Here is a 60,948-nt window from a genome sequence, read left to right as displayed (position 1 = left end):
ATGCTTCATGCACTAGGGATAACTTAGGCTATGGTCAACTGTCAAACCCTAATCAGTCATCCGAGTTAGTGATGATGTGTTAAAAAATCATTGGAGACCTGTTTTCTTATATTCCACTACTTTGGCTAAGGACTTCCTTGCATCATCTTCCTTGAGTTGTATCCTCTTAAACTAAGGGTGGATGATCTCATCTTGACCATCAGTTATCTTCGTGAACTTCTTTGTATACCCAAACTCAAACTATTTAGAATTCAAATGATTAGGATCTTGTAGGCCATAGTCAAAGTACGACTGTCACTCCACAAGATGTCTTTGGTGTCTCACGTCTAAGGACCACTTATACAGCCATGTCGTGAATTAACATGATTGACATTTTCATAGAATACCATTCAAGGATTCATACTGATCAATTCAGTTAACTCTTTCCAATAAAGACCACCCACTACATATCCTTATTATTATTATATACGTAATATTAGATAGTGCTATTCTATCTGCATACTTTGATGGCCTTATCGAGTATCCTTTAATTATGAATATTTAGAACACATAGTTAAAGACTAGTGATCACTATATTTTGATCTCATCATAATTCACTAAGTTAGACCATTTATTCATAGATTTTATTACAAGCATCACACATCCACTATGATGAATACATAAAATTAATGAACAATGAACATGATGTGGATTGTATGATTGGCACATTGGCCCCATATATTTCCATCATTGAGATTAGAAATGAAGCAAAACATCAAATATTTCTTCAAGATTCATTGCCTTTCGAAGAAGTCCTGAGTTTTTTTGTCATAAGAACACACATGCAAGATTAATATTGAGTATATGATGCAAGCTTTATGAGCTACAAACCCTCTCCAGCTGTTTGATGGACAACATATCAACCCAAATCATAGATGCAATATTTTCAAGTCTATTTCCATTGATCAGGCTTCTCTTGTCAACTACTCATCTAGTGATTTCAGCTATATGATGGTCATATTGAGTTTCTAATGTTAGACCTTTCCGATCCAACATGGCTGACTTGATGAAAGTTATTCCACTCTCACCTTTGCCGTTTAATTGTTAATGTCTGATCTCTTGCACAAGTTTTTGGTATTTTTGAATATAAAATCAGGCTCATCAAATCAAGGCCATAGTAGTTTATTTAGCACCAGAATTATGTGCACATCGAAGTTTCATAGTGTATATCATATCAGCATATGTTGTTTGATAAAAAATCCTCCATATAGTATTGTCTATACCATGTAATATTTTAGAAACTTTTTAATCATTAAGACATATATCCATATAATATTTGAGACCATTCACATGGTCCTCTTAGTAATAAGATCATTTTATCTAAAATCCATGCTATCAAAGCTGCATAATGGGATCTGAATATAGCATGAAACTCAAGCTTGAAATATCATAAATGGTTGGCAAAAACTCTTAGAAAATGACACGACTTTTAAAACTAATGGCGGGAAATTTTCATTTAATAAATCACTAAACTTAAGAATTGATGATAAATAAAAAATGCATCAAAAATAATAACTCTTTGATACCTTTAATGTCATGTAATTTTAATTAATCAATTCTCAAGACATACACAAATGATTAGGCTTATGCAATAAGTTTTGTTTGTAACCTCGACAGATTTCTGAATATCCGTTTCATTAGAATTCCATGATTTCCTAGAAATGATATATCAAATATTATATTTATTTTTATTAGCACTTTATGGTGTAATTATGTGTATAATTATGTGCATGATTTATATGAATTTTCGTAGAAATTCTGATGTAATTATGTGTAAGATATTAATTTATTTGAAATTCAAATGATTATTTTCAGGAAGATAAAATGGCAAAGGTTATTGTATGTTATGAATGTGATTAAGGAAGGTCAGGAGTGCACAGTGGCAGAGATGGTGACAGCATGGATGGGGAAGTGACGAGGGCGAAGGTGATAGAAATGATGGCGATGTCGAAGACCATGACAGGGTTGCAATGACAATGTATCAGCTACAGACTAGTGTGTGGGGCCAGAGATAGCGTTGCCTGGAGGTAACTCGACATGGTGGTGGTGACGGCAGATGCTGGATGCGGAGATGAAGCCTCGTTGTTAAACTGTAGTTCTTATGAAAAACTTATCTTCCTTAGGGATGTCACTGGGGGCTTTTTAGAACCTTCCCGTGACATACTTTCAAACATATAAAAAGAAACGAAAACTAAGTAGATGAGCCAGAACATCTAGCTCGGCCTGTTCCCATCAGAATGGCTAAGGTTGGGTAGAAAGAAACAGATCTATAAAATTTACTTGCAAAGCAATAATGAGGAAAATGTATCACGATTTGATCAATCTTCAATTGGGCACATCATTTTCAAGAGAAGCTCTTTTGATACTCACTTAAGTAACATTCATGAATGGAAAACAGTTCATAGGATCGTACAGGGCTGAACATAAATTTGTTCTGTGATCCATTTGAAAGTATGCAATAACATATGAGCTAGATGGAAGCATGAGGCAGAGGAAGTCTATAAATCTGGTGCTGTTTCATCCTGGTGCTGATGGCAGAACAGGAAGGGGGAGGGGTTTCATCCTGTTTGCTCTGCCCAAGTCAAGACAGATGACTGATGGTTAAAAAAGGTGACTGTACTAAGAACCACATCAGTTGGTCGATATGTTGTGATCGTATACTGATACGAACCTTCCTAAGGTTTACAAGAGACGAAATAAATAGATATTGACTGTTACTAGTGACGGTTATGACAGTTATGCACAAAATTCGTTGGAATGTTATTGGGGAGCAAATCAGATCAACAACAGAACTGAAGTACCTGAAGAAGCACATCCAACTGAGGCATCTTTTCTTGAAGACTCCAAGGGTGGCAGCCAGCAGACACCACCCTTGGACATGTTAGAAGAGGGTATTGAAGAATAACTGTCTAAATAGTGTAATATAAATATGTGCAAGATATGTATGTATGAAGTAGGAAATTGTTCTCTCAGGAAGTAGAGGGAAGGTTCCTAAGGCTCTTAAGATTTTCCTATGAGAGGGGGGGCGGCGATCTATCGCTGCTGTTTCTATCTATTTCTGTAATTTAGTACTTGTGTAATCTTGCCCAGGGTTGTAATCTGCTGTTTCATCCATTTATTACATCCTGACTCGCATCATTCGAAGGATTGTAACATATACCTTATCAGAATGCAAGAAAAAAAAACTTTTTTGTGGGTCTGAGGCTTAGAAGATTGACACTTCACCAACTCATGAAAGAAGAAGAGATGACCATAGAAGAGATAGTTAATCTGTCAAACAACAGCTGGCTGATATGTAACGATTGGATATCTTATCATAGTACAAGTAAAAACATATTTCTGTGGGTCTGAGGCTTAGAAGATTGACGCTTCCCCCACTCTCGAAAGAAGATGAGGAGACACACTGGCTCCCAGAGAATTGCATATGAACAGAGGGAAGAAGGGAGATGATAATTATCTATCACACAGCAACTGCAGGCTTGGGAGAAGGTGGGACCCGGTTCTCGGGGGGGATGTCGATGAACTCGGAGAGTATGGCACGAAACTCGTCGCCAGAGAGGGTCTCCTTCTCAATGAGGACCTCGACGATCTTGTCTATGGCCTCGCGGTTGTTGCGGATGTGGGAGAGGGCAATCTCATAGGCACTGTCAGAGAGGCGCTTCACGGCAGTGTCAATGTCCTCGGCCAGCTTCTCGGACATTGAATTACGGGCCATCATCCTCATTATCACATCCCCACTCTGGGCTGATGCGTCCATTAGCGACCATGGCCCAATCTCCGACATCCCAAACGTTGTCACCATCTGCATTCCATTAGTTTGATGAGACAAGAATATAGAGAGAGAAGATGGTTCAAGAGGGAGAGAGAGAGAGAGGGAAAAGTACTGAGTGAGAAAGAGAGCACCTAATGAGAGCCAGAAATAGAGAGAGAGAGAGATCAACGGAGCAAAACAGAAACCCATAGAAAAGCCCATTCATATCATCTCATCTCATCTCATCATCTCAGATGTAGAGAGATAAATAGAAAGCCAGGAGGGGAAGAGAAGGAGAGAGAGAAAGCGCAACTGAGAAATACAAACCCAAAAAGAGATTCAAATAGAAAGAGAGCATTCTACATCATCTCAGCAGTTTGCCGCAAGAGAGAGTGTGAGACAGAGAGAGAGAGAGAAAAAAAACGTGCAACAGATCTAACAACGAAGAGAGTAAGATAGTGCAAGAAAGAAACACAGAAACCCAGAGAGAGTCTATGTGAGATGGTGCAACAAAGAAACACAAATCCAGAGAGAGAGGGATATCGAGGGAGAGAGAGAGAGCATGCCGAACCGTTTGATGCAAGAAAGGTAGAAGAAGTGCAACAGAAAATGGGTGAAGAAAAACAGAAACCAATTGTGAAATCAATAGAAAGTGAAATGAGAAAAACAGGAACCTAAAATTCATGGAGAGAGAGAAAGAGAAAAAGCCCGGAAGAAAGAGATTAAACTAAAATTTACCTGTTTTGCCAAGCCAGTGATCTGCTGCAAGTCACCAGCAGCGCCGGTGGTGATCTCAGATTCCCCAAAAATAACCTCCTCAGCAGCCCTGCCCCCAAGTCCTCCCACAATTCTCGCAAAAAGCTGCTGCTTAGACACCAGAGTCGGATCATCCGCAGGGATGAACCAAGTTAAACCTCGTGCCTGCCCTCGTGGCACAAGGGTGACCTTCTGCACTGCATCGTGCCCTGGAGTCAACGTCCTGCAACAAACAGTAAACGTGAAATATATTCACTTCAATAGTCTGCCATTATTACGACTGGCGTAGCACAAAATATCAATTGCCTTTTATTTTGAGAGAACGAGGAAAATGATGGAAGTCTAGAGTTCACTGCATGCCAATGATAAAGACTCGTGACATGGACGGATGGTTGATGGATTGATGGTGATGCTGTAATCGCCACAGGACGTCAACAGCCAATAGTTTTAAAAAATCATCAAAGTGAACGTAATTCTGGACACCGCTGGTTGACATTGATGACGACGTTGACATCGACAATGATGATACTGTATTAAGTTGATGACTGACGTTGACAGATGGCATCAACCTCAGTCATACCTGTCAAAAAATTTTGACATCAAGGTTAACTTTTTTTGTTGGAACTTTACTAAGTTCATGACTGACATTCATTGATGGCATCAAGCATCCACCGTGCTGGCCCTTCAACCTTAACTGTCAATATATTTGTCTACATTGTCATCATCGTCAACAAGGCTAGAGGATATTCATGTGTGCTAATTCCTAATAGGGAGAAAGCATACCCGCAGATAGCATGGCCAACCTCATGATAGGCCACGAGGCTCTTGCTTCTGCCATCAGTCATAACCGTGCCTTCCATTCCAGCCACGATCCGGTCAATTGAGTCGTCAATTTCCTTGGATGAAATCGCAGTCTTCCCACGTCGGCCTGCCAAGATGGCGGCCTCATTCAGGAGATTGGCCAGATCGGCACCGCTAAACCCTGGGGTTCTCATGGCTATCACATCTAGCGAAATATCTCCGTCAAACTTCTTGTTGCTTGCGTGAACTTTCAGTATCTCTGTCCGTCCACGCACATCAGGCACATCAACCGTCACCTGCAAGAAAATCAAGCTAAAATTTTGATAAAAAGAATAACAATAAGATTATTGTTATTAGAAGATGAGTAAGATGGAGAAGAACAATATTATAATCAAAAGAAGATGACTATTAGAAGATCATCAGCAGCAGAAGTAGATTAATATTTAATATAAGAAGAAAAAGGAAGGAGGAGAAGAATATTATTAGCAAAAGAAGAAGATGAATATTAACAGAAGTAGTGGAAGACAAAGATTAAAGAATATTATTAGCAAAAGAAGAAGATTATTGGAAGAAGACGAATATTAACAGTAGTAGAAGACAGATTATTAAGAGCAGCAACAGAAGAAGATAATTACCATCAAAATAGAAGAAGAAGCGGACGAAGATTATTAGAACAAGAATGAGAAGAATAAAACAGAATAAGTAGAAAAAAACTTAATAACAGCATCAGAAGAAGAAGATTATTATCATAAACATAACAGAAGAAGCAGACGAAGTCTATTTACGGCAGCAGCAGCAGAAAATGAAGAAGATTATTAGTAAAGAGGAAGATTATTAATTGCAGCAGCAGAGGAAGAGTAAGATTCTTAGAAAAGATGATAATTATTAAAGGTAATGAAGGATGTTTAGAGGGAAATGATAGTAATGACCTGTCTGTCAAATCTTCCGGGCCGCAGCAAGGCTGAGTCTAGAATGTCAGCTCGATTGGTGGCAGCGACGACGATGATGCCAGTGTTGCCTTCAAATCCATCCATTTCCGTGAGAAGTTGATTCAAGGTTTGCTCCCTCTCATCATTGCCACCGCCAATGCCGGCGCCTCTCTGCCGTCCGACAGCATCAATCTCATCAACAAACACGATACAAGGAGCATTCTCCTTGGCCTTCTTAAACAGATCTCGAACCCTAGAAGCTCCAACTCCCACAAACATTTCCACAAATTCAGACCCAGAGATTGAGAAGAAGGGCACGCCAGCCTCACCGGCAATGGCCTTGGCAAGCAAGGTCTTTCCAGTTCCTGGTGGACCAATCAGAAGTACTCCTTTTGGAATGCGGGCACCGACCGCAGTAAACCTCTCTGGTTTCTTCAAAAACTCGACAACTTCCATGAAATCTTGCTTTGCTTCATCGACACCGGCCACATCATCAAAGGTCACGCCAGTGTTGGGTTCCATTTGGAACTTGGCCTTGGACTGACCAATACCGAAGGGGAAGCCAGGGCCCCCAGGCCCACCCAGCCCACCGGAGGACCTTCTTGACAGAAGAAACAGCCCACCGATCAGAATAATGGGGAAGGCTAAGTTCCCGATCAAGTTGAATAGAAGAGAGCCTGGCTCCTCTTGAGCATTGTGGGCAGCGAAATCAATATTCTTCTCCCTCAATTTCTGAAGAAGCTCCTGACTGAGGCCTGGAAGCTGGACGCGGACTTTCTGCACTCTGTTTCCTAGTTCTGGTGAAACAGCTTCCACAATTGCTATTGTTCCATTCTCAAACAGATCAACTTTCTGCACTCTATCTTTATCCAAGTATTCTAGGAATCTCGAGTACGACATTCGTGATGAGGATACACCTTGATCGTCGGCCGAAGCTCTCTGTGGAGCAACTAGGGATGGCAAACTTAGCCCAGCGTTTCCAATGAGTAACTTTAGGAAATCTCTTCTTCCCTCGCTCCTTGTTTGTCTCTGAGATGCGGCTACGGCAGTGCGCTTTGAACGCCCACTGGTGGAGGGATTGCATGAGGGCAAATTAACGAGCTTGCCATAAAACTCTTTGCTCAGACACATTTTACTGTTGCTCATGGAGTTTGCAGCCAGACACATGGAAGACGTTGCCATATCTAAGATATATAATACACAAATGAAGGAAAAATTATGAGAAAACTAATGAAGAGGTTCCATCTGGGAGAATAAACATCTAATGGTATAAACGAGAAGCAGAACAAGAAAATTAGAAAGACCTACTAATTTAAGCCCTGCACATTGAGTACAAGCAATGGAGAAAGAACGATGAGGGAAAACAAAATGAACATAGAAGGGAAGAAAATCTCATTTGATGAAAGCACAATGCCAATTGCATGCCTTCCATAGTTTGTCGGACATGTTTCCCTTAGCCAAAGCAACACACCAGAAAGATAAAAACAACCGAACCCATTGGGAGATAGTCTGAAAAGAAAATAGGGCACAATAATAAAGTAAAACTACAATTAAGTTATTTGACTTAATTGTATTGTACAATTAAACCAGAAGATTGCATAGGAAGGCTCCAATTGGAAGAAGAATATGATTCAAACCTGGATCTAGGCTTGTATCGGAAGGAGGGTAGAGGATGAGGCAAGGTAGAAGTTCCCGGGGTAGAGAGGAGAAATGAGAATGATCTGAGGAAGAGTCGAACGGATGGGGCAGTGAGGTAGAGACGATCCTCCTGAAGACGCAGTGAGGTAGAGACGATCACGAGGGCCGGGGATCGTTAAGGGAGAGAGGGAGGCCAGACCTAGACGTGAAGAGGGGAGACACGAACACTTCTTTCTTCTTCTTCTTGGCTGCCCGCTTAAAGGGAGGTCATCCCTATTTAAAGGAAATACAATTATAGCTAAATGACTGAAATGCCCCTGTGGGCTAACATGACGAAACTACCCCCTAGGATCCTATCATTACTCCCCCTTTCCAAAAGCCAGATTGTCCTCAAGCTGGCGTGTTGGTGGCTTGTGTGGCGGGTGTTATGGGGGCAGCTGCTGAGGCAAGCATGGTCAGCGTGGTGGGACAGGGCTGGCGGGCATCAGTTTTTGGTGGTGATGGCGGTGGTGGTCTGCAGGCATGGCACGGTGAATCTGCAAGAAAGAGAAAACCGCCTCTTTGTTGGCGCTCCTCGATGACTGCCGCACCTATTGCTGCGACACCATCGAGCTAGTGAATTCGGGTGTGGGGCGACAAAGGGGGTGAGTTCGATGTTGAATTGGACGCTTCATGGCGGCATCCACCACGACACACCAACGAGCTTGTCCTGAGTTACAGGATGGCCAACTCGACAGGAGTCGCCCTCAGCTCCGAATGGCGGAACCCCCCATCTTCTCGGAGGGAGAACCAGATTGCTGGCTGCCGCGTGTCGAACAGTATTTCTGCTCTGTACACGTGGACAATGCGGAATGCCTGCACATTGCATCATCTTATTTGGACTGGAAGGCGCCGGCATGGTTCTGCTACATCGACGATCAAACAGATTTTCGTGACTGGATGGATATCATGAGGCAACTCAACCGCTGTTTCGGCATCAATCTCCTCGTGGCATATTGATGTCTTGTCCATCTCCAACAGAACGGAACAGTGAACGAACTGGTGGCCACCTTCATGGAACTTGTGGGATACCTACCAACACTCGCCAATGACATGGCCATGCACGCGCTCCACACTGCACTCCATCCCGCTCTACGAGCCGAGGTCAATCATCTCCAACCCGGCACGACTGATGAGCTGATTGCTTGTGCATTTGAAGCTGAGGCAACCCTCCCTGAGCTGCAAGATCCTGGGGATCACCGAGTGGCACGGCCATTTCAGACTCCGGAAGGGAGTTTGAATGGGGGACCAGATAGGCCTCCTCCGGCACGTTGCCTGAACCTCACATAGGAGGAATTTCTTCGACGCCGAGCGCAGGGACTTGTTTCCAGAGCAACGAGCAGTTCACGCCAGGACATCGTTGCCGGAAGGACCTCTGCATTCACATTGTCACCTACCATTCAGAAAACCCGGTCAAGGACACAGTCAAGGACGACAATTCTGAACCAGAGGCAGGAGACCAAGTGGTCGACACTCAGCTAAATACGGTGCACGTGGAGTCTCTTGACTCCCTCGGTCTGGTTTCTCCTCACAGCCTCTAGATCCAAGGCAACATCCATGGAAGGGACGTCCGGGTGCTCATTGACACGGGCGCTATGGCGAACTTCATCTGCTGCTGCCTTGCCCACGAGTTGGGTCTCTCTTTCAGCCGCATCCCGCCAAACCAAATCCACAGGTGTAGAACAGATTGCAGGCATGCTGGTGGGTCTCCAAGGGTATACGGCGATGGTTACGTTGTTGCCGGTTCCTGACCTCGGCACGGACGCCATCTTGGGTACCCCTGGCAGTGCACCCTCGGATGGACAAGCACATTGGGAATTTTTCATCTTGAAATTTCAAGTGGACGGGGTATGGCATACCTTCGCGGGCAATCCTGATACCAGTCGCACGAGTGCTGCAAGGCGCCACCATGACTGCGCTCGAGGCACTTTAAGTGTCATGTACACCTCGCCGACAACCCCAACTCCGTGTTCCCATGCATACATGGAAGTGCAAGCACTCATGGCACAGAGGTTTCCCAAGGTCCTCGCCCCCCGAGAAGGGCTTCCGCCTCGACGCGCTCTCGACCAGTGGATTATTCTCCTACCAGGTAAGGGTCCAGTAAACTCTTGCCTGTACCGTTATTCTCATTTCCAGAAGAACGAAGTGGAGCGGCTTGTATGGGAGCACCTTGAGGCCGGCCGCATCTGTCCGTCACGCAGCCCCTATTCAAGCCATGCACTCTTAGTTTGCAAGAAGGATAATGCCTGGAGGTTCTGCGTCAACTATCGGGCCACGAACAAAGTTACCATTCCCAATCGGTTTCCAATCCCTGAGGTCGACGAGCTCCTCGAAGAACTGCAATGACTTCTCCAAACTTGACCTCAAGTCAGGCTACCACCAAATCCGGATGCATGACCGAGACATTGAAAAGACGGCATTCCGCACATACCTTGGTCACTATGAGTACGTAATCATGCCTTTTGGCCTGACTAACACGCAAGCCACTTTCCAGACCCTGATGAACATCGTCTTCCAGCCCTTGCTCCGGAGGTTTGTGCTTGTTTTCTTTGACGATATTTTCATTTACAGCTGCACCCTGGACGAGTACCTGGAACACCTAGCTCAAGTTCTGCAACTCTTGGCAGACCACTCTCTCCACGTAAACGCCAAGAAATGTTTCTTCCTCCAATCCAAATTGGAGTGCCTAGGCCACTGGGTTCGTCTGAGGGTGTTGCCACGGATGCGGAGAAGGTGCTCGCTATCCAGGAATGGCAGACAGCCCTTACTCTATGGCAACTTCCGGGATTTCTCGGACTAGCAGGCTACTACAGGCGGTTCGTCGCGGGCTACGCTTGCATCACCAGGCCTCTCACCTGTCTCCTCAAAAAAGGGATGTTTGCGTGGTCTACGGAAGCTCAAGTCGCATTCAATTGCCTCAAGCACGCTCAAGCCACAGCACCAGTGCTCATCCTTCCTGACTTTTCTCAAGAATTTGAGCTGGAGATCGATGCTACGGGTGAAGCTGTGGGGATAGTACTCATGCAGTGTCGTCACCTGGTGGCGTATTTCAGCCAGGCCCTTCCACCCTCTTCTCGCAACAGCTCAGCATATGAATGCGAACTGATGGCCATCATTCTCGGCGTTCGTACCTGGCGCCACTATTTGTTGTTCCAACCCTTCATCATCCGCACACACCAACAGAGCCTCAAGCATCTTTCGGAGCAACATGAAGTTCAAGGAAATTACAACAAATGGCTCTCCAAGCTCCAAGGGTATCCCTTTACCATCCACTACACAGCTGAGCTCACGAATGTCGCAGCAGACACTCTCTTGCGCCTTCCGTCACACTAGCCCCTCAACCTCAACGCCATTTTGTGGTCTCACTGGAATGACCTGTCGGGCATCCGTCAGGAGGTGTCGGAAGACCCAAAACTGTCAACCATCGTCCGCTCCATTGAAGCAGGCCAGTCTCCTCTGCTGCATTTTCCTCTCATTAATGGCACCTTACTCTATGATGGAGGGTAGTCTTACCCAATTCTTCACCCATTCTACGCATCATCCTTGACGAATTCCATATCCAAGCACTGGGGGGCCATGGTGGATTTCTCAAGACATACAACCACATTGCCGCGCAAATTTTCTGGACAGGTATGAAGCGTGACATCAAAGCCTTCGTCAATGCATGTCACATCTGCCAACAGAACAAAGCGTCCACACTTTCCCCAGCGGGTTTACTCTAACCCCTTCTGACACCCATGCAGGTTTGGGAGGACATTTCCATAGACTTCATATAAGGGCCTCCGAAAACGCAAGGAGCGGACACCATTCTCGTTGTGGCGGATCGCCTCAGCAAGTACACCCACTTCCTTGGCATACGGCATCCTTTCACGGCTAAGGACATTGCAGATCCATCATTCGCAACATCCATCACAGATCTTCACCTGCAACATTGTCAAGCTGCATGGCACGCCTAGATCCATCGTTTCTGATCGGGGTTCTGTCTTCATGAGTGGATTCTGGCTGGAGATACACTCCCTCCAGGGCACCCAACTCCGACACAGCTCAGCATACCACCCTGAGACGAATTGACAGACTGAGGTGCTCAATCGCAGTTTGGAAGCGATCAACCTAAGAGCTGGAGTCAGTGGTTACACAGGGTTGAGCTTAATGCACATCTTTTCATTCAACCATCAAGATGACTCCCTTCGAAGCCGTGTAAGGTTGTGCTCCGCCCATTCTCTTATGCTATAGTGCCACCCTGCCCCGAACGCCGTGGATCAGCTATTGCGCGACAGGCGCGTCCATCTTGCCTTACTCCGCCAACACTAGGACTGTGCGAAGGCCACTATGAAGACCCACACAGACAAACACCGCCGTTCCGTGGACTACGCCGTTTGCGATTCGGTCTATATAAAGCTTCGTCCCTTTCGCCAACAATCGTTTGCTGCAGGGCCTTTCGAGAAGCTTGGTCATTGCTACTTCAGCCCATACCCTATCACTCAACGAATGGGTCCCGTAGCCTACAAGCTCGCTCTTCCTGCAGGCGCCCGCATCCATCCGGTATTCCATGTCTCCCAACTCGAGCGAGCCACACCTACAAACATTTCCCCACAACCACTACCTTCGGTGCCCACCGAAGACCATAACTGGCAAGTGATACCCGAAAAGATCACTGCTTTCATGTCCTCTGCGGTGGGTTGCCAAGTCCTCACACATTGGCAGGCTTACCTCCGTCTGAAGCTACCTGGGAACTTGTTTGCACCATCCAAGATCAATTTCCCATCTTCCAACTTGAGGACAAGCTGGTTAAAATAAGGAGGGGTATTGATATGATCCGTCACTCGGAGGCCCCGACAGCAATCCACTAAGCCCACACCCTTGCCCACAACCTTCTTCGACGTTCCATCATCTCCTTCCTCACCCTTCCCATTTCTTCTATCCTTGACCCACTGGAACTTCTACCTTCTCACTTTTCTCTCTCTCTCTCTCTCTCTCTCTCTCTGTCTCTGCTCGTCTCTCCGTCCTCTCAGAACAAATTTCTAAGATTTGAGTTATCTATTTCAGTCGAACATTTGAGTTCCAATATCGACCTTGGTCTCGTCTACGTGAGACCTTATCGGAATATTGTTGACAAAATGAAAGTATAGGAAAATAAGAAAACACTGAACCTACTAAATTTGTTCTTAGGCGGCACTGTTGGGTGCAAGTGGATCCACACATTATGCTTTGAAGTATGATGAAAGGTTGATATATTCTTTATCGGCACAACCCAACCCTTTTTGCCATGACCAAGGCATGAATAATTTGCAGAAGGAAGAAGGAACTGAGTGATCTAAGATACCTTGGAAGGAGAGAACAGAGTGATGGGGAATTCCTCTAAAGCCTTATAGAAAGGCCACAGAGGACTGGTTCATTGAAACCACTTGAACTTCAAATTGTGTAGTGGAGTATTTGGGCAAACAGTGAATTGGTAACCCCTCACCCATTATTTGTATGTATCTGTGAGATTTGTATTACATGTCATGTATATCCACAGATGTTCTAGAGTAAACCAAACTCCATTCTATTCCCATGGGAGTAGCAATCAATTAACTCGGGGATGTAATAAGTGAACTCGGCACTCGTACATCTTCCGAGATGCACAAATTATGGATTTTGTCCAACTTGATATCAACATAAAGAGCACATTGAGAAGAAATATAATTTATCCACTGCACAAAACAAAGGAAGAACATGTCAATTGAGATAAATCCTTCATGCCCTCCAAACAATATTGACACGACCATTCTTTGATTTTTTGGATCTTTGCCCATAAACAGAGTAAATCAGATGGCGCTCTCTTATTTAAACACCGAATGGATAAAGTCATCCTTGCAATTTTTTATGTTGGGGAGAGTATCAATAAAGGGAATAATGTTGAAGATTTCATAAATGGAAGTTTCGACTAGACCAAAAGTCTGCAGCAAAAGATTGAGACAGATAGTTATCTGAAAGACCAGGGACTAACCTAAAAATCATTATCCTTCGCATGCAACAAAAATGGAGCCATGCGATACGTTTTAAACGGTTCAACGTTTTACTGGCACCATCTTTTCTCCCTTTTTTTTTTGTAAAATTATGCTCCCATCATAATCTAAAGGACGCCTCATCCTGTAAGAGAGGAGCTCAGGTGGACTTCTTTATCGATGTTTTATCTCATCTCTTCACTTTCTCATGGCTATAAATTATCACCAAATCCCACTAAATAATCGAGATTTCTTTCAAAGTAAAAAGTAAGATCACCCGAAATCAGTGACAGACCCGCAAATTAACTCAGATCTTAAAAAAAAATCGAGAGCCCAGGTTTTAGGCAACGCCCCATGGCCGATTGACAACAGCACCAGTTTTCTGCAATGTTTCCCAAACAATACAATTTCCACAGATCCCCCCCCTTTCAAGAAACAGCTAAAAAGCTGATTGTCGCCGGCAACTGGCGGCAAAAGCTATCTAATTTCTACGCCATACTCCAGAACCCACGATACAACCATGTCCGAAACCATCTCCCCTCCAATCCCCCCAAATCGAAGACTAGAAAAAAGTGAAAAATGATTCCGAAAGAGAATTTCAGCTTCTACAAGTACCAGATGGAATAATGCACCGTAAAAGAAACACCAAAGAGTCCTCTGACAGATTCGGGCGATAGAATCAAAGAACAGAACAAGAAACGTAAATCGAAAAACTCCAAAGAACTAACCTGCTTGTAGACCAGACACGGTTTCAGTGGTAATGGTCGCCTGCTTGAAGATATATGCGAGGAAGTTTTTATGGGCTGGACGGCCGCTACGAAGAACATCCGGAGACCACTCCAAGAACGGGGAGATTTTTTTGAAGAAATTTATAAAGGTCTATAATAATATGTTTCTCTGATTACCATCAAGTGGGCGTGCCGGAGTGGTTATCGGGCATGACTAGAAATCATGTGGGCTTTGCCCGCGCAGGTTCGAATCCTGCCGCCCACGCATTTTGGCTACTCTCCGTTCGATCGATCGATGTGGTCGAACGCTTCGATCAGATCGAATGTTCCATCTTACACTTTATCTCCTTGCTCCAGGACAATTAGATGACTTGTCCATTATTCAGCTCAAAAAGAAAAAGTTATGAAATTCGATAACTTTTCACTATGTTTGATCAGTCTCTTGTCCGATTGGATCCACACATTTTGCTCATATAACATGTTTTGATCAGATTGAATGCTCCGTCGTCTCTTACATTTCGTTTTACATGACTTTGATAAACTCAAATAAGGGTAGTCATTTCCATGTATTATTCATCTTAAATCTCGTAAAAGTAAGTACAACATTGCCAAAAATGTTTATTTTGCATAGTAATGAGATCATGCCTTTTCACTTTCCCAATGATTAAAAAGCTTACATTTTCTACTTAATTAATGTTTCCATCAATGCTTTGACATGCATTTCACAAGTTACACAGTTTCGGATTTACCTTTAAGAGGACTTGAGGGATATTTCTAACCCCCACTTGACTCATAGGGTCAAGTGGGATATGAATCTAACGATTTCCCTAGTGTGTTGACTCTTCAGGTCAATGTTGACTTTTGATGGTCATAAAATTACAAAATTTTATGGGGAAGTCAAGACAGGAGTCTTGAGGCTTGGGAAAAAATTTCAAGTCAAAAGGAGCAATGAATAAAAAGATGAATGCTAACCAGTGGAGTTGACTCAATCGATAGGTTTGGTATGAAGGAGCTTGAAGGACCTTCAAGAACGTCCTTGGAGGCTTCCAGGTTGATCAAGACACATGAGGGTGACTCCAGCTGGCAGATCCTGTTTGGAGGAGAGCCCAGGGTCGAGATCCAGCCCAGGATCCATGAGGTGGAACCCATCCACCCATCCATTCCAGCCCGAATCCAAGGGCTAGAGATGACTTGTAACTAACTCTAACCAACTTGTTCTTTTCCCTTCCCATTGGTTAGAGTTAGTTGTAACTAACTATAGCCAGTTGTAATCTGGTTGGTTGGGGCCTGATCACCTGGATTGAGGCCTCAAGAACTCAATCCTGGACGTTCATCCATAATCCAACCACCAAGAATGGCTGAAACAAACACATGTATCCCTATAAAAGGGCCTCCCTCACCCTCCTTGAGGGCATCCAAGAATTCAGTATTGTTTTGTTCACTTTGTTTCTTTTCTGAGCTTGTTCCTTGGTCCACCTTCATTCTGGAGGTGCAAGGAGTCTTCTAGGAGCGTCCTGGATCTCAAGCCAGTTGGTAGGGAGCTGGAGAAACAACCTTGGGCCCTTTGGGGTGTGACAAAAAAGGTTATGTGATTCTTCTCATCCTATCTCCTACTGGAATTTTCCTAAGCTTCTTGACTATCCTTAAGCAGATAGCCAACATCTCAAGCTTTCCCACGCCTATTCACACGTGTCAAACCGATATCTGGAACTCCAGATATCATCGTTTTGGTCCACCACACATGAGAGGACCTCCGCCCGCGCGACCAGCAGTGGAGCGCTGAAGCATCAGCGCACAAGAGGCCCTTCTGTCCACCCCTTCAGCGGCGGAAGCGCCCACATTGTGCGCTATCTCTCTCTTACTCTCCTTTTCTCACTCAATTAAATTCATAATTTTTTATCTCTCCCTAGAGACGATAAAAAATTTTGAAAAAATTCTCAAAAATCATTCTCGGTCTAAGCTTTTTATGGAAATTTTTTCACACTTGCTAAAATTCATATCATCTTTATTAGTTGAACATAAACCTGCTTAATCACTAAAAACATTACAAAAGAGGTTTATACAAATCTTGCACTTGAAATAGTAATTGAAATTCATCCTAACTAGTTACCTAGCTCCCTGAGGGATCGACCCATACTAAAATACTACTAGTAAGGAAATAAAATTGTTGATTGGTACTTAACTATCCTTACAAACGACTTAAGATCAATTTCAACCCTTAGTTTTGACCAATCAAATGGCGCTGTTGCCGGGGAGCAACTTGTAGCTTGTTGGATTGAGTTTTAATTGGTTTTACTTTCTATCTTGTTAAGGGTGTCTTTACCCTTAACAGGTGTGATCCCATCTTTGCTCTTTGAGTTGATGGTGTTAACCAGGTCCCAAAAGAAGACTTTCATTACACAAGATCAGGAAGAGAACAATCTACACAAAGATCTTACAAAAAGATATAGCAACAGGATGGAAGGAAATCGTCAAGATCAGCATACGTGCCAACTACCTTGCAATCCTCAAAGAAAGACTCTATTAGAGCAAGTAAATCCAAAGACTGTAAGGAAATCTACATCTATTTCTTTAGATCTTCCAGAAGGAGTTAGATTTAAAGTCGACAATACCTTACTTAATTCTCTTCCTAAATTCTTTGGAAAGTACCATGAAAATCCATATTATTTTTTAGACAATTATACCATGATTTTCTCATCTCAATGCATGCCTGGAATTTCAACAGATTATGTTAAGATGTTTTACTTCCATCATGTTTTAGAGGACAAGGCTAAGGATTGGTATATGAAATTGGGAGTAACTTTGTCTAGCTGGGAAGAAATTGAAAATAAATTTTTACTTAAATTTTTTTCCTCATTCTAGAACTAAGGCATGCATTAGAGAGATTGAGAGTTTTTGTCAACATGAAGATGAAAATTTTAGTGAGGCTTGGGAGAGGTTCAATGATTTATGTAGAAAATGTCCTCACCATAACATAGAGGAGTCCAAGTTAGCTAAAATTTTCTATGAAGGATTGAGTGAGGTGAACCAACTCAAAGTAGTTCAATCAGCTGGAGGATATTTTTATAATGCATATGAGGATGAGGTGATGGAAATTATTGAAAGAGTTGCTGAGATTGACTTGCAAAAAATTAATTCAAGCAATAATGGAAGAAGAATTAGGAGAAATGTATCATATGTTCAAGAAAGAGATGATACGGGGGTCCAAGAGCAATTAAAAGAGCTAACCACCATTGTAAAAGGACTAGTACAGAATAACTCACCATTAGTCCTGGCAAAGATTTGTTCAATGTGTGGCAGCAAAGATCATGAGGATGGAGCATGCCAGCAGGAGGAAGAAGTACAGGTGATCTACTCTAATCAACAGCCATGGAATGAGCAACGGAACTCTAAAGCCTTTCATCAAAAACCTGTCTTCAAGCAATCTACCAAGCCTGCATTTCAAGCTTGACCACCTGTCCAGCATGGTCTTCCCTACGCTAGGCCCCCACAGCCTCACTTTCAAGAATCTCCTTATCAAGCACCAAATGTGCAAATAGAAAATAATCAAGGTACAACTGACTCTCTAGATAAAATGAGTTCCATGATTCAGGGATTAGCACAGATGATGGAGCTACAAATTAAAGCCACCATGGCGAATCAGCAGCAGATCAAGGTTCTGGTGGGCACTCTTCAAAACAACCAAGGCAAAATTGGAGGTAAGGGATTTGACTCCAACTCCCATTCAGGTCATTTCCCAACACAACCTTGCACTAATCCTATAAATATTTGTGTTGTTGATAGTGAATTTCATGATTTAGAAATAAAAGACATAGAGGTGCATCAAGAAGATATTCAATCCATTTCTCAATTAAGAAATGGCAAAGAACTTCAGGATCCAACTAAGGATAGAGGAGATAAAAAGGTAGACGAGGAAGAACCTGCACCATGTAAAGATCTCTTAGATCCCTCTTCCCCACCTGTCCCATATCCCACAGCCCTTGAAATACCTAAGACCATCCTAAAGTATGATAAACAAATCACTGATAACTTTCATGATGCCATCGTAAAAATCTCTGTGAAAGATATGATAGATACTCCACCCTTTTTTGAAAAATATATCGAAGACTTATGCATCCCTATGAGGAAGAGGGAGGTAGCAAAGATGATAGTGAACTCATCCAGATTTATTAGAGGAATACCACCTGAGTTAAAAGATCCTGTATCTCATTTGATAAGTTGTGAAATTAGAGGAAGGAGATTTACTAGAATACTGTTAGATATCGGAGCTAGTATTATCATTACGCCTAAAGCCGTCTTTGATGAATATAAAACTGGGGAGGTTAAAGACACCTACATGGACTTATTATTAGCTGATGGATCACTTAGGAGGCCTACAAGATTAGTATAGGATATGGTGATTAAAGTAAAATAATGTAGCCTCCATAATGATTTTATTGTAACTGAAGTGAATGTTAAGGAAGCCCTAAGCCTAGTTCCAATTATCCAAGGTCGACCATTTTTATTAACACCTAGGACAGTTCTTCACTTTGAAAGAGGAATAGTGGATTTGAAGATAGGGGATGAAAATTCTCAGATGAATATCAATAGACCTTTAAAGCATCCTAGAAGGAAAGCGAAAATCAGTTTTTCCAAAAAAGATGCTGAAGGTAAATGTATACTTAGAACGCATTCCTTAGGAGTAGAGGATCTTTATAACAAAGAGGATGAACCAAAAATCCCTCCTAAACCTCCAGACCTAGGATTAGACCTCAAATCCTCACTTTACCTGAACAAAAAGGAACAAAAGGACAGTTCGAGGTTTTGTTATTCAAGTCTAGAAGGTGGGCACTACTCTTCTTGTAGATACGGCTTAAGCCCTATCTACAAGATGAACCTGTTAAAGAGCAATTGCATATCCATCTAGTGGAGTCCCTAGGCAAGCAAATAATCTGCATTTATTGTTAATCTTTTTCTTTTAGTTGTAGTTTTTTTTTCAGGAATAAAGCAATCAGCAAGTTTGGGAAATGACCAACAACACGAATAAATGCACAGTTTGCAACTTCCTTTCCCTTTTATTTTATCTTTTTTTATGCAATAGGGACATTGCATGCATTAAATAGGGGGGAGAGCATGATTCCAGGGGGGAGAACATGACATGAGGTGATTTTTTGAAAACATGATTTTTTTTGCATTCTTATATACTCCAAGCAAGAAATGTTGACTAGCATCCTCAATCATGAGCCAAAAGGGAAATAACATGTCTAGGAGAAGAAAGACTTCATAGTATCACCCTGATAAGATCACCTAAAAGAGAGTCAACTCAGTCTTTAGATATTGGGCAAGATTCTCTAAGGGGATGTCTTCCCCAGTTTGGTAGATGATGGAAATATTCATGTCTCATAGAAAAATCTGATTTTCAAGTTCTAATCTCAACCCTTCTTTGACCCACCCTATAATAAAGAGCATAAAACCTTATGGCAAGTATTATCTTTATGGGAACTATGATGTAGAGTGAACCAAATGCAAAGACACATGTATCTTGAATAAGTGGTTTGGCTGCAAATAAGTGTCATGCATGTTCACCACAACACATCTGCACGCCTTTGAATAAGTGAAGCCCATTGCAAGGACACATTGAATAAGTGGCTTGGCCGCAAATAAGTGTCATGCAAGAAGGCAATTCACATCACAAAAAAATAAAAATAATCATGCAGATAGTGGATGGGAGCTCTACTAGCCGCTTAGCCCAAATAAGTTTTTACTAGCCGAAGGGAAAAGGTCTCATTAAATTAGGGTGGGGAAATATTTTTGAAACCTTGTTCTTCTCTACATGAGCATGAAATGTCTTCGTTATCCCAGGAAGGTGATTGAATTCTTCAGAGAAAAATCTTCATCCCATATACTGACTTGAGTAGGAAGTTTTTCCTATATGACTTTTCTTTTAGGGGAATTTCCTTAAAAGGTCTTTGATAAAGATGCTCAAAAGTCAATGGTCCTAGAATGTATCTTCCCCTTGGTACTGCTAGGGACTAGCAACATTTTAAGCTGGGGGATATTTGATAAACTCAAATAAGGGTAGTCATTTCCATGTATTATTCATCTTAAATCTCATAAAAGTAAGTACAACATTGCCAAAAATGCTTATTTTGCATAGTAATGAGATCATGCCTTTTCACTTTCCCAATGATTAAAAAGCTTACATTTTCTACTTAATTAATGTTTCCATCAATGCTTTGACATGCATTTCACAAGTTACACAGTTTCGGATTTACCTTTAAGAGGACTTGAGGGATATTTCTAACCCCCACTTGACTCATAGGGTCAAGTGGGATATGAATCTAACGATTTCCCTAGTGTGTTGACTCTTCAGGTCAAGGTTGACTTTTGATGGTCATAAAATTACAAAATTTTATGGGGAAGTCAAGACAGGAGTCTTGAGGATTGGGAAATAATCAGCAAGATTGATAAAAATAATCTCAATCCGGAAGACATCATTGATTTTTTCTTCCAAAAAAGTTATTTCGAAAGTTAAATGCCAATTCATGAGGATTCATCATTCAATTGGCTTGAATTCGATAAACCCGGAGAAAATCCAGTGATGATCTCACACCTTGATGAAGAAATCAACCGGTTTATGATTTTGATTCTTGCGAGTAAACATTCAAAAACTTTGATGAAGATGCTCAATCCGGAAGAAATCAGCAGGTTTATGATAAATCACACAGAAATAGTGACCCAAAAAATTAAGAAGTCACAGTCAGATAAAATCAGCATATTAATTTCATGTTTTTCGTTTGTCTTTGCACAGTTTTCAAATGCAAAAACTAATGCAATTTTAGGAAGATGAACACTTAAGAGTTACTAACTATGAAGAAATCAGACCCAATCATAAGATGACACTAAAATGATGTGCAAATATAAATCCAAGAGCGAAACATGTTCAAAAGAAATTGCCAAAGAAAAAATTGACACGGAAAAATTGCCGAAAAATCCACTCGGAGCGGCGATTCACTCGTTGCTGCACTCTTTGCAGCAGAACGCCTCCTCGTCCCTGATTCATTTACAGAAATGAATCAGCAAGATTGATAAAAATAATCTCAATCCGGAAGACATCATTGATTTTTTCTTCCAAAAAAGTTATTTCGAAAGTTAAATGCCAATTCATGAGGATTCATCATTCAATTGGTTTGAATTCGATAGACCCGCAGGAATGATGAATTGTACATGCCTGAAGTAAACAAGACAATCTGATAATTATGATCGAAAAGCATTGCAGGATGTGTTTCCTGTTCGGCATATACATCAACAGTTAAGACATATCTGTAGATTCAGGATAAAAAATATTGACCTCAGTGATTGTTGTAGTTTCGTACATGCCTCTGAGACAATAGTAAGCAATTTACCTTGAATAAACCCAATTTTGAACCAGGAAGGGGCGGGTGCAGGTTTGGCATTTCAAGATTCAGGATGACGAGATTGAATTTCAGGATTCAGGAGGACGAGATTTAAGCCAAAATTACGTGCATTTACAAATACGTACCTGCGAGTCAGCCCTCCGCCGACACTCCCCGCCGTCCGCCTGCTCCGTCGGCCGCTCGCCGTTGCCCGCCCCTTTCGATTCAAAAACAAAAATTATTTTGAAACTTAAGAAATTCGATTCGGATATCAAAAACCGATATCCGAATTGATATCTGTTGCCGTCATCTGTCCCCCTGAGACGGGAGACGGATGCCGGTATCGAACGGATATCGGTGTCGGATATCGGCACTGTAGCAACCGATATCCGATACCGATATCCGGATATTGGAAAAAATGGATACCGAAAAATTTATTTCTGGTATTCGTCCGGCATCCGTCCCGATACCGGTATCCGGTACCGGCATCGGGACGGGCAAACACTATTTGTATGTATTTCTGTATAAATTTGACATTCATTCTAATTCATATTAATAAATAAATATTAATATCTCTTCTGAATTTAAGAAAAAAAAACTACAGAAACATCATTATAATTAATTTAAAAAAGAACATTCGTGGATTAATTTAATATTATCCAAGTATGAATATCGTGTATGATTTTGATACAAATAAATTGTAGAGTTTATATAAATATCGTGTATGAGTTTGATACAAATAAATTGTAGAGTTTATTTATAGAACATTTACTACAAATGAGAAAATAGGAATTTTAAAGTCACCAAATTTTCATCATATCATCTATCACTATCACACCCTTCTAAATCATTATTCTGTCACTTTTAGATCATCTAGCATGCCTCTGTCACTATGATGAATGACATGGTGGATCACATTTGGCATTCCCTTGGTTATGAATGGAAAACTAATGAAATATACATTGATTGTTAGAAAATAGGTTTTACTTATTCGAGTTAAACTTTGTCATAAGGATGAGAGAAATTCATAAATGTTTAGATGTATAAGGACTTGTTTCCCATCAATCGAGACAATGGGTGACATTATATTTGATAAAATAATTTTTGATGGAAATACATGTGGCCGGTAAGTCAATCACACATTCCAAATCATGTTTTGTGTTCATTAATTAAACATATTCATTATAGTGCGCGTGTGATAATTATAACAAAGTCCACGAATAAATGACCAGGCTAAATGAATTATGATGGTATCGTAATACATCGAAGAATGTATTAAGAATGTATTCCAAATATTTCTACTCAAACGATACACGAGAAGGACATCGAAGTATCCGTATATAATAGTACTATCTAACCTCACTCGTATGATGAGTATGGTCATTCCCCCAGCCATTAGCGAGGAGACGCTAAGGATGGATAGTGGGTGTTCTTTAGTGGGAAGAGTTTGCTTAATTGATCTGTATGAATCCATGAATAGTATTATTTTGAACTATTAATCAGGTTGATTCACGTTATCATTGTGTAAGTAGTCCTTAGATCTGAGGCTGAGACACCAAGGACATCTTGTGGATGGAAAATTATACCTTGGCTATGACCTACGTATCCCTAATCATGTGATTCTAAATATATTTAGTTAAAGTGCTTCAAGAAGTTCACGATGACAATTGAGTGTTCAAGATGGGATCGTCCACCCTTGGTATAAGAGGTGACAAATCAAGGAAGATGATGTGATGAAGTCCTTGGCCAACGTTGTGAAATATCGAAGAAAAGTTCTACGATGATTACTTAATGCATCAGTACTAACTCAGATGACCGATTAGGGTTTGACAGTTGACCATACCCTAAGTCGTCCAAGGAGCATCAACTGGATGATGGACTTTAAATATATGGTAACCGATGATGAACAGGTTCCATGAGTGAGTCAATATACACTCCGTTGTATATTGTAGAGCACGAGGTGTAGCGTGGCATCCCACGTTTTAGAGACTCAATCTATCGATTGGGTTAAATCAATCCGACTTTAATTAATCTATATGATGATAGAGTTAATTAATTTGGAAGGCTAGTAAAGGTTATTGGGCCATTAGAGTCGTTAACTAGACTAATACATGGGCCTAGAGGTCACATGGAAATTTTCTTTTGGGCATCGAAATATATTCTTAAGTTTTTGAGTGTTTATGGAAAATACCATCTTAGTATAAATAGCGGAAGGCCCTGAACAAAATTCACTCATGCCAAAATTTTTCAAGGCCCTTACCATTCTTCCCCCCTATGCCCATGACTCCTCTCCACTCTCAATGTGAACGGGATGGCGTGACGAGGATGACAAAAGTTGAACAAGGCTCGTTAATGAAAAGGATGATATTCAAAATGCCGAGGACTGCATGGATACGTCTAGAGGCTGCAAACTTGATCAGCTCAACTCATTTCGCTCCGGGATCCAAGAAATCACTGATGTGATCCATGCACACGTTCTTTGATTCAATGATTTTAACGATGTTGTTTAATTCTGTTTAAGTCTTCCTCTGCTGATCATTTTGTTTTCTTCATCAAGATCTAGGCCTCGAGAACCAAACACTTTTATCAGCAATCTTATTAAAAACACAAATAAAATAGATTGGTCAATCAATCACAAAATTAAATTTGATGAAGGTTATTACCTAATATCAAAAAATAATATTCAAAATGTGGATTCATTATATAATGTGTTCCTTGGGTCTACCTTTGCCTTTTCCTTCTTTGTGTACTGCTTCCAAAATATAGGCTAAGGCACATTACCAGAAATTTGTTATTGGTAATCTCAATGATAAAAACAATGGATTAATTATTTTTTCAATAAATTACCATTTTAAGCACTGCCATTTTTCCACACTCAAACTTTTCTTCGCCCGCTCTATCAACTTGTAAAACATTTACATGTTGTATATAATAAGGATGGTTGGAAACTAATCCTAGGAAGAATTCATACTATAGTCAATATATTCTTTTGTATCTTCTAGAGCATATGATATACCTTGGTGATGATAATTGTGTTGCCTACAAGCAAATCACACTCGCATGCATCACTCATGTAATTTATACAAACCTTCATTCGTGTTTCTTTTGTGATGTTATAATGAATAACTTTAATATGTGTAATAAGTTAATTCAAATGATATTATAATACATAGATCAGTAATCTTTTCACATGAGATTTAAATATTTATGTTGGAAGGATACTTGAAATGGAAACATAAATATCAGGATAGAGTTGTGGGGTTCTATGCCTTAGTTCATCCATGGAACACATTATTTCAAAGATGTGAAAGCGTGTTAATCAAATCGTAATCAATCTTTAAAATCAAACGTCAAATGTACCTTTTGAAAAAATCATTCCACCCTTGACTTCGTTGCCTAGAGATTGTTCATGCGTCCGACCTCTGTAAGTATCCACGTCTTCTTCTTCAACTCTTCTTGAAAATCCAGAAGATTTTTTCACCTTGAAGATAATCTCTTTGAATGAGTGGAGAAGAGTGTGGAGAAAAGGAGGGCTCTCAAATCTGGCTGCCCTAGGAGTGTGAATATAGAGCCATTCCCCTCTTTATATTTTACTTAAGGTTTTCTAAAAAACCCTACAAAGTAAAATAGATCCACTAATGCCCTTATGACCTTGTGCATGTGACCCTCTAGGCCCTGTATCATTCAAGTAAATAACTTTAGTGGCCCAATAATAGTTATTGACCAACCTTATTAATAAACTATATCAACATATAGATCAGTTAAATAAGGATTGATTTGACCCAATCTATAGATTAAGTTTCTAGCTCTAGAAGATATCGAGAAGTGTTGAACTATTTTATGAAATCTTTATCGAGTTTATCGTCAAACCCTAATCCGTCATTCAGATGATCCAGACTTGACCATTAAATCATCTTCGTAAGCTTGTTACTACCTCTTAGCTATGAGTTGTTTGAATCCCATAATTAGAGGCTCGTAAGTCTTAGTAAAAATGTAGTCTTCCACTCATGAAATGTCATTTGTGTCTCAGGTCAGTGACTTACTTATACAAACATGACTTGAATCAACCTGATTGACATTTAGGTATAATACCATTCAAAAATTCGTACAGATCAATTCAGTGAACTCTTTCTCCAAAGAGCACCCATTATCTATCCTTAGTGCCGCCAGACTAATAACCACATGATCACCTATACTTATCATATAAGTAAGATAAGCTAGTGCTATTCGATCTGGATAATTTGATGTTTGTCTCGACTATCCATCGAATATAAATATTTGGAATGTGATCACTGTATTAGGATCTCATCATAATTTACTACGTCATTGCACATATTCATGGACTTAATTATAATTATTACACTAGAATAATACAAAATTATATTTTATTCAATGAACTTAAACAAACATTGTGGTGTGATTCGATTGACGACTACATAGTATCCATTAAATACATGATCTGACTTAGTGAATTATGATGATAAAAAATATTTATTCATGTGTTTTAAATATTCTTATTTAAAGGGTACTTGAGAATGACATTGAAGTATCCCAATCGAATAAAACTATATAGTCTCAATCATAGGATGAGTATAACATATCTTGTAGTTGTTACTCTCGATACATCAAGGATAGATAGCGGTGTAATTTGGTGGAAAGAGTAAACTAAATTGATAAATAGAAACCTTTGAATTTTTATCAACTAAAATTATCAATCAGGTTGATTCAGGTTGTCATTGTGTAAGTGTTACTTAGAGATGAGATATCAGTTACATCTTGTGGGCATATGCTTTTGATCTGACTGTGGTCCACGAGTTCCTTATGATTGAATTCTAAATAATCTTAGTCTGGGTTTACCAAGACGCTTACTAAGAAAATTATTGGTCAAGATGGGTTCGTCCACCCTTGGTGTATTAGGAAATAGCTCAAGGAAGATGACACATGAAGCCTTTGGAATATTAGAGAAGGGTTATTTGATGATTTACATATGCATCAGTACTAACTTGACCGATTGTGTTTAGATAGTTGATATACCCTAAGTCATCCCAAGAGTGCCAAGTGGAAGACTGACTATATGTACATGATAAACAATGACACATATGTTCTATGAGAGACTCAAGTAACAGTCCTTTATATCTACTATATCATGATGTATAGTTTGGCACCACATATGATTGGAGACTTAACCTATCAATTTTTATGAATTGATAAGTCCCTAACTGACATATATGATGATACATTTAATTAATTTGGATAACCAATAAAGGTTATTGGGTCATTGGAGTCATTAACTAGATTGATATATGTGCTCATTAGGTCACACACATTTGGTTTTTTGAACATCAAAAGATATAATTAAAGTTTAGTTTTTTAATGAAGCATTCCCATATTATAAACAGGGGAAAGCTTAAAAAAAATTCACTCAGGGTTGAATTCAGGGCCCTTCTCCTTGTCCTCCCTTACCCCTTTGTTGATCTCCATTCTGATGTGATTGGAATGGCGTAATGATGACAATGGAGCTTGAACAGGGCTCATCAAGATGAAGGAAATTTTACATGCCATGGATATGTCTAGACACTACATACTTATGCATCTCAACACATTTCTTACTATGATCTAAGAAATCATAGAATTGATCCATGTCCATGTGATTTAACCTATGATTTTTTAAATATTATTTTGATTTTGTTGAAAATCTTTCGCTATAGGAATACACTTGTAATCATCCAGATCAAGGACATGGTACCCGCTGCTTACTCCCCAACTCGTTAAAGGCCCAACAAGATTTATTGGCCTAGCATATTAATTAAATATATTGGCATGTGGACTATTTAATCAAATATTCATTTAACCCAATCAATAAATTAAAATTCTGACTCATTGAATCTCTTGGAGGTCTATTGTGAAAAAAGGATTATACACATACCATAACTGATGATAGTAAAAATTTTATGGTAGAGGTACTTTAATCCTTTATATCTTAAAGAGAACGAAGTTTATTTTCACATCCTAATCCATCATTCCCTATAGTACTGATGAGTGACAGATATAATAGGAGAATGTCTTCTCCGATATCTACACTACCTTAACTAGTGATTTAATGACATTTGTTCTCTAATCAATCTCCTCATATACCGAGGTAGAAGACTCCATCTTAACCTCTCAATTACCTTCACGTCCTTATTGTTATATTCAAGCTAAAATTTATTTGAATCCCAAAATTAGGAACTCATAAATAAAAATTTAGCAGTTCTTCCAAAAAATGTCTTTGGTGTATCAATTCATTGTACCCCTTATACTACTGTGACATAAATCAACTCATAGAATGTTGAAACCTCTATCGACATAATCCAAGTTTTATTACTCATCGAAATATTGAATTGAAGATGGATATGAAAACAAGTTAAACATCCATATTTTATTAGTTCTATGGTTGAGTATTTTCATGCTATTTAGATCTATGTCCTCAAAAAAATTTAATCCCATTACATTATTTTAATAAATCTTTGTATATATTTTGAATTATAAAAATATTTTATTTATGAATTTAATCTACAAAATTATGTAAACTACCATTAATTAAGGGAAATCAAAAATAATATTAAACCCCCAAAATATGTAATTTTCAAGTGTCCAATGTATGAAAAATTGTCCATAAATACAAAATAATTGGAAAATTCAGAATAGCTGTTCATTTCATTTAAATTTTAAATTATATATTTCCTTAATCATAACATAGAACACCAAATATTACTCATATTTAAACATATATTAGAGTACTTTCTATTTATAGAGTATCAAATGAAACTAGCTACTGTCATATAATATCACTATATGCTCTTTCTCCTATGATCAGGATGGTTGATCTGACAACCAGTTTACTGGAGACGCTTAGGGATATCAGGTGATCTTTGGGTATAATATTTCATTAAAGTACACTCATGAATCCATGGATGGTATGATCCCTGGCTATCTATTGAGTTGGCCAAGCCATAACTGATAGACTCAGATGACATCATAAAGCAATAAAGCTTAAATTATACATTTAACATTAAACCAAAAAAATCTCAAATAGATTTGACCTACTACTGTTTAGTTCCTCAAAAAAGGCATTCTATGCAACACAAGTTTATGGCCTCTAAATATCCGCACAATCCTTGTCAGATTGTTTTTCCTCTTCTTCTTCTTCTCTATCCATGCTGCTATATATCCTTGATGATCTTTTCACCATCCAGGTCATGTGTGGTGTAGAAAACACTCACATATGAGCGATAAGAAGGGGGGGAGGTGTTGACAGAAAAACTTACATATGTGATTATTAGTTAAGATTTTCAGTTCCTTTGTACACAAAAATTTGTCATAATACAATAAAATTTAATTTAATTATCTGAAATTGAATAAACCTTTATGATTGAACCTCTTGGTCAATGTAAAAATCTATTTAATGACCCTGTTTCTTTATTGGCAAAACCAATTAACTCTTATGCACATATTATTTAATCATCAATCAATATTATCTTTTATATTGTTCAGCTCACAAATACGTGATAGATGATCACATATTGATATATATTACATGTTTACTCATGTTAAAATGATTGTAAATGCATACTATTTAAGCGTAGAATAATTTAATATGCTTATAGAATATGGAGTTGCGTTTCACTATATATCTTCTTCATGTCCATACATTACCAACCTCTCCCAAATAGTAGCCGACGTATCATTAATTGGATCATTGTTGAGTCCGACAAATTTCTAAATCAAGTATAAATCACTTATCTTAATTTATCAAATTAAATAACTATCAATAGAAAATTCAAGAACTGTGTTATTAAAGGAGAGAAGTTATGTAAATAAGTTGATAATAAGTATATTATGTTGCCATGGATGATCAAAATCAATGATACTAACAAATTGGTATATTATCTGACCAATTAACGATACAATTCAAGATCCCTTACTTTTTTTGCTCTCTATGAGTTGGGGAATTACCTTTTAACAACGATAAATGGCTATGATTGGACTTGTGTTTTATAAAAACATGAATTCATTCAGGCGTAAACATCTAAAATAGTCAAATTGGCATAACTAGATATCCATGTAGAATTTCAAAACTATGCATGCAGATGAAAGCAGTTTTGTAAAAAGTTGAGAATCGTTAAATTAAATTATTAGCATATTATTGAATCAATGATGATTAAAGCGTGTCTTTGAAACCAATCATCAATGAATACTAAAAAAGTTTAACACAAGCCGCATGATTAATTTTAAAGGTTGCTATATGCGACTTTGCACTTGTATTTTCTAACTCAAAACCTGAATTCATTAATCTAAAAAGATATCTCTCTCTGAAACCATACTTACATGTTTGAATATTAAAATCACAATGAAAAGCTCTAGAGAAAAAAGTATTTAAAGAGAAAAATTTGCGGGTTGGAATACTGTTTACATACCTCAAAATGTGCTGAATCTTCAACTGTCTTTTACACCTCAATGCAGGAGAAAGGGATAAAAATCAAATCGTGACCAGTCTTCTACAAACCTCAGAATGAAACAACTGAAGTCCAGAAACGAAATGAGAAGGCAGAAAATTGCTTGGCTTTTAAAAGATAAGAGATCAATGAATGTTATACATGTAACCACATTTTTACACTACATAAAATTGTAGATGAAATTGGCAAATCCAGAGAAGAGACAGCTTTGTATTCCTATGTCATAAACCACAATCTCTACACCAATCCCTAACAGAGAAACAATGCCTTCGGAACAGTCATTTAAGAGAAATCATCCTCTGAAGTGGAAATCTTAGCCTACTACATTTTCAGACTATGAAAACAACCACTAGTCTAAGATTACTGCAGATTATAGTTCCGAATCATCCGGGACGTGGACATGCACGGGACATGACGAAGATAGTACGGAATCAGTGCAGTGACACAGACAGACTGTTTTTTCTTCCGAGTCCTCCGGACGGGACGGGACGGGGTGGTTTTGCGTCCCGTAAATTCATTTCAGGATGAATTTCCGTCCCAGTTTTCATCCAACCTCGCGGACTGGACGACTTTTTCGTACGGGAACGAAAAAACCGTCCCCTTCCCGTCCATCGTCCACGTCCCGGACGATTCGGAACTATAATGTCTATAGTACTGGATTACCATTTTTTACAGCAAAAAAAAAATTATTTTTAACGGGTCAAACTATTAGAATCGAACCGAACCGATCCGAGTCGATGCTCGCACGTGCGAACAAAGTCTAGGCCCCTTTCGTTTTCTACGGTCCTCTCCGAATCTCTCTAGAACCAGGGAAATTCCCCGAAGAGGAGGCCATTTCCTCAAGCAAATCTCTCCACACCATCGCCAAATCCCCCTCCGATGGCGTCTCTGCCGCTGCCTCCGCCGAATTTGAGGCCCCAATTCACCCGCGCAAGAACCCTAGGAAGACCCCCCACCCTCGTCCCCCCCCCTCGCGATCAACGGCTCAGGTCTCCGCCTCGCCGCTGCTCCGATCGGGAAATCCCACCCTCTCCGCCGTCCGATCTCCCGGCCCCGATCGAGGAAGAAGGGGAGAAGAACGATGATACCTTGAAACGGCCGCTGTGGGGGTTGGGCCCGTCGATTCTTCTTCTGTCGGGCATGGCGCCGACGCTATGGCTACCTCTGCCGGCCGTCTTCGTCGGGCCAGACGTGGCCGGCGTGCTGGCCTTAGTGGGCCTGGACTGCCTCTTTAACATGGGCGCGACCCTCTTTCTTCTCATGGCCGACGCCTGCGCCCGGCCCAATGGGCCGGCCCAAAGCCCAATATGGCACATCCCCCTTGGCTACAAGCTCTGGAACATGGGGGCCTCTCTGGCTGGCCTTGTATCCCCTCTGGCAGCTTTCCTGGCCTCCCATGCCGGCCCAATCCAGCCCACGTTGCCCGCGATATCCTTCGCCGTCCTCCTCGGGCCGTACCTCTTGCTGCTGTCCACTCAGATGCTGACGGAGGCGCTGACGTGGCATTGGAAGTCCCCGGTGTGGCTGATTGCCCCTTTGGTGTACGAGGCGTACCGGGTGCTGCAGCTGATGCGGGGGCTGAAGCTGGCGGCCGAGGTGGCCGCGCCGGCATGGGCCGTGGGTGCCATTCGCGGGCTCGTCTCCTGGTGGGTGCTTGTCCTATCGGTTCAGCTCATGCGAGTGGCGTGGTTTGCTGGGAATTTCCCTCAACGTGATGACGTCACCTTGGCGAATTAAAAAAATTCCTGGGCTTATTGGCAATAGCTTAGTGTATAGAACACTCCATCACTGTGATTTCATGCAAGTATATTCTTGTACCATTGGTGAATTTAAGTCCATGTGTATAGACTTTGGCTATTGTAATATTCTACTTTAGTTTATCTTAATTTTTTTTGTACTGCATATTGGTTGACCTGCGATAATAGTTTGCCATGGATGGTACCTGTAACTATTTGATTGCATAATTTTATGTATGGATGATACTTGGGACAGAGAAATATCAGTAAGGAGATGCATCCTTTCGCTCTATCAAGAAATTTCTGATTGATGCTAACAATTGAAAATTGTTGTCTGAATCCACAACATCTTGATTGTAAGGCATGAAAAGGGAATTAAGTATCTCATTCTCAGATCTATACTTTTCTGATTCAGCCCAGTCTGGTCCTGCGTAGACTTTGGTCAGGTCTAAGTCCCACTTTTCAGTCACATAGCTAAAGTCCAATTAAAAAATTAAAATACATAGGAAATTGAATAAATTAATATCACATATAATAATTCATGATCCAACTTATCAGAGGTATTTTTTTCTGAAAACATGAAATATCATAGATAATAAGTATCATAAACCATCGCATCTTGTGTAGTGTTCACCCATCCCAATACCGGTGCCGGATGACGGTATCGAGACGGATGCTGTATCGGATACCTGAAAGGGAATATCCGATATCCGTTTCTTTTGATATCCAGATATCAGATGTCGGTTGCTACAGTGCCGATATCCGATATCGATATCCGTCTCGATGTCATCATTCGCCTTCGTCTCAGGGGGGAAGAAAATAAAAATATTACATTGTATATATTAATCGAGGTTGATAACATATTAAAACGTAATTCGTTGGATATAAATAAATCATTGAATAAGATGGATCACATAATTTTTTTCAGTCGATACTGGATATCGGTATCAGGGTAATGGTTCCGATATCCGGATATCGAAATCCGATATCCGGTATCTGATATCTGGATAGTCCTTACCCCTCTGATATCTGTCCTCGATATCTGTCTACACCTAATAGACGGATATCATCCGATATCTGATATCCGATATCAGACACCGTCCCGGTTTTTTCTGGATATCGGATATCGGTTGTCCGATACCTGATATCCGACGGATATCAGTTGGACAAACACTAACCTTGTGTGTTGCATACTTTTTAACCCCACTGTTCAAGTGCCCTCCTATACAATGACATACTTCGGGTCTCTTGCTAGGTAGCCAGCCTAGTACCAGGTGTATGTCTACATCATAATTGACAAGGCTTTGTGGGTTCACCTGCTTTGATTTATTTGTGGTAGTTTATCAGCCTTCCTCATTGGTAATTTAGTTGGCCCATGCTTTCAGATTTGCTTTGAGTTAGTTATCTCAAGACCAATTATTTACCTACTATTGTATCAACCTTTCATTGTGTGGTCCATCTTTTTATTATAATATATAACCTTTTAAATCAAGTCGGGGGAGCCCAGTCTATAGTGAACCGTCATATCTATTTTCAAATAAAACGTTGTCCATCATGGTCTGCCCTGCCAGACATTCTAGAACTAGACTCCACTCCAAAGTGAGAGAATCTCCAGTTCCTCCTCCGGCTGTGTTATCCTTATAGAGTTTAGCATTGCATCCCTCCAAGGTACAGCTGGTCTCTATGGTCCAAGTATTGGGTATTTGCGAGTAACTTTCCCCTGGTAGCCCATCACACTACTGCTTTCCCTAGGCATGCTTCACATTTTGTATTCACATTCAATTGTATCCATTTTATCAAAGATGTAGTCTAGTTTAAGCATTAAATCCCTCCAAAGTGCTACCAAGCATGGACCTTGAATCCACATAATAAGATTTCCTGGGAGGTTGCGAATCTTGGGTTGCTCTTGACGCACCATGTTTTACATTATATGGTTATAGAGACATAGAGACCAAGATCTTGTGGGGACCAGCATTCTTTTTCTTGTTGTTCTTCTTCTAATTTTCTTGTTCTTATTCTTAATATTCTTATTTTTTGTTTTTTTTTTAGGACTTCTGATACATTCAAATTCTTGAATCTTGAGATTTTCCTGGTTATCCCCAATGATATTGAAGAAGAAAACCCCTGTCATAGGGGCCTCCATAAGCAAGGGCTGGGTCCTCTCAAATTTTATTGGGTCAAGGCTACCATCAAACCCTATAATTTGAGCCTCATAGGTAGGTGGAAGAACTTGCTGGAACCTAGAACAGGAAACCAGACATTTCTGACCAAGATGAGGAAATAGGAAAAAAAAATCAGTTTCAAAGATTATGAAACAAGAAAAAATATCTTCTTCTAATCTACCTTTGAGATGGATGTATCAATGACAAAACAAGATCTAATATTTACTTCCCTAAATATTAGGGTCAAATTTTTTTTCCAGTACTGCCCAGCCAAAGTTTTGATTCCAAATCTACTTTAATTGTATTTCTTTTGACAAGTGATAAGTTATAGTTCACAGTGAGCTAATACATTTATATAAAAACTAGAAGCGATATCATAAAAAGACTCTTAAAAAAAATGATACAACTTTGTTTATATAATGTAATGCTCACTATAAATTCTAAAGTATTTAAAACTTCCAAATTTTAATTTCTAAACACCCAAAACTGTATGAGTTTGACAAACCAGTTGCCTTGAATTGCTCTGTGCATGCTTATATGAGCATTAGATTTGTAGGTCCTTGTAAGTGACATTATTCTTTGGTATTGGGGGTCCCCTGCAAGGACCTACATATTGACTGAGAAACTATTTATCAATTGATTTGTTAATGCTTCACTAAGAAAATATTTATTATTTTTACATTAAATCATAAGTAAATTATAATGTGGAGTTCAATCAAGAATAATGTTAAATGATATTTATTTGGGAGTTTGTGTTCTTGATTCCACATAATGTATAAAAACATGGAGAATTTCTTACCGCCCCTTGAATGTACAGAAATTTATTCTCTATCATGCTTGGATCAAAATGTGAAACCAAAACCTTATTTTTTGTACTCGAGATTATGTGGCAACACCTGAGTGGGTGTCGTCAGTAAAAACACACAAGTACGCGTAAATCACTATGTATTAGTATTGATTTTGATGTCGGGCGTCATCAATCGCGTCGTCTGATGGGTAATTTCCCTAAGTGAATGTAACTACGTGAATGCAAGTGACCTAGGTGGGGTGTACGTGCAGGTCCGACTTGTGGGAATTGCCGAGTTCCGAGCTCTGGGGCGGGCGACCGATGACGATGACAATGACCTTCTGACCCTAGTCGGAGCGACGACGGCGACTATGGCACCGAACGGAATTTAATTCCATAGGGGCTCGCACGTAATGGACGGGCTCAACCCGTGCCTAGAGAAACACTCTATTCGTAGTTTTCTCGAAGTAGTTCTCTCTCACCTATTCTAACCCGAGCTTGGTGGAGTGTAGTTGAAAGATATACTGAAAGACATAATGTAACGGACGAGCAACGGAACGATGTACCTCGTCAGTGGTGTCTCTCGTCGCCGGGGTCTTCGTTGGTGTGAGCACCGGTGCGGGCAGATGCGATGAGAGTCGTGTTGTAGACAGGTATGATTGGGCTCGATTGGCGGCAGTGACGCGGCGCAGGGGCGTAGCGACGGGGATCGATGGCAATGAAGAGAGAGAGGGAGAATATTAGAGTCAACACAATACGAGTGAATGGCCAGGTTCTACATACGCGACCTTATCGGTGAGTCAACGATGGGCGAAGTGGCAGCAACGATGACAACAGCACTGTGTACAATGTGGGCACGGGCGTGAGCAGCAGTAGTAGTCGTTGTTGTCACGAGCAGCAGTTCCATGGGCGTGACTCGATCAAGGGATTAGATGGCAACTTAGGTGGCAACTCAGCGTGCGATGATAGTGATTGCAGAATAACGCACAAACGAAGCAGATCCGGTAGACTGAACTGAGTGAGCTTGATGAGTACGGCTCATTCTTGAGCCCCACCGTGAGTCAACAGGTCGTGGGCGGTGCGGAGGAATGGCCACTCGGTCGCATTACGGTGTCACAAGTGGGTTTGACCTTCCACACTCTGGCTTTGATCGTCACAGGGGAAACTTTGAGTCTCCATCGTAGCACAGAAGTACTCCACGCGGACGCGTCAGCGTAGCGGGTGGGTATTCTGTCACCGCGTTGACCCAGCAAGACATTAACATCTGCCGAGGGCGCAACTGCGATCCGGGGTTGGCGTCGGTTCTCACGATCTGCGGCAATCAACGGTCAACTCGATCGAGCCCGGATTCGGTCCACCCAGGGTTGGGAGAATTCACAAAGGCATGATGATGGATGGCGTCTGATCGATTCAACGGTTTGTGCAACTCTGTCCACAGAGCCGCAGCATCACCGGTAGCTTTCAGGTGATGCGCGACGTAGTTGAACGCGCGGAGTGCAGCCGATTAGGGATGGGATAGCGCATTCTGGCGGCACAATAGTGTTGAATGGCTTGGCCGGCGGTTCTAGTGTCTCCTTTCTCTCTTCCCCCCGTCTTCTTCTTCCTTCCTCTTATCCTTCCTCCTCTCTTCTCTACTCCTTGAATGAGATCTGAAAACGTAGAATAACTGCAACAAAACACTTCCAGATCTGAAAACAGGACGTGGTCCCATCATGGCCTTATATAGGGCCATGATGGGCCCTTACAAGGAGTTTAGAGAAGAGAGTCCAATAAGGATCTCCCCCTTCCTTTACAACGCAAATAAGAAATCAACTGACAAGACGAAAACACGAACGGCTGAAAACAGATAACGAAAACACGAAGATACAGGCGCGGACGTGCTCTACCCGAGTATTTAAATCTGGGCGCCTTCACGGACGCTTTGGCATGCCAGTCGAGCTGGACACAGACCGGCGATGATGCTGATGTCGACAAAGACGGCTCTGCTTATGATTCATTGGCGTCGTCTGGATGCGCTCCATCAGATTTGTTTTATTTTGTTACTTTCAGCCAGGGGTACGTGGCACACCAAGAGCAAATCTGCCAAATTTACTATAAATTTTGCCAGCCAATCAGAAATCAACACGAATTGCGGGTTTTTTGAAATTTGAATTAAATAAATGAATAATGATCCAACAGCTATGATTGACCAATATTCATTTATTAATAACGCTTAATCCTAGAGTCAGATTGAGCTCACCCCCTATTTCTATCTATATGGTTGGATCAATCAAATCAAGCCTACATTCATGGATAAAAATTAATTAATTATTGGGGGTAAAATGGAAGTTTTTACCATTTAACCTAGGTATAAAAACTAAAATTTGAGTTGAGGAGGTCATTCTGGAGGGGATTCTTTCACAGCTGTAAGATAGAGAGGAGAACCAGCCTGGATCAACTGCATTTGATATTTTTTACTTCATTGTATTTGACTTTTAGTGTATATGGGATTATTTGTTGGTGAATTTTATTGGTCTTCTTGATATTTGTCTGAAATTGTAAATAGCTTGGGTTGAGCGATATGTACAAGCCCTCATTAGGATTAACATGAGTGATTATTGAATTGAGCTAGCTTTTCCGTTTGAACACTAAGAACAAAAAATAACAAAAAAGAGATTAATTTCTATGTAAGAATAGATTAAGTTTATAAAAAATAGTGAGTTAGTTTTGATATCCAGTTCCTCCAAAAACAATTACATTAATTTTTCTTATCAACCCCTCTACTTGAATCCTTTGATCCTTTTATTGGATCAAAGAAGTCAATTCAGAGATCCTTAATTTACCTATTCTTCCCATCTCCTCTACCCTCCTTTCTAAATTCTTCATATAATTAGGGTAATTTGAACTTCATTGAAGATTAAATTAACCCTAATTAGGGCCAGATCCCTCAAGTAGATAAATAATTGAATTATCTTACTAGCTTCCCTTGGACGATACCTATTCTTTTCATTATACACCTCAAGTTAGGGTTTTAGAAATTTTATTGCATAAGCTGAAATCATCAATGATTAGGGATTAAATTGGATAATCCACCCCTTATTTATGGCTAATCAATTAGATTTCATCTCTTGAGCAAGACAAAAAATATCAATAATTTTGATTTATTGAATGTAAAAATAACTATTTTCATAATTTAGAAGTAACACAATTTTTCTCTCACAATTTCTGTTTATCTTTACTCTATTATTGCATTACTAACATGTTTTCGCAGACACATGCTTACGTTTAGACTCTAAATATTGTGATCCATATGATGACATAAAATCTTGAAGCCAGGAAATTCTGGGATCAGCCATGATCAAACACTTGAGTTAAGATTGACATAGAGGAAGAAATACAAATCAAACCATACCTTAAAAATAAATAAATATATATCAATTATCAGACCACCTTAAATAGAGTTGAATCGGAAACTATTTGGTTCGTGAAATGAGTGGTCTCATGCTATAGACGTGTCTGACCTCCAAACGTATTCACGCTATCCTTGGTATGTTGGATGCAATCTTCTTCTTCTCAATCAGTTCCACCATAGATCCAAGAGGATCTTCTCACTATTAACTTACATTGGGGGGGGGTGACTCAAGTGGGACATAAACAGAAAATTTTGTGGGTAATTATTTCTTTTAATTCAGTCCTTTTTGTTGGGTTTTGTGCCTTGGTTCAATCATGAAAAACAAGTTTTTCATGAATGCATAAGCACTCATCAATTATAAATTGATATTTAAGATCATATATCTCATGTGCCTAATGGGGATCTTGTTCCACCTTGACCTGCTCACTTTGAGATCGTTCTGAAGCCGTTCATGTGTCCGGCCTCTAGAAGTATCCATGCAATCACGTTGCTCTTGGATCTCCACTTCTTCTTATCCAACTCTCCTTGGTTGAGTAGAGAAGAGATGACGAGTGGAGAAAGGGGGGCTCTCAATTCTGGCTGGCCTGGGTGCTTGAAATGAGTTCCCCTTCCCTATTTTTATTTCACTTAAGTTTTTCTCAATACCCATTAAGTAAAATATATTCACCAATGCCCTTATGATCTTATTCGTGTGACCCTCTAGGCCCATGTATCATTCTAGTTAATAACTTTAGTGGCCCAATAAAAATTATTGGCCAACATTATTAATTCACTATATCAACATATATATTAATTTATTAAGGGTCGATTTAACCCAATCGATAGGTTAAGTTTCCAGCCTGTGGGGTGCCAAGCTACACCTCGTGCTCTAGAAGACACTGAGTAGTGTTTGAACTCTCTCACGGAACCTTCACCGTCATTGGTTACCATTTATGTATAATCTATTATCTACGTGAGACTCTCGAATGACTTAGGGTATGGTTTATCGTCAAACCCTAATCCAAAATTTGATTAATACTGATGCCTGACGAGGATCATTGGAGAACGCCTTCTTCAATATCCTCACTACCCTGGCCAAGAATTTTCTGCATCATCTTCCTTTAGTCTATATGCTCTTATACCGAGGGCAGATGATCCCGTCTTGACCACTCAATCATCTCCATGAGCTTCTTACTACATCCGAGTTAGCTTGTTTGAATACTGATTAGAGGCTCGTAAGTCATAGTCAAAATGTAGTTGTCCATTCACGAGATGTCCTTGGTGTCTCAGGTCAATGGATCACTCATACAATTGTAGCATGAGCCAACTTGATTGACGTTTAGGTATAATACCATTCATGGATTCTTTGGATCAATTCATTGAAATCTTTCTCCAAACAGCACCCACTATCTGTCCTTAGCATCGCCACACTAATTGCCACAAGATCACCTATACTCATCGTATAAGAAGTATTTGTTAGTGCTATTCTATCCGGATAATTCAATGTCCATCTCAACTATTCATCAAATAGGAATATCTAGAATACACATTTAAAGACTAGTGATAACTGTATTATGATCTCATCATACTTCACTACATCATTGCATGTATTCATAGACTTCATTATAAACATCCCACTAAGGAACATAATATTTTATTCAATGAAATTAAATAAAACATGGTGTTGTGATTTTCCTTGACAACCACATAATATCCATCAATTTTATGCTCAATGGATGTTTTCATAAAAAACCTTACACTTCAAGTACATCATCTAAAGATTGATAATCCTTATGTGTGTGACCCTCTTTGTCGAGAACCTATTTATTTAAAGCCTCCAGTGGCCCAATAATTATTTACTAGGTAACCCAATTATTTAAAAATATAATATATATGTTAATTGATGATAACTCACTTAACCCTATCGATATGTCTATTCACTAATGGATGAGGTGCCAAGCTACACTTGTGCGCTTCATAAAGAACAAATGAGTTCAACCCTTTTCATGGAACTTAAATGAGATCAAGTACCTCATCTATGTAACAATCCCATAATTAATTTGTAGATGGTTAACTACCAAACCATAATCGGTCATTCTAGTTGGGAAAAATGCATTTTAAATTTCATTTTACAAAATTTTCTCTGCCTTAGCCAAGGAATTCATCATGTCATCTTCTTTGAGTTTGTCTCCCTTATATCAAGGGTGGATGACCCAATATTGGCCACTTAATCACCTGCTTAGACTTTTTGTACCATCTGAGAAAATATTTCTTGGATTCCCATGACAAGGAATTTTAGGTCAAACTTAAATCATAACAGTCCATCCAGGACCTTGGTGTATCTGGTCTAAGGACCCTTTAATTTTTTAACATGTGATTCACTTGCAGGACATTAAATTACATCATGAACAACTAATGATGATAAGGCGATGATATTTTATTGAAATTGATGAATTTTAATTCTGGGTTTATTTCTCTATAAATTTTTTGACAGAAGGAAACTTTATTACCCAAAAAGTTTATAAAAAGATTAGGTAGAAAAGTCGTCCATGACTGAAGGATCAAGATATGAAAAAAAGCATCTGAGTATTTAATTAGTATCTTCATTTCTCTGGACAAATATTCACTTAACAGGCTGTCATTAGGTCAACAAAACTAAGTTTTGATTAGTGTTCACCACAAGTTTATCATCAGGTACATATGAAAAAAACTTGCATCAATTTTTGGTGCATTGAACTTGATGATTTATTTCAATGATACCCAATGTCACTTGTATCCATTTGACATATTAAAGTATTTAAATGAAATAGTTAAAACGAAGTGAATTCAGGCAACTTGTTCCAGATTCACTGTAGCATGTTTCCCTAAAAACATATTACACATATGGTAGGTTATATTTTTTAATGTTTTCTGATAAAATTTAACACAAATCATATGCTGAAGGTTAAAAAATTTGTGATATATCCCTATAATTTTGTTTCTCTAAAAATTAAAACAGTTTTGATAATGCTCTCTTCATCTCTCTATTTTTGTGCTACGTCAGTTTATCTTGTAATTTTTTTATTCTAATGTCATCAATAAAAAATATTAAACGATTGATTTTGAGATTAAGGGTCAATCAAATATTTATAAATGAAAGCCAATATTAATACATGTAAAATTCATGGAAAATGATTATTTACATGAATCAAATAATTTTATAACATGGAATTAATTTTTTTGTTTTGAAGGAGGGGAAAATAAATTCTAAAAATTCTGTAATTTTATCAAATGATTGAATTAATGGCTATATAATGGGAAAATTTTATGGAAGTATTATTCAATATTTTGGTTTTATATGGTGTGAGAATATGAATGAAATACTGCTTCATATAAATATGATTTTTCCATGAATTTTCATTTTATTTATGAAAAATTTAAATCATCTTAAATAAAAAGGAATTAATTTTTAATATTTTATAATTAATAAAAATATAATATAACAAAAAAGATAATATAAATATATTTATTAGTAAAGAGAGGGGAGATAGAGTAGGTAATATTCACGTTCTATGGGTTTGATTGACGATCTGAAATCAAAATTTAGTTTGTTAAATGGGAAAAATCAACTCAAAATTGATATATTAAATCCTAGATGATCCTATTATCAAGTGTGGAACTAGTCATCTATCAGTTTTCATCCTATGAGAGATTCTTCAAGCCTTTTACGTATCCTGCATCTAGATGTATCCACTTGATCGATGCGATGATGGATCTCGTCTTGATCGTCTTCGATCATCCTAAAATATACGATTGGTCTTCTCACTAGAATTGGAGAATTCCTAAGATGTAGGGTTGTCCATATCTATCTGGTGTGGGTACCTAAATTAGTGAACTCTTATTTATACTTCATTTTGGATTTTTAATAAAATACCGTATAATTTAAGTACATCCACCAAGATCCACGGATATTATGTGTGTGACCTTCTAGGCCCATGTGTCAGTTTAATTCATAACTTTATTGGCCCAATATAGTTTTCTTGGATGACTTCTTTAATTAATTATAATGGCACATAGATTGTTTAATCACATATCATTTAACCAATCAATAGGTTCAACTTCCCACCCATGGCATGCCAAGCCACACCTCGTGCTATAGAAGATATAAAGTAGTGATTTAAATCTCAAATAGAACCTTTATTATCATCTTTTACCATATATTAAATTCATCATTTGTGAAATAATCCCAAATAATATAGGGTATGGTTAATTGTAGTGATGCATAACAAAGATAGTTTGAGAATATCTTCTCCAATATCTTCCCTACCCTAGCTAGGGATTTAAGGCATCTTCTTCCTAGAGAAAATATTATTTTATACTACGGGTGAATGATCCCATCTTGACCATTCAATCACCTTTATGTACATATTGGTATATCTAGGCTAAAACTATTTTAAATCATGTGATTAGGGACTCTTCCGTCACATTAAAAAAACCCATACATGCACAAAATGTTTTTGGTGTCTCAGGTCTTTGGATCACTTATACAACTCAGTAAATCAATATGATTAGTATTCAAGTATAACAGCATTCAGGGATTCATGCGGGTCAATTAAGTGAACTCTTTTCCTAAAGAGCATCCATCAGTTGTCCTTTGTGTCTCTACACTAATGGCCACATGATCAACCATATTTATTGTATAATTAGGAACATATAGTGCTATTCTTTCTGGATATTTTGGTGACCATCTCAAGTATCTTGAAGATAAAAATATTTGGAATAGATGTTTAATGACCAGTGCTCATTGTAATCTGAGCACATCATAATTCACCGTGTCATTGCATCAACTCAAGGACTTGATTATAAAAATCACATGAAAATAATAATTAATAAACAGGACATGGAAGTGTGATTGTCTTAACGTCCAACTAATACATATCAAGAACACTAACCTATTGGCTCCTTCAAAGGATACACGATGACCTGACATTAAAGGTTATTCTCTTGCACATGGTTATTCTCTTAGGTTATTACCAATAAAGTATGTACACTGTTTATCTGTTTCATTTATATTCAGGCATTGTACACATACGATATAATGAAAGTTTATCATTTTTATGTCTTAGAGTAAAATATTAATTTATTATTTTCGATGGGGAAATGCATGATGTATTAGACCTGCTTAATGGGTGTTAGGCACCTGGAATGGTTGAGCCACAAAATTAGTGAGATGGAGCCACACATATTAGGCTAGATCACCCCAATCCCATAGAATATTATTTTTCTTAAACCAATTGAATCCCCGAAGTAAAGTACAATTCCTAAAGCTGGAGGCCCATGTCATGCACATCAGGGCATCCATATACATCCTTATGTGAAGAAGATTTCCCCTCTATAAGCCCATTATAGCGGGAACAATTGATCCTAGATATGCTTCTATTAAAGGCCCTGTCCAAGAAAATCCGTTCCAGCTCAATTCCTTAGTATTTGAATGCCTAACCTGATTTCTAGATTATCATAGTCATCCATCAAAGTCATGCAATGGAAATTTGGACCATCCAAAGGGCCAAAGTGGCTAGAAAAAGGGTATTTTAAAAGGCCTGACAGGAGATGTCTGACTTGCGATTAACAAGAGAACAAACTGAAGAAAATGCTGTTAGGATCAAGAACTTGTCACGAAACTAAAAATTAAAGCTGGCAGTGAGGGTGTTAATTTTTTTCCTTAACCTAGACTACCAAGAAATCAGACATGGCAGTCAATTTTATGAATAATTTGGGCAATTAATCTAACAAAATAAATAAATAATGTTAGGGCACAAAGTTGAGGGAGGTGAGTGGGCCACTATTTGGGGATATTTTGGGAACAAAAAGCTTGTCTAAATTCTCCCATCTCCATTCTCTATGTCCTCATTCATAAAAATCCTAGAACCTGGGATGGCCGACTGATGCATCTCGCTCTCTTCATTTTGATGAATTATTAATTTGATTTCTTTGTCATTCTCACAAGAATTTGAGGGTTTCATTACTTGAGGAATGAAGGCACCTAAATAGAAGACAACGGATTAGTTATCTGCCATCTGAAGCTTGGACCAAATGCACCCATAACCCCATGGAGCTCACTCTTTCAATGTTGAGCTCTCTTTACTTCAACTATGCATTCTCTACCAGCTCGAAATAGAAGTAAATCCCCTTAAATTATTCTTCCTACACAAAGACAATATATCAATTTCTATTTCCCTGAATTTAGATTCAAATCTATCCCTTTATCTCAATTCCTCCCAACTCTCTATTTCTCACCTCTAATCATAACTTAATCCCAATTCCTCAGGATACAGCCCTAGCTCTCTGTAAGCAAGCATGGGTTAACAAGATTTCAGGATTGACAAAAAACATTTTGGTGGATAATAGCTTGGGCCCAAAAAACTTGAGAACCAACCCTTTCATTCATCTTCATCTCCAGTCCATCTTCCATAGTTTGATACTTGTTACTCCCTTCAAATAATGTTTTCATAAAAACAAGGTAACTTCCATAAAGAAACATACGTAAATGAATGAAATAAAAGAAAATGACCTTTCATCTACCCCCTTGACTGCTGGGTTTACAGGTTCAACGAGAGCCGTCGGATGCGGCAGGCAAGGTGGGCAGTGGGAAGATCCAGCTGCGCACCATTGTCGAATTTAATCAGTTCGGGTAGCCGAACCATGGGAGTAGAAACACAAGTGTAAAACGTCGCCAAAAAGGGTGGGATTGGCATCGATAGAGCTGACAGAACGTTGCTCAAGTACTCGATATCCGCCGCCAGCTGCGCCGCTCCCTTCTCAGTCAACAACTGAATTCCCCTCAACTGTTCCATGAACAGTGCTGTCGCCCCTTCTGCCACCTGTCCAGACCCAAAACTGTTACCAAAACCGAAACCAAAAACAGATAAGTAATGCAGGTTCTCACCTTGAACAGCCACTCGGTGGCGAAGACTTGTGCCTCTTCACCGTCGGCCAGTGGCTCGAGCTGCTGTGGCAGAGTAAGGAGATACTCGCCGACGCTAGTCACATAGGCCTGAGGATAGGCGCTGAATGTGGGCAGAGGATGGGCAGTCTGCTCCTCCGCAGAAGTCCACGTGGCCAATCTTGATACGTCACTCAGCCGCTGCCGGACCCTCCACATCAGCACATCGTACACCAGCTCGTTCACCGTGTCTGCGAACACAGCCGCTCTCTGGGAGGCCAGCGGAAGTGCATGGAATCGAGGGTCTTTTGACTGGGAAAAAGTCAACATAAAAGTCAAGCGTGGAAAAAAGTCAACGAAAAGCCAACGGTGTGGAGAAATTCAACACCTGCTCCATGAGGGCAGCAAGTTTGTTGCGCTTCTCAGGGAGGTCAAGGAGCCGAAGGACAGAGGCGTCGATGGCCGCTGCCGCTGCCACGTGTCTGTCTCTGCTGGCACCCAGGCCGAGCCCGGAGAGGGAGAGGGCTGTGTTGAGCCTCGCGAGCGCTGCCCTCAAGGAGGCTTCGAAGACGGAGATCCTGCCAGATAAGCTGTCAGAGACAGTGAGGATCTGAAGCGCTGCCTGAACGATGGACCATTCCTCTTCTTCGGATACCAGGTCCACAATCCTTGGCCCAGCCCACTTCTCGGGGCCGTCTTTTCTCGGCCCAATATCACTATTGTCAATGCCACAGGCGGATCTCAGGGACTTGAGTGTGTCCTGGAGAACTGATATATAGAGCAATGCAGTTTCGTCAATGGCTGCAATGAGTTCGTCAGCTTCGGTGCCCCCTGTGAAAGCCATGCATCTCTCAACCGCTGATTCGAGGAGAATTATAACCCGGGGGATTGATTCCTCCATTCTCCGTACTGTTTCGCTGAGCTCGATCCCCTGTGCGCCAACGCCGCGTGGCACAGCACCGCGTAGGTCAAGTTTGGAGATCTCAGAGGACAAGATCGATCGCTCCACTTGACCATATCTACAACACATCATGGCATCACTCTTAAGAGTCTGATTTAGAGAAGAAAATTATAATTTTACTTGATAAAAAATGAAAGAGCGAAGGAAAATCCACCTCAGTTTAAATGGTTCGTATGGTGAGAAGACCGACTTCAAAGTGCACAAAAGCAGTTGAAAATCAGTCTCTGAAAACAAACGTTGGATGTTCTTGGCAAAAGTGTTTGTCATGTTGTGCAGCTCAGTCAGCGCTTCGAGATGCTTGGTCTGGATTTTTATGCCCTTTGGCACGTCTCCATGTAAGATATCCAATAAACCTTTAATTTTAATATAATTTTCAAATTAAAAATTCATACTTTTAAGAATGACTTTGACCAGAATTGGAAAACCCCACACTTTGAGCAAGATTCAAGGAGTTTGTACTAACCTTTATGTAGTACCTTCGTCTCAGGAAGAACAATTCCGGTTGCAATGTTGACCCGGGAAACAAAGGCAGAGCTTACAGAAGAAGCTGACTCAATCACCAGCTTCGGAACTAGGGCTGTGTAATCATCGGGAAAAGCAACAGTGCACCTGGACAAGGTTATAGATTTCAGAAAGAAAAAGCGTTTCTTCCAACATAAAATGTTTTATGACAAAAAAAACTTGGCTAGAATACATCAGCAATGAAAAAAAGATAAAAAGAGAGAAAAATATGTGCAGTACTTTACCATTTCCATTCTTGCTCCAAGTAGAGAAGAAACTCATCATAGAATTTTGGCAGCCAACGAGAAAAGCTGGACAGGTTTGTTGCAGCCAAAGCGTCACTTATGACCAGTTCTCCGTTATACCTCTCCTTTGAGAGAATATCGCTTCTCTCAAGACTGTCAAATTCATCCCATATTTTTTTTATTGGCATTATACCCATACGGGTATAACTTAACTCCAGTGATGTAAATCTGCCAATCCGAAGAAGAATCTTTTGGAGATCTTGAACAGAATCAACCTGAATGAAACATTCAGCAAAATTACACGCTAGAAACCATCTTTCCAGGAAGGTTTTAAGCCGTCCCAGGATAACATTACCATCCAAAGTTCTTCATCATGTGTGATGATTCTCAAGTAAAAACTGGATCACAAGTGGATGAAAAAAATGAGAGAAGTGGGAGATACAGAGAGAGAGAGTGGACTCAATGAATAAGGAGAGAAAGAGAGTGGACTCAAGGAATAAGGAGAGAAAGAGAGTGGACTTATGGGATGGGATAGAGAGAGAGAGAGTATCAACTTGCACTCTGGAGAAAGAATCTTAACAGAGATGAGAGGAGCTAGAGAGATAGGCATAAAGTGGAGTCCCTACACAACCAATGAACGATGATAGGATGATGACTTGGATGATGATGATGCGTGTCATTGACAATGACGATATCATCATCATCGTTGTCATCCTGGCACAGCCAAATAACGAGGACGATGATGATTCTCCTTCATCCTCTAGTCATCATCATGAGGGATGGGGAACTGTATTTCCAGCTTTCTTGGGCTTTCAGAAAAAAAGTGTGAGTAAGCCACAGGCGCGGAGACTCTACATTTTTGCTAGAGAGCGCATCCGATAGATGTGGCTGGACCAATTCTTCCAACCTATTTTCCAAAACTGCAAGCTGCTCTCTCACATTTGCAAACTCGGCCACCTGAACCAAAACAAAAAAATTAGTAAAAAATAAAAAAATACAAATTATTCAATTGAATGGAATAAAAGAAAAAGGCAATGAGCTCACCTCGCCAACAGCAGACAGGCAATGCCTCATGTTTCCAAGAGTTTCAGCCACTCGAGGAAGATCCCCGCTGGCAAAGACATCCTCCACAGTTGCACTGAGTTGAGTGAGACCAGCTGCATCCTTTTACCATCAAGGGGAAAAAAATTTAAGGGATTATCTCCAAAGTCTCAAAATTAAGACAAAACAAAATCAAATTTACGGAGATGATTCATAAATTCTACCTGTAGAATTTCAAATGCCGACTCCATTCTTTGTTTGACTGCATCTATTGCCCCCAAGGCCGCTACAGACTCTGATGATGCATCCCCAGCCTGGGAATTTTGAAAAATAGAACGATGTTCATACCAAATTTTTGAAAAGTTGAAACACCTTCAAGATCACGAACACCATGGAATTCATACTCTACTGAGTTAAAAGGGCAGCTTAATTAATCTAAAAATCAAAATCTTTCCAGAAAAAGATCTAAAGATCCCCAAAAAACAGCAAATTACAGTACCTTTTTGAGCTTGAGGAGAATTGAAGATACGACAGAGCGCAGCGCCGTCGCCTCATCGCGGAGTCGAAGAACATCGCGGACGGCGAGGGGGACACGTCGGAGGGCGTCGGCGCTCTCCTTCTCGATCGTGTCGGCCATGCTCTCTGAAGAAGATCGAAGACTTTCTTCCAGATCCGAGATGTACCTCCCGAGGGTATCCTGGGGATGGCGAGCGCTCAGCGCAGCGTTGATCCATCTCTTCGCATCGAATTGCTCCTCCGCGAACTCTCTCAGATCGATCACGACCATTTCGATTTCTTCCGCCGCTCGAATCGGACGACGACTGCGCAGACTGATATAGTGCAGGGACGCAGACGGGACGGTTTTTTCGTTCCAGGACGAAAAGATCGCCCCGTCCGCAAGGTTGGACGAGAACCGGGACGGAAAATCGTCCCAAGACCTCCGGACGGGACGGTTTTCGTCCACTTGGACGAAAAAACTGTCCCGTCCGGAGATCTCGGACAAAAAAACCGTCCCGTCTGCGTCCCTGCACTGGTTCTGGATGTCAGACAGGACGATCTTTGTGCCGTCCCGTCCATCGTCCACGTCCCGGATGATCCTGAACTATTTAGTGCAGGGACGCAGACCGGACAGTTTTCTCCTCCTAGACAAAAAAATCGTCCCGTTCGCGAGGTTGGACGAAAACCAGTCCTGAGACCTCTGGACGGGGCAGTTTTCGTCCAGACGGGACGAAAGAAATCGGCCCGTTTGGAGGTCTCGGATGAAAAACTGTCATGTCCGTGTCCCTGCACTGGTTCCGGACATCAAACGAGACAATCTATGTCCCGTCCCATCCATTGTCCACGTCCCGGACAATCCTGAACTATTTAGTGCAGGGATGTGGACAGGACGGTTTTTTCGTCCCAGGTTGAAAAATCATCCCGTCCGCGAGGTTTGACGAAAACCGGGTTGGAAATTTGTCCCAAGACCAGACGAGACGGTTTTTGTCAGGACGGGAAGAAAAAAATCGGCCAGTCTGGAGGTCTCCGACGAAAAAACTGTCCCCTCTGCCTCCCTGCACCGATTGCGGATGTCGGACAGGATGATCTTTGTCCCGTTCCGTCCATCCTCCGCATCCCAAAAGATCTGGAACTATTTAGTGCAGGGATGCGGACAGGACGGTTTTCTCGTTCCAGGACAAAAAAATCGCCCCGTTCACGAGGTTGGATGAAAACCAGTACGGAAATTTGTCCCGAGATCTCTGTACGGGACGGTTTTTGTCCAGACAGGGTGAAAAAAAATCAGCCTGTCTGGAGGTCTCAGACGAAAAAACCGTCCCGTCCGCGTCCCTGCACCGATTCCGGACGTCGGACGGGACAATCTTTGTCCCGTCCCGTCCATCGTCCACATCCCAGACGATCCGGAACTGTATGCGCAGTTCGTCTCCGGAGTAAGAACACTAGAAGCCCATTTAAGAGGCTTTTAACAAGGCCAAATGGGCGGATCAACTCAGCCCACTAAGATTATGGACTAAGGTCAATAGTTTGGACCTTGGAGTAACTTCTCCTGAGGCCCAGAAATATTCATTGGTTTTTTTTCAGTTTCCAACATAAGTGTGATAATTAAGATAAAATTGAATGACAAGGACATGTACCATTAATCAGAACACATGTTCCATTACATTTTTCAGTTTCACTCGTAAGAGTGACTATTAAGGAAAAAGAGAAAATGAGACACTCATTTCTTTGATCACAGGTTTGCTCCTGATTGGTTTTAATTGTTTGCTTCTGTGCAGATCAAATTTGAGATCATTGATATATTTATGTTGAATATTGGGTTGAATGTCTTTGCTATGTGTCTTTCATTGGATACAAAAAACCATTCTGTCTTTCAATAATTAATAGTGTGCGACACAGAGCTAACCTAGTGCATATTCAGCCTACCTTACAACTTGAGAAATGTCTAGAGAATTCATACACCAGATAATATAAAATTAAAAAAATCGATAAAATTCATAGGTATGAATAAAATAAAAATCTATCATTCTAATATCTAAATTACCAGGCACTAGAATGATAGACTGGTCACGAAAGCTTATCTTGGTCAAACCATGTTCAATTATATAATTGTCTTTTAAATCACAGTACATTATTTTGGAGAGAGAAATCTAAAAATTAAAATGAATTACAAAAAAAAAATTCATTATAAAGATAGTTGAATTTTGTTTATCAGTGGGTCGAACCTAAAACTTTGGACGTAAAATTTTAAGGCTATAAAAAGTGTTGACGAATTTTAGATTAATTGTCTAGAGAATAGAATATACAAAGGTTATCAATAAATCTGAATCATCACCTAATAAGTTTTTTTCTATCCAGTAAAAAGTCTACTTTTTGGGAAAGCCTGAAAAAAATCAATAATACAGCTTAAGATGAGTTTATCACAAATTAGTAAGAATAATATTTTTCTTAATCATTTTTAAACCTACAAATCCATCTTGTTCAACTTCGGTGTAGGGAAAGTAGCAAGGGACATGTAATCCATTGGTATAGATTATAATCAAGTTTATCATAAAATGGAAATGGGCCCATGAAATCAACTGCCCAAACATTTCAACCACAAGAATGGGATGCAATAATATATAATCATTCTTCCTTAAATTTCCTGCAGCTTGGGAATTTAAACATTGTGAGGAGAATTCAAAAGCATCCTGAGACAATATAGGCCAGTAGAAACCACATTAAAATTTTAAGTGCAGTGATGTTAGGTGCGTAATGGCCTCCTCATAGGGAAGAATGATAAGATGCTCAACTGCTCTACTTTTCTTCCTCTGCTACACATTAAAATATGATCAATTTCTAGGGAAAATTTTAAATGAAGCATGATACAAATTACTACCTAAAAAATATGAACACAATTTTCCAACCAAAATAGACCATAGGCATTGATTTAAAGGTTAGGTTATACCTCATCACAATTTATGCAACTTATAATTGGAAGTGTGCACCTGGCATAATTGCTCAATAGTGAATCTTCAGGTCACTGTTTTGTGTGCCACCTTCTCTCTCTGTCCTTCCAGTGTTACTTTTTCTAGCTTTGAATGACCTGAAATTGAGACATGATTACACAAAAATGCACCAAGGATTCTTGATGCACAAACGAAACCTATGAATTCTCTTGATTAAGGCCTTTCAGATTAGAGAGAGACATAAAAAAGTGCTCCTCGAATCAGCCATCGAATGCACTTGATGGAGCTTCGAAAGTTTGGAAAATAAGAGGGCACTAGAGCTGAATTTTAAGTTCCCAATAGAGAGAGGTAAAGATGATTCAATGCATTTAATAAATGAATAACTTTAATAACCAAGTATCCATTTGAATTGTTTGAGTATTTACTGCATCTTCTAGGGAAACTCCGTATTAAAACCTTCATTGAAAACTTTATTAGCTGTTGTGCAAGGTCTAACGTCATAGAATAATAACTAGTCATATGGTCAACGGTGAACCTATAGACCTTTGCCTCATGAGCAAGGCATATGTGCTCACATGCTTGTCAGAAAAAAAATCAGAAATAAATATTTTCAGAAATATTAATTAAAATTTCACAACTTACACTTTAAAAAAATTGTGCATTTAATAAATCATTTTAATAAACAAAAAGGTTTCATCTAATTCATGCATTGTCAACTCGAGATGAAAATGCATATCTATTTATGCTTGAGATGCCTCTACCCATCAAATAAATCTTCATAAAAATTCTGAAATAAAATTTATAATATTAGTAATTAATATTTGAGAAATTTTATTTAAAGATCAAGGGTTAGGATATCTTGGAAAATTCCTTGATCAATATCATTAGAAGTCTATGTGGCCCAAGAATCTTATAAGTTGTTTGATGGTTCTTGGGAGGGTCAGGTTGTTGATCACTTTGATTTTCTCCTTTTCCACCTCTAGTCCTTCATTGATGTGATACTGACCCAAAATGGTTCCTTCTTCAACTGTAAAGAGGGACCATTCCCAGATTAAGACTGGCTGGTTATACTTGCATATCTGCAGGGCCTTGATCAAATCAGATTAAATAGTAAAAAAAATCATCCATGAAGATCTTAAGGCAACCACATATTAATTCACTGAACATATAAATTTTCAAGGTAGTGGCTGCATTATATAAAATAAAGGAAATTATTTAATATAACTTGATCTTATTCCTTCAGATCAACCATGCCCTAGTCCTTATTTGTTTTTGTTTTGGTCATGGCTGGTAAGGCTGTTCCCAAAGTAATGTATTAGTAGAAATGTGAATGTAATCTTTTCAATAATTTGAATTTCACCATAGCCTGAATAACCATCAGTGAGAAATGAAAAACTTTCCTGCAGTTACCTCAAGTATTTTATTCAGAAATCAATAGTGATTTTTTAGTGAAAAAATTAATCTTCCTATAATTGATTAATTAATCTAAAGTTAGGAGCTATTCTGGTTTCTATTTGCTCACCATTATATTTTTTCTTAACTATGAATTCAGATTTTAGGACACTACATGAATGTAGATTATCTAAGGACTATCTGAAATGGCATAAATAAACATATCCTTATTAACAAATGAAAGTTTATGAGCCTTTAGCCATTTATAAGGTTTCCTATTGGACCTATGATTTTATTCAATAAAATCTATATGGTAAAAAACCTGCGCCTATTTCATGTATCATAAATTGACCATCCCTAGTTAAATTTCTGTGATGATAAGATTTTAATAATGCATTTTCCTATTCCATAGACACATAATATGATAAGATAATAATAATAATATCACCAAGTCCTTCAAGAGCATATTGAATGGAGTAAAGAAATATTTTTTGTTCAATAGCTGAGGATGAAGGACTTAGAGTTTCTGAGGGTTCATCCATGAATTAATCACACTAGTTGGTAAATGAATGACAACTCTCCAGATTGAGGTCAAAATCGTTCTCATATTATTTTACACTAAAATTTACATTTAGATATGGATAATTCAATCTTCTCTGTTCTGTCCTTCAGATCAACCAAAATAATGTATGCATGACTAATAGTTCATGGAGAAAGTATGTCATAACATTTAATATTACATCATTTAGCTTTCCAAAGGTTGCCTAATATACACATTAATTAGATGCAACTAAAAAGCAAAAGGTTCTAAATACCCCAATAAAACTTATTTTGTAGGACTTTAGTTGTGATGTTCACACTAGCTCTAGTATCTGAAAGGGATCAAATAAAACTCATTCTGTATATTTTCCATTTACATGATAGAGCTCGTGTATCTCTTAATTTCCTAGGAATCTCATTAAATTAAATTGAAATGATATCCTCATAAATTTGGATACTCTTTTGTTGCAAAGAAGGGGTAAAAACCAACTTTACAAATTTTGAAGAATTTGTGATGTTTGGGATGGCACCAACTAAGGGGATTGTGATATTGGTTTCCTTCAATATCTCTGGAAGCTTGATGTTCAAGTGAATTTCTTTGTAAAATTTTAGGGAAATAGGAAAATGAATACGAGGCCTTGAATAATTAGTATGAATACGAGGCCTTGAATAATTTAATATATATATATATATATTGTCCGCATTCTCATCAAATGGATGATCACTCTCATTTCTTCCTTAAGTATATCATCTACCCTTTGGTCACATGGTTCAGGTATCTATTCCACTTACTTAAAATTTTATTCATGCTTGTGAAAATTATTTAAACAAAAATGTAAGATTAGTATCAATAAAATGTATGTTTCAAATGATTTATAAGTGGTTTATTTGGGAGTTGAATTAAATTGTAATCCTTTGAAAAAAAATTAATCCTTTCTGATCTGGGGTTGGACTCTATCTCTTGTATCCCTTGCATACCCAGCACCCCCATTTCACACTTTTAAAGTGATGCTTTTTGGCTCTCAATGTGATCAATTTATTGTTTTAGTATTTTCTGTCAAATCCGGCTATTCTCCTCAATATCTCTGAAAATACCATTCAATTTCCATTGATTTAATATTTTATAGAAAATCAGTATTGGGATCAAAAAGTTTAGAGTTACTGTAAAGGCTTTGGGGATTTTGGGAAATAAAGGGTTTTGGTTGGAAGACATTTAACCTTTTTTCTTCCATATTCGGCCTCCATATTTGACATTGGTACTCCAAGAGGCATGGGAGTCATCACACTAAAAAAAGCTTCAAACTTCATACTCATTTGACAAAAATAGTCATAATGTTCAGCATTAGCACAAAAACAACATTTTTTTAGGTTTCTTAGAGTTTTGGTGATGCAATATTTGTTAGGTTTGTTCGATTTTCTTGGCCTGAATAAAATATGTGATAACATACATTTTTAATAACTTAATCTGACCTTATTTAAATGTACACTTTCATTTAATTAAGTATATGTGAGAGGAGAAGCCTATTATGGGCTCTATGTGTGAACATGGCCCATATCTATCTCTCTCTCTCTCTCTATATATATATATATTGATGCATATCCTGAATTCTTTTGTTTATCTAATCTTTATGTAGTCACATCAACCCTTCCACATGGTATCAGAGCCTAGGGCTCGAACCGGCGGTGGCGACTTCTTTCCTCTGACTGGCGGGGATCTCTTCCTGGCGTTGGCGCCTTCTTCCGCGACGTCTTCTTCCACCGAGTCTTCTTCCGCAAAGCCTTCTTCGGCAGCACATTTCTTCCCGACGGCATCTTCTTCTGTGGCGCCTTCTTCCCAAAAGGCGTCTTCTTCTGCAGGTTCTTATTCCGCAGCGTCTTCTTCCGCGGACTCATCTTCTGCGGTGTCTTCTTCCACGGAGTCTTCTGCCGTGGAGTATTCTTCTAGCTGGTCTTCTTTTTCCGCGTTGTCTTCTTTTGCGGAGTCTTCTTCCGTGGTGTCTTCTTCCACGGAGTCTTCTTCCGCAGAGTATTCTTCTCGGTGGTATTCTTCTCCCAACGACAATTTCCTCCCGGCGGCTCCTTCTTCTCAGAATACTCCTTTGACCAGCGGTATTATTCTCTTCTCAGTGGTGCCTTCTTCTTGGTGGCACCTTCTTCCCAGAGGCGTCTTCGTCTTCCTCTGATTGGAGGTGTCTTCTATGTAGACGGCGTTGTTCTCCTTCGGTCAGCGACGTTCTCGTCTCATCGGCAGTCATTTTATCATCATTGTTTTTTGACGATCTCCATCTTTGGCGGGCAATGGATGACTTTGCAAACTCCCCGTCGCATCTGAATATGCCCACTCACATGCCTGCACCGGTTAACACTAGACCGGTTAATCCATTTATCTCCCAGTTGCAGGCCCCGTGTTCAATCTTCTCTGGACGCAGCTCAAATTACATCACGTGGTTGGCAAGCTTTCATCGATTCCTACAAATACATCTGCACGAATCTCTTCTGACGAAAGTCCCACCTCCGCCTGATGATCCTCATTATGCGAACTAGATCACACGTGATCGTACAACTACTACCTGGCTTCTTAAGATGCTCTCTTCCAATCTCGCTGACTCACTACAGTTTATCTCCTCGATAAAGAAGATATGGGATGAGATCTTCTGGATGTATGGTCCCAAAAGTAATATCACTTCTACTATTAACATCTCTGAGAAGATGTTTAAACTTCAAGGCTCTGAGGGTCCACTCAAGATGGTCTATGCTACTCTATGTGGATGTGATTCTCGCCTACAGTTGTATTAGCTGTATACTACAGATCTAGCAGAGTAAAAACATTATCGCGAGGAGCTACAAGTATCCTTATTTATTAGCTCTATTCCTACGGCCATAATTACGCAGATACGTGGCTCTACTTTAGAGCCACTTCGCCGCACTTACCACTGCTACACGTGATACTTCATCATCTGGCCAAGGTATTGTTGGGTTCTATAGGTCTTGACACACATGAACAAAACAAAATGATTCTCCGCAGAAGACTTGAACGAATCGAACGACATCAACAAGAATATTAGAACGAGTACCTTTCGACAGATCGCATTCGTGATTTCTTGGATCCTAGAGTGAGCCGTGTCGAGCTGCTCACGTGTGCAGCCTCTAGACGTATCCATGCGGTCCTCAGCACGTCGGATCTCCTCCTTGTTGACGAGCCCCGTTCTTTTTCTATCAGCGTCGTAACATCGTCTCGATCACATCAGGGAGGAAGAGGGGGTCTTCGGAGAAGGGATAAGAAAAGGAAAGGACCCTGAAAAATTCTGGCCTGGGTGAATTTCATTCAGGGGCTTCCCTATTTATACTAAGTGGTATTTTTCATAAAAACCCCCAAAACTTAAGCATATCTTTTGACGTCCAAAAAACCATTTGAGTGTGACCCTCTGGGCCCATGTATCAGTCTAGTTAATGACTCCAGTGGCCCAATAACCTTTATTGGCCTTCCAAATTAATTAACTATATCATCATATAGATTAATTAACGTCAAATTTATTTAACCCAATCGATAGGTCGAGACTCCGACACGTGGAGTGCCAAGCTACACCTTGTGTCCTAGAAGATACAAAGGAGTGTTATCGACTAACTCATGGAACCTGTTAGTCATCAGTTACCGTGTATGTATAATCCCTCATCCACTTGACGCTCCTTGGACGACTTAGGGTATGGTCAACTGTCAAATCCTAATCGATCATTCGAGTTAGTACTAATGCATTCGGAAATCATTAGAGAACTCTTCTTCGATATTTCACTGTCTTGGCCAATGACTTCATCGCACCATCTTCCTTGAGCTATCACCTCTTATACCGAGGTGGACGATCCCATCTTGACCACTCAATCGTCTTCGTGAACTTCTTGATGTACCCAAACTAAGACCGTTTAGAAACCCATGATTAGAGACTCGTTGGCCATAGCCAAAGTACAATCGTCCGTCCACAAGACGTCTTTGGTGTCTCAGGTCTAAGGACCAACTTACACAACCTTGACATGAATCAACGTGATTGACAGTTCGGCATAATACCATTCAGGGATTCGTATGGATCAATTCAGTGAACTCTTTCCACTAAAGAACACCCACTATCTATCCTTAGTGTCTCCACACTAATGGCTATGGGAACGGCCATACTCATCATATGAGTGAGGCTAGATAGTGTTATTCTATCCGGATACTTCGATGTCCTTCTCGCCTGTCCTTTGAATAGGAATGTTTAGAATACATGCTTAAAGACTAGTGACCTCCGTATTACGATATCATCATAATTCACTAAGTCCGATCATGTATTCATGGACTTTATTATACGCATCACACGTGCACTATAATGAATATGTTCTATTAATGAACATGGAACAAGATGCGGAATGTGTGATTGGCTTGTCGGCCACATATATTTCCATCAAGTACTACCTCATTAGCCTCATCTTCGGCGTATTATTGATTCTGGCACTTCACATCACGTAACGTTCCATAAATGGTCTTCCTTCCACACCTCTTGGTGGCGACATTCCTCTTCATCGCCTTCATCCAAATAAGGAGATATTTCCCTTACCACCCCTCATATTTGGGTGTGGCCTTTGCTTACGACCATTTAGTTACCAAATCTAAACTTGCCTCTCGGGCAAAAAGAGGCATGTTTGTGGGCTATTCTCGCACACAAAAGGGGTACCAGATCTACCTCCTCGACAGTCAGCGATATATAGTCTCGACCGATGTTACATTTCATAAGTCGATGCCATACTTCTCCAAAACCTCTCCATCTTGGGAGACTTTGGGTTCACATCCTATGGCTTCCCTGGTGGCCATCGTGGCCTCATCTCGTATGCCAGATCTGTCTCTTCCACTACCTTTAGCTCACCTCGCAGCATTACCCAAGCCTCCTACAGCCTCTTTGCCAACTCTGCTTCCTCCTGCCCTTCTAGCTCCGAGCTCTTCACCCCCCGAGCACCCCGCTAAAGATCAATCTACACCCTCCTCAAGTCCGTCTTCAGCTGATCTTCATCTTTCGTTCACACTTGGGAAAGGTACACGCTCCTACACTCTTCATCCCTACTCTAATGTGGTCTCATATGACAGACTATCTATGCCCTATCATGCCTTTACCGTGTCATTGGCTGCTGAAACTATTCCTCAATCTCTTGAGACTGAGTTTTTGATTCCTCACTGGAAAGCCACTATGGATGAAGAGTATTTTGCCCTTGTTCGTCGAGGTAGTTGGGAGCTCGTTGGTCGACCGACTCACACTAACATCGTTAGCTGTCGCTGGGTGTTCACTCTTAAATATAATAATGATTTCACAATCTATCGCTATAAAGCTTGGTTGGTCACTTGAGGTTTCTCGAAGGTCCACGACATCGATTATGAGGAAACCTTCTCTCTGGTGGTTTGGCTTAATTCTATCCATATACTTCTTTACATGGCGTTCAACCATGACTAGCAACTGCACCAGCTTGATGTCTCCAATGCCTTTCTATATGGAGACCTCTCTGAGTGTGTTTATATGGAGCAACCTCCTGGCTATTCAGTTGAGGGGGAACATGATAAGGTATGCCTTCTTTGTTGCGCTCTTTATGGTCTCAAACATAGTCTGCGGAAGTGGTTTGCGAAGTTCAATGAACTATCTCAACTTGTGGATTGGTGGCTTGAGACGTGGAGCTACCTTATTCCGCAACACTACTTTGGCTGGTTGCATCATTCTCGTCGTCTATGTGGATGGCATGATCATCACGGTAGTGATCGTGTGGGCATCCAACAGGTCAAGACCTTTCTATATCGACATCTTGACATTCACAACTTAGGGGAACCTAAGTATTTCCTTGGCATCAAAAGTGTCTCTCGACCAGGCGCTCTTGTCCTCAACCAACGCAAGTACATCCTTTATATTTTGCAAGAAGCTAGTCTCTCTGAATGCAAGCCCTACGCATCTCCAATAGATAGCAAGCCTCATCTTTGGAGTACTACGTGTCCACTTTATATGGATCCTAAATGGTATCGCGCCTGGTTGGGAAGCTCATCTATGCTACGCTAACTCGGCTCGACATCACCTTCATCGTAAATGTTATGAGCAAATTTATGCATGCCCCTCGAGAGGTTCATTAGGAGGCTACTCTACGTCTGCTTGCATTTCTTAAATATGCCCCCGGACGAGGACTTATCTTCCAACGTCATGGTCCCCTACAGTTCGTTGGGTACTCCGATGCAGGATTTGCCAGCAATTGTTAGGACCGAAACGTCATTTGGTGAAGTCACAAGCAATCTGTCCCATCGGTATCAAGTGTCGAGGTGGGATATCGAGCAATGGCAGAAACGTCATTTGAGATGTTGTGGGTGCGTAACTTCTTATTTGAACTTGGCTTTCCGGTTAAAGGGGCTATGCCAATGATGTCCGACAATCAAGCTGCCATGTTCATTGCCAACAACTAAACCTTCTCCATGCGTACCAAGCATATCAAACTCAACTGCCATGTGATTCATCATCGTATCATCGCAGAACTTATTTCCACACCATACATGGCCTCTGCAAATCAACTTGTAGATATATTCACTAAAGGGCTAAGTGTGACGTCTTACGACATCCTCTCAGGCAAGCTTGGCCTATATGACATCTGCGCTCCAACTTGAGGGGGAATGTGAGAGGAGAAGCCTATTATTGGGTTCTATGTGTGAACATGGCCCATCTCTCTCTCTCTCTCCATATATAGATGTATCTCGTAAAATCTTTTGTTTATCTAATCTTTACGTGGCCACATCAAAACCTTTCATAGTATATATGCATGTTATCAAATATTAAATTTATTTTTGAATGATATTCTGAATTTTCTGCATTTTAATGAATTTTTGGATATTTTTCTGACATCAAATTCTGAAATAATATAATTTTTTGAGTCTGACTATAATTTTTCTGGAATTTTTTGACATTAAATTCTTAAAGATATACTTTTTCTAAGCCAATATATATATTTATTTATATTTCTGGTCTTTTATTTTATTAAATAAAAATTCTAGAATATACTTTAGGGTCTTTATTTTGTCAACACCACGTGTTGTCGTTGGATTCGTTGAACAGCAACAAACTATGATTAAGCCTAATGATTGGTGACAGCCAATCATTGAACCAGTTAAATTAGTGTCAACTAATCATCCACCTAAGACCGTTCGGGATTCCTAGAAAGATATGGATCTGATTTACTGCACTAAAAAATGAAGGAAGATAAGGGAAAGATGCGCATGAGCATCCTGGTCTTATCTAGGATATCAACATAATTTACTTTTAAG

General features: G+C 39.9%; 3 protein-coding genes and 2 non-coding genes across 5 annotated transcripts; 2 read left to right on the top strand and 3 right to left on the bottom strand.

Moving 5' to 3' along the window:
• Nucleotides 1-3,268: 3,268 nt before the first annotated feature.
• On the bottom strand, nucleotides 3,269-14,799 carry LOC144716777 (ATP-dependent zinc metalloprotease FTSH 2, chloroplastic). The gene is made up of 5 exons (XM_078592022.1): nucleotides 14,669-14,799; nucleotides 6,277-7,460; nucleotides 5,330-5,643; nucleotides 4,529-4,769; nucleotides 3,269-3,841 (listed from the first exon to the last, which is right to left on the bottom strand). The coding sequence occupies exons 2-5, from the start codon at nucleotides 7,456-7,458 to the stop codon at nucleotides 3,500-3,502; spliced, it is 2,079 nt and encodes a 692-aa protein (XP_078448148.1). The 5' UTR covers nucleotides 7,459-7,460; nucleotides 14,669-14,799; the 3' UTR covers nucleotides 3,269-3,499.
• Nucleotides 14,800-14,851: 52 nt separating this feature from the next.
• TRNAS-AGA (transfer RNA serine (anticodon AGA)) lies at nucleotides 14,852-14,933 on the top strand. The gene has a single exon. It is a non-coding gene; the product is annotated as a tRNA-Ser (tRNA).
• Nucleotides 14,934-17,537: 2,604 nt separating this feature from the next.
• On the bottom strand, nucleotides 17,538-17,644 carry LOC144700354 (small nucleolar RNA R71). Its single transcript, XR_013580725.1, has one exon. It is a non-coding gene; the product is annotated as a small nucleolar RNA R71 (small nucleolar RNA).
• A 13,648-nt stretch (nucleotides 17,645-31,292) lies between these two features.
• LOC144716776 (cytochrome P450 family protein) lies at nucleotides 31,293-32,441 on the top strand. The gene has a single exon (XM_078592021.1). The coding sequence runs from the start codon at nucleotides 31,419-31,421 to the stop codon at nucleotides 32,274-32,276; it is 858 nt and encodes a 285-aa protein (XP_078448147.1). The 5' UTR covers nucleotides 31,293-31,418; the 3' UTR covers nucleotides 32,277-32,441.
• A 12,587-nt stretch (nucleotides 32,442-45,028) lies between these two features.
• On the bottom strand, nucleotides 45,029-49,065 carry EYE (conserved oligomeric Golgi complex component-related / COG complex component-like protein). The gene is made up of 10 exons (XM_078592020.1): nucleotides 48,764-49,065; nucleotides 48,489-48,578; nucleotides 48,268-48,387; nucleotides 48,079-48,180; nucleotides 47,224-47,498; nucleotides 46,941-47,086; nucleotides 46,632-46,830; nucleotides 45,905-46,535; nucleotides 45,520-45,828; nucleotides 45,029-45,454 (listed from the first exon to the last, which is right to left on the bottom strand). The coding sequence occupies exons 1-10, from the start codon at nucleotides 49,049-49,051 to the stop codon at nucleotides 45,173-45,175; spliced, it is 2,442 nt and encodes an 813-aa protein (XP_078448146.1). The 5' UTR covers nucleotides 49,052-49,065; the 3' UTR covers nucleotides 45,029-45,172.
• Nucleotides 49,066-60,948: the final 11,883 nt, after the last annotated feature.

This window comes from Wolffia australiana, chromosome 2 (genome assembly GCF_029677425.1).
Source record: "Wolffia australiana isolate 7733 chromosome 2, ASM2967742v1".
In the NCBI taxonomy this organism is placed as follows: Eukaryota; Viridiplantae; Streptophyta; class Magnoliopsida; order Alismatales; family Araceae; genus Wolffia; species Wolffia australiana.
This window is presented reverse-complemented; position numbering and strand designations above follow the sequence as displayed.

Coding starts and splice junctions, on each gene's coding strand:
- LOC144716777 (XM_078592022.1), bottom strand. CDS start 7,458: ATGGCAACGTCTTCCATGTGTCTGGCTGCAAACTCCATGAGCAACAGT. Junction 4,770..5,329: donor GTTGGCCATGCTATCTGCGG/GTATGCTTTCTC, acceptor TGTTTGTTGCAG/GACGTTGACTCCAGGGCACG. Junction 3,842..4,528: donor TCACTGGCTTGGCAAAACAG/GTAAATTTTAGT, acceptor AATGGAATGCAG/ATGGTGACAACGTTTGGGAT.
- LOC144716776 (XM_078592021.1), top strand. CDS start 31,419: ATGGCGTCTCTGCCGCTGCCTCCGCCGAATTTGAGGCCCCAATTCACC.
- EYE (XM_078592020.1), bottom strand. CDS start 49,051: ATGGTCGTGATCGATCTGAGAGAGTTCGCGGAGGAGCAATTCGATGCG. Junction 47,087..47,223: donor TTGGAGCAAGAATGGAAATG/GTAAAGTACTGC, acceptor AACCTTGTCCAG/GTGCACTGTTGCTTTTCCCG. Junction 45,455..45,519: donor CCACCGAGTGGCTGTTCAAG/GTGAGAACCTGC, acceptor GGGTCTGGACAG/GTGGCAGAAGGGGCGACAGC.